Source organism: Oryza glaberrima, chromosome 11 (genome assembly GCF_000147395.1).
Source record: "Oryza glaberrima chromosome 11, OglaRS2, whole genome shotgun sequence".
NCBI classification, from domain to species: domain Eukaryota; kingdom Viridiplantae; phylum Streptophyta; class Magnoliopsida; order Poales; family Poaceae; genus Oryza; species Oryza glaberrima.
Window position 1 is genome coordinate 18,331,181 of NC_068336.1, and position 70,071 is coordinate 18,401,251.

At 41.1% G+C, this 70,071-nt stretch overlaps 7 protein-coding genes, 1 long non-coding RNA gene and 2 pseudogenes across 12 annotated transcripts; 5 read left to right on the plus strand and 5 right to left on the minus strand.

The window, feature by feature from the left end:
• Nucleotides 1–1,021: 1,021 nt before the first annotated feature.
• LOC127754909 (uncharacterized) lies at nt 1,022–4,647 on the minus strand. The gene is made up of 3 exons (XR_008012914.1): nt 4,484–4,647; nt 3,196–3,309; nt 1,022–1,877 (listed from the first exon to the last, which is right to left on the minus strand). It is a non-coding gene; the product is annotated as an uncharacterized LOC127754909 (long non-coding RNA).
• Nucleotides 4,648–7,363: 2,716 nt separating this feature from the next.
• Nucleotides 7,364–8,505, plus strand: LOC127755740 (ribulose bisphosphate carboxylase large chain-like; annotated as a pseudogene).
• Nucleotides 8,506–11,927: 3,422 nt separating this feature from the next.
• Nucleotides 11,928–17,013, plus strand: LOC127755741 (uncharacterized). The gene is made up of 3 exons (XM_052281404.1): nt 11,928–12,257; nt 12,359–12,636; nt 15,281–17,013. Exons 1-3 carry the CDS (start codon nt 11,928–11,930, stop codon nt 15,924–15,926), a joined length of 1,254 nt encoding a protein of 417 aa, XP_052137364.1. The 3' UTR covers nt 15,927–17,013.
• A 4,829-nt stretch (nt 17,014–21,842) lies between these two features.
• Nucleotides 21,843–30,012, minus strand: LOC127754902 (ATP-dependent DNA helicase At3g02060, chloroplastic). Its single transcript, XM_052280510.1, has 15 exons — nt 29,320–30,012; nt 28,811–29,036; nt 28,350–28,595; nt 27,610–27,744; nt 27,109–27,233; nt 26,577–26,716; nt 26,226–26,296; nt 25,630–25,791; nt 25,080–25,166; nt 24,366–24,539; nt 23,618–23,662; nt 23,332–23,502; nt 23,048–23,233; nt 22,385–22,669; nt 21,843–22,290 (listed from the first exon to the last, which is right to left on the minus strand). Exons 1-14 carry the CDS (start codon nt 29,946–29,948, stop codon nt 22,568–22,570), a joined length of 2,499 nt encoding a protein of 832 aa, XP_052136470.1. The 5' UTR covers nt 29,949–30,012; the 3' UTR covers nt 21,843–22,290; nt 22,385–22,567.
• An 871-nt stretch (nt 30,013–30,883) lies between these two features.
• LOC127754908 (uncharacterized) lies at nt 30,884–31,784 on the minus strand. Its single transcript, XM_052280518.1, has one exon. It carries the CDS (start codon nt 31,563–31,565, stop codon nt 31,062–31,064), a length of 504 nt encoding a protein of 167 aa, XP_052136478.1. The 5' UTR covers nt 31,566–31,784; the 3' UTR covers nt 30,884–31,061.
• A 2,070-nt stretch (nt 31,785–33,854) lies between these two features.
• LOC127754901 (retinoblastoma-related protein 2) lies at nt 33,855–40,405 on the plus strand. Its single transcript, XM_052280509.1, has 18 exons — nt 33,855–34,155; nt 34,242–34,340; nt 34,424–34,545; nt 34,654–34,750; nt 34,855–34,901; nt 35,097–35,280; nt 35,426–35,492; nt 35,592–35,771; nt 35,885–36,075; nt 36,162–37,029; nt 37,956–38,112; nt 38,224–38,296; nt 38,382–38,555; nt 38,972–39,085; nt 39,202–39,328; nt 39,423–39,535; nt 39,706–39,821; nt 39,970–40,405. The coding sequence occupies exons 1-18, from the start codon at nt 34,102–34,104 to the stop codon at nt 40,121–40,123; spliced, it is 2,937 nt and encodes a 978-aa protein (XP_052136469.1). The 5' UTR covers nt 33,855–34,101; the 3' UTR covers nt 40,124–40,405.
• A 1-nt stretch (nt 40,406) lies between these two features.
• On the minus strand, nt 40,407–43,289 carry LOC127754907 (uncharacterized). Its single transcript, XM_052280517.1, has 2 exons — nt 43,097–43,289; nt 40,407–41,899 (listed from the first exon to the last, which is right to left on the minus strand). Exon 2 carries the CDS (start codon nt 41,426–41,428, stop codon nt 40,898–40,900), a length of 531 nt encoding a protein of 176 aa, XP_052136477.1. The 5' UTR covers nt 41,429–41,899; nt 43,097–43,289; the 3' UTR covers nt 40,407–40,897.
• Nucleotides 43,290–49,409: 6,120 nt separating this feature from the next.
• Nucleotides 49,410–54,338, minus strand: LOC127754903 (F-box/FBD/LRR-repeat protein At1g13570-like). 5 transcript variants are annotated; one of them, XM_052280515.1, is made up of 9 exons: nt 54,137–54,338; nt 53,763–54,042; nt 53,564–53,664; nt 53,169–53,245; nt 52,934–53,047; nt 52,430–52,686; nt 51,823–52,315; nt 51,604–51,753; nt 49,410–49,877 (listed from the first exon to the last, which is right to left on the minus strand). In XM_052280515.1, exons 2-9 carry the CDS (start codon nt 53,951–53,953, stop codon nt 49,551–49,553), a joined length of 1,710 nt encoding a protein of 569 aa, XP_052136475.1. In that variant the 5' UTR covers nt 53,954–54,042; nt 54,137–54,338; the 3' UTR covers nt 49,410–49,550. The 5 variants fall into 5 exon arrangements, with proteins under 5 accessions (XP_052136475.1, XP_052136474.1, XP_052136472.1 ...); XM_052280514.1 differs by having other exon boundaries at nt 51,823–52,686; nt 53,783–54,039; XM_052280512.1 differs by having other exon boundaries at nt 51,823–52,686; nt 53,763–54,039.
• Nucleotides 54,339–67,446: 13,108 nt separating this feature from the next.
• On the plus strand, nt 67,447–69,170 carry LOC127755742 (uncharacterized). The gene is made up of 2 exons (XM_052281405.1): nt 67,447–67,993; nt 68,089–69,170. Exons 1-2 carry the CDS (start codon nt 67,447–67,449, stop codon nt 69,168–69,170), a joined length of 1,629 nt encoding a protein of 542 aa, XP_052137365.1.
• Nucleotides 69,171–69,323: 153 nt separating this feature from the next.
• Nucleotides 69,324–69,955, plus strand: LOC127755743 (uncharacterized; annotated as a pseudogene).
• The last annotated feature ends 116 nt before the right edge of the window (nt 69,956–70,071 follow it).

Below are 70,071 nucleotides of genomic sequence, written 5' to 3' on the forward strand. Positions count from 1 at the left end.
TCTTCCATATCATCAAATTTACTTGCATGACAATAGAGAGACCACTAATAAACACCGTTGTACATGCCCTAAGGTCCAAGTCCATCCAATGCAAGGTGTCAACCTTGCATGCCAGTGACGGTAAATTTCTTGTTACTTTGTTTAAATTTATAGCCTTAGTTTTCATAATCTTATTCACAACGGAACAACTATTTTGAATATACGCGCTATTCTAGTTTTATTTCTTTAGAAGTTTATGGATCCCTTTCTTGCTAAAATCTCAACACACATGCGCTTACAGCAACTCTTTTCTGAGGTGTTGTAAGGACTAAGGATTAAACTGAAGTCTGATATATTCATGCCCACAGCCCACGTGTCATGGAAAAACCTTGAACTTTGCAGGTTGATCGATAAAGAAACCAAAGTAGTGAAGTTATGAAGAATAAAGTAAATATAAAATCAATAGAATCACACTACGATCACCTTATTGTTGACAATATAACCATACAATATTGCTGTTGAATAAAGTGCTCGCATTTTGCAAGCAATAATAGTTTATTTATCCATTGACTATCACATACCAAAAGAACAGATGGTAGCAAAGCTCCAATATCAGGAATTGCAGTTGTCCCTGAGACCCTGACAATTGCCAGCCAAAAAATCCCTAGATGCCAGTAAATTCACTGAAACTTTTTACAGCAAACAACATAACTGATCAATAATTTCTCAAATCATGCAAATGACCTGAGTCAATTTGTTTGCTACAATATTAAGAACCTACCAGTTATTAAAATCATTAGGGGGCATTCTAGGAGACTATAAAGAGAGTCCTGCAGAAATGTTTCGCTCCATCACAGTAAGATTTGGTCAAAGGGAAGCTATATGGTCCCTCTTTTGATCAAAACTTGCACCCTATGACATATATAGAAAATTAGATGTGCTAAAACAGAAGGCTGAAAAACCTAATTGTTTGCTCTTGAGAGGGCATGATAAATGAACATACCAAAAGCTCAAAACTAACCAGCAATGGGCTAGAGAGTCATGCTATAAAGGTGAGTGAATATATTACAGTGGATAACAGAAATATCTGGGGGAAAGTAGCATCCAAAACAACAAATTAACATGGCAGTACCAACAACTTAGTTATCCTGCTGGGACATGCAGATTCAGGAAATAAGTGGTTACTAGTCAATCCTGGGACATGCAGATTCTGGAAACTACAGTTTAGAAGAGATACATATACGGAGACATCAGTAAGCTAAAGGCAACAAGTTTCATGATGAAGACTCAAAACAACACTGTGAAGGAATCACTCTACGGCATAACTGGCTCTCCCAGGGTGAGATGGGTGTTCAACCGCTGCTCTACCCACGGCAACCACGTCTCCGTGATGTACTGCCTCAGACCCTCCATGTCTGCTCGGGCCTGTACAATCTGACCACGGAGCCGACCACGCGCAGCAAGCACGGCATCGATGTTCTCCACGTCAAAGCTCCGAGATGGCTTGCTGTCCGGTGGAAGGTTAAGTGCACGGAGAACCAAAATACGACGATCTTCTTTCTCTTGCAGCAAAAGCCGTTCCTCCACTGATAGGGTGTTGCCTCCCAACGTGATCAGGTCATCCTGTGCAGCCTTGACAGTGTCAGTTAATTCCTTCTTAGCATACATCAGATCCTCACAACCTTCTGCAAGAACCCTGAGGAGGGCTACAGTCTCATCTGAGACAGTCCATCTCCCACTGGTAATGTTCTCATCAAGTAGCTTCAGCACCTCTCCCGCGTCCTTTACCAGACACTCTGTCATCGTGATATGGATTGGGGGTGGAAGGCCCACGAGGCGACGGGCATCCTCTATGCCACAAATGACATGCTCTTCCTGATCCATGCAAATGTATGAACCTGACAACATTTCATCAGTTAAATCACCCCTAGTCAGGTCACTTTTCAAGAAAACAACAATTATTGTTTCACTTATGATTTGAACAAGTAACGACTGCTTGTTTCAATTTATGGAGGAAAATAACAGAATATGTCCGTTGTTTATACACACTGAGAAAACCTTACATGAGCTACTGTACCATATTTGAATTACACATGCGCAGTATGAAGCTAGATGAATATTCATAAATTTTGACAATTGACACAGGACAAAGATGTACATTAGAAACTCAATAGTGCACACCCTTGTTTTTCTTCCCAAATAGTCTGTCTGGTCAACCAATAATATCATAACTAGCTTTCAGGACTAAAAACAGACTAAAATTCCATATCTCATGTTGCTTCATAAATAGAGACTGGAAATACTTGTTGTCCATCTCTACCATTTCCTGGACAAGAAACACAAACTACTCCCTAAAGAAAACTATGAACCACTTCTCCTTTGGGTTGACAAAGACAAAACAACACTCTCCTGACTTCAATTTCTGTGAGGCTATTACCGTACCCTGAAACAGTCATGGCCCAATAATTTACAGTCCTTGACAAAATTGCAAATCTTTTGACTAGTGAGCAAAAATCACTCTGAGGAAACTACTCAAAGGGACTGACTATAATTATGGCAGCTGTTTTGTCATAAAAAAAGGTCAGATTTCCAACATACGTGACAATAATTAAACAAGAAAAGTATCAACAAATAGCATTTTCAGATGTTTGGCATGAAAAGACTTCTTGAGAATAGGTATTAGACAAAAATAAGACATTTACAATGAAGAATAAAAAAATTTATGGCCAATCGTAAATTGTAATTCCAATACAAAGAAACAGTACAAACAGCTAACGGATCAAATTACAAGCCAAATATTACACCATAGAGTTTATATCTCCAATGTACGCATGAACAGAAAACAGCCTGTGAATTTAACCATTTGCCAAAAGCACCGCTTTACAGTTCAGAAGCATATTGCCACGGATCTAAGGCTAGTTTGATGGTCATGAATTCGAGTGAAGAGATCATAGTGACATGTTGACACAAATATAGCTAAAATGCTACACAAAATACCCTAAAAATCAAACCCAAGGACGCGGACATGCCTGAATGCCTGATCAGTAATTGAAGGCCCTGGCTGACAGTGGGACAAGCACAGGACCATAGTAATTGGGAATGATGGCCAACTGTGGGAAGAGTTGTGCGCGGGCTGGTTGGCGGAGGGGACCGACCAGCAAATCTAGGGTTAGTGAGGTGGCGTGAACTTAGGGGTTAGGGGTGGCAGCTGCATACCTTCACTGGAGGGAAGCCAATAGACGCCGATCGACCGTTCCTGAGGTAGTCACCCTCCTCTGATTTGGTCCGGCACGTGAACAGTGGCAAACGTGCTGAGACCTCGGACCAACCCTGTCGTGTGGGAAATTGACAAGATACCATCAGTTAAATTCACTTTTAAAAGAAAAAAATGATTATTTTTCCTGAGTTGTAGTCTAGACACAACAAACAATTATTTCAATTTACGGATGAAAATAACAGAAGATAGATGTTTTTTGTCCATACACACTGGAAAGCAACCTTATTTGAGTGCTACTATACTAGTATTGAGGCAAATGGCAGAATCGTTTACATACGAGCAGCATAAAACTCGATGAAGCTTGTATAAATTTTGACGATTGATGTAGGGTAAAGATGTGGATTGGAAACTCCGTACCCTTCTTTTTTTTCAAATAGTCCATGTGAGTCAAGCTAAAACAACTTTTGACTAGTTTTCAGGACTATATAATACAGACTAAAATTCTGTATCCCATGTTGAATCATAACAGAAGCTGGCAATAGTTTTGTCCATCTCTACATTTTATGCACAAAGACAAGAAGCAAATATGAAATACCTTTTGGGGTTTTGACAGAGACAAGACAATAGTGTCCTAACTTCAATTTCTGTGAGACTTGCTACCATCCTCTAAAACAATCAAGGCCACAATAACAAAACAACATTGCCCTGACTTCAAACCCTGTAGGTGTACCATCCTAAGGAAAAATCAAGACCCAGAAATTTATAGTCCTCAACAAAATTGCAAATCTCTTAACTCAACCTCTTAGATGAAACTACACCAAAGACAAATCCTAGTAGGACGTACAATTCAATCACAAAGCAACATTTTCCTTATCTCAATTCCTGAAAGCCTACTACCACCCCCCGAAACAATCGAGACCCAACAATTTATAACGAAACAATTGAGACCGAATAATTTATAACCCTAGATAACATCGCAAGTCTTCCTAACTCGGTGCGCGAAAATCACTCGATGAAACTACACAGATAATCCCCAAAATCAGACCCCATACAGTACTATGCGTGCCCGATCTGCAATCGAGGGCGGTGCCCGATGGCGGGACAAGCGCGGGCCCGATCTGTAACGCGCGTGCGCGCGCGGGGGGGGGGGGGGGGGGGGGTTTGATGACCGACGGCGGGACGAACTGGTATGGGGTTGGCAGGCGCGGGCTACCGGCCGGCGAACCTAGGGCTAGCGAGGCGCCAAGGCGGCGCGGAATTAGGGGTTAGGGGTTTGCGGCCGCGTACCTTCACCGGCGGAAAGTAGGGAGGGTGGGAGAGGGGGGGTTCGTCGGTGGCTGCACGTCGGCGGCTGGCCGTCGCCGAGGTGGTCGCGCTCCCTCTGCTTCGGCCCCGGCGGCGCGTGAACGTCGGCGAACGTGCTCCGACCCCGACGTGTGGAGGCTGCGCAATGGGTTTATATATGGGCCGGGCCTGCCTGTAATTTCAGGCATCTTTGATGGCCATTCTCATTGGTGGGCCAAATGTGACGAGATCCGAGAATGGTTGTAATCGGCCGTCCGACCAAGACAGAAAAATCGGACACCACGCCGATGCCCCCCATACTATCTACTCCTACGTACTAAGTCTAAAAAACTTCGAATCTATCGATTGATATAACAAGTTTCTCGGGTGTTTCTATCTGCAATCAACTAATTGCTAACTCATTCCAACCATGCATATGCATGTGTCAATCTTCAAAAAAAAATTATCTTAAACTACTTATCCAATCTAAAATCCGATTACACCGTTGTATTTGTTGGAATTAAATTGTTATAACAAAATATCACACAATTATATTCCGATTGAAGAAAAATATAAGTTTCAAACCATTAATACTTCATGTTTCATACATTATAGCGATATATTTCAGCATCTGTTTTTATTATGTTTCACAAAATTCTCGAAAAAAATGCCACTACCCTCCCATCTTTGTATACTCCATCAATGCTTTCATGCATGCATTTTAGCGGTCTTCAAAATTATTTTTCTTCTAAACTATTTATCCAATCTATGATTTGATCACATCATTGTATTCGTTATAATTAAATCTTTATAACAAGATATCACAGGATTATATTTTGGTGAAAGAAAACATATGTTTCAATCTGTTAACTCTCGTTGTTTTATAAGTGATAGCGACATGTTTCAACGTGTATCTTCACTGTGTTTTATAAAATTTTTAAATGTTTCAGTTGTTGTTTTTTGTTTCATCATATAGAAGTTAATGTTTCACTTGTTGGTCAACTGCAATATTTTGAAAGTCCGATATATTTTTTTGAGAAATCAGACATCTGATGGGTAGTTTTCTCCAACAATACCAGCAAATTGGAGCAACGTTCCCTCTAAAAAATGCATATTGGAGCTGATTAGACAAAATTGATATATTTTTTTGCAAAATCCTCTCAGTTTAGTATTAACCAATGACACATGTGTGAGAGAACACATGCATGTCTTTTTTGCTATTGGATATGCATGTCTTTTTCCCTCTTCTTATAAAGTTTTCTCTCAAATTACTTATCCGATCAACAATCTAATTACACCATTGTGTTCGTTGCAATTAAATCTTAACAACAATATCTTACATGATTATATTACGATATAAAAAAATTTATGTTTGTAAATTACTTTTATTATATAGGTAAGTTACTGTTATCATATATATATATATAAATTACCTTAAGATTTGACTAAATTACTTCTTATACATTCATAATGCTCTAAGTTGATTATTTTTATTATTGTATATAGTCAATTCTATAATTTATGGACATTAAATTTAATTTTTACTTCTAATGTTGTACCAACTTATATCCATTTTGTGCTAAGTTACTTTTATGATTGATGTAAATTACTTGTAGACTTTATTAAATTTATTTTTAGACTTTATTAAATTTACTTTCATAAATGCATTTTCTTAAAAATCTTCTGTAAACTTCACTTGTGAATTTACTCTACATAGTTTCTTATTTCAAATCAGTCACAGTGTAATTACTTCTACTACAGTGAGTTACTTCTATTGCATAGCTAAGTTATTTCTACAATTTAAATAAATTACTTTTAAATTAATAAAATGTTTCAATATATTCAACATGGATCTCGTTTTGTCACATGCTATATGTAGAGTACAATGATGCAAATAGATTTTGAAAATAATACGTGATTTAAAATATATAAGTTATTAAAGAGGTTAAATCTAAAAGTAATTTTTATATATGATAAAAGTAACTTACATATATAATAAAAGTAATTTTCAACATATATATTTTTTTATCAGAATATAATCATGTAAGTTCTTGTTGCAAAGATTTAATTGTAACGAACACAACGGTATATCAAACTATAGATCGAATAAGTAGTTTTTTAGAAAATTCAATAAAAAGAGGAAAAGGCATGCACTATTAAGTATACTGGTAGCAACCATAATGAGGTTGCTGGATATGCCTAACCAGCGACCGTCTCTCGTCGTAGTCATGTCCATTTTTTTCTAGCTAGAGCACATGTGAGAAGTGCACTACCAGAGTATCCATATAGGAGGTTCCAAGAAACAGTGGTATATGTGAGAATTGTGAGGGGAGATATACAAACAAATGTGTCATCTGGGTTTCGATATTTTCCAAGGAAAAAGGTACTTCGGCTATAAAATTGTCCAGTAACAGCCAATCAGACATATTTATCTCATTTACTGCTAAGGCCTCATTTGAAACAAACTAGATTTAAATTCTATATGGAATTTCCTTATTTCGCCCATATACTCATACTATAATTTCGCCCGGTCGGAATTTTCTTAGTTGTTTGTTTGTTTCAAAGAATTTGAGTTTTCTCAAAATCCTACAAAAATTTCATTAGACTCCAATGATGAAGGATAAATAGTGACCAAATTTATAAATATAGCATGTCTTATGCATACTCATTATGCATATGCATGTCACATCCTAATCAACATCAGCTTTATAAAATTAACCTTGCCAAGTCATTTTGGACCTAGTTGTTCGCACGAATTACACAAGTTCGTACACTAAAATGAGTAATTTACAAGTTCACATACTAAATTATACCTACCTAACAAGTTTGCGTACCTTCAATGCAATTTACTGTTTTTTTTATTTCTGTGTTGACTGGGCTACCATGTGGACACCACTTCAACGAAAACCACTGTTAATGTTGTCGAGGGAGCCATTTTATATGGTTTTAATTGAAATTGCATGTATGTCCCTAATTATTTTAGTGATCAATGACAATCTGATTATTGAGGACTAATGCTTGTAGTTGCGAATTCCCCCTACTTATTCAAAAACCTTCCAAGGTCCACCTCATGGTATCCAAGTTGAAAGGGATAAGTTGAACAAATATGTTCGTCATTTATTGGGATGTACTATTATACCAAAATTGGGATTATCTGCAAAAAAAAAAAAGGTAGAGCATGTTATGAGTGTCTACGTGGTGGACTTGATTTTACCAAAGATGATGAAAACGTAAACTCACAACCATTTATGCGTTGGAGGGATCGTTTTGTCTTTTGTGTCGAAGCTATTTATAAATCATAGGCCGAAACCAGTGAAATTAAGGGGCATTACTTGAATGCGACTGCAGGTACATGCGAAGAAATGATTAAAAGAGCTGTATTTGCGGAGGGAATTTGGGGTTTCTATTATAATGCATGACTACTTAACCGAGGGATTCATCGCAAATACTAGTTTGGCTCATTATTGGCTCATTATTGCCGTGACAACGGCCTACTTCTTAACATTCATCGAGCAATGCATGCAGTTATTGATAGACAGAAAAAAATCATTGCTGTGGGAGATCATATCCATGCTGGTACAGTAGTAGGTAAGTTAGAAGGGGAATGTGGAATGACTTTAGGTTTTGTTGATTTATTGCGTGATGATTTTATAGAAAAAGATCATGCTCGCGGTATCTTTTTCACTTAGGACTAGGTATCCATTCCAGGTGTTATACCAGTGGCTTCAGGGGGTGTTCATGTTTGGCATATGCCAGCTCTGACCGAAATCTTTGGAGATGATTATGTATTGCAATTTGGTGGAGGAACTTTAGGACATCCTTGGGGTAATGCACCTCGTGCAGCAGCTAATCGGGTGGCTTTAGAAGCCTATGTACAAGCTCGTAACAAAGGGCGCGATCTTGCTCATGAAGGTAATGAAATTATCCGATCAGCTTGCAAATGGAGTCCTGAACTAGCCGCAGCTTGTGAAGTATGGAAAGCGATCAAATTCAAGTTCGAGCCGATAGATAAACTGGATAGCTAGACTAAGTAGATAAAATTAGATAGAAAAAAAAGTCGAAATAAAAAAGAAACGGAATAGAAAGATTAAAATCAGTTACGAAAATGCAGTAATTCTTGTTTTTTCTTCTAATTGATTGCAATTAAACTCGGCTCAATCTGTTTTCAAATTGAGCCGAGTTTAAATAGATTTTGATATGATCATGAGGCAAATCGGGATTCCTCTATTCTATATATTTATAAGATATAAAGGTGTAATATAATAAATAAATAAATACAAATTAAATAAATACAAATATAGTATTATCATATGATAATGGAATCAAATACGCAGTATTTACAGAAAAAGTTTTCATTTATTGGGAAATAATCAATGACATACAATGCATTACAAAATGTATAATCATTACACTTCAACCGGGTTATTCTATTCCACTTATAGATAGAGAAAATAACTAAAGGAGAATGAAAGAAAAAAAAAACAGAGTTTGGAAGTTAGACCCTTTTATAGTACTCTTTCAAAAAAGATGGCATTTTGTAACTTTTAACAAGCACAATCGTGAGTCAACAAGTGACTCGAAATGCCCGTAAGCAAAGAGAATTTATTTTCAAAATGGTAGAACTAGATGACGAAGTTTTCTATAACCTTGATGAAGAGGTAGTTTTAGTTTACGACTCCGATCAAGAGCGAGAAGTCCGACATCGGTACCAGTGCCGCCGGCCTCACTGTGGCATCCCTGCATATATTGAGCTTAGGTCCAGCACCGACGCTAGCACCACCAACCTCGTCCTAGGCGCAATGCATGAGGCGAAGGGAGAACACGGTTGTGTGATGGCTCGATACAAAAGGGGAACAAGGAGGAGGGAGTTTGGGAGTATCGAAGGCAATGGAGGCACCGGGGATGTGGGGTGCTGTGGTGAAGGATGGTGATGAGGGTTTCGTCAATGTGCCACTTGTTGGCTTCAACGTGGTAAGGGGTCCATTGTTGGCGTAAGCAGTGAGGCGGAGCGGCGAGCGGCATTGCCTGCCCGTTTATCGGAAGGGAGGCAACAACTGACTCTGTCACCAGGTCCGACTCCCCTCCTCTCACATGTTCTGCCTACCTCCACAATGTGTGTGTTGCCCCGCTACTACCCTACTACCCCTCTACAGTCGCCCACTACTGGAGAAAGGGAGCGAGAAGGAGGTAGAAAGGGATTATGACAATGGCGGCTGACATGGAACTGGAGTCCTACCTTTATGGCCGATGCATGTGCTGTCCTGCCACTTCCTTGCTGCCTTTCCTCAACCTCGCGCCGCTCTGCTTTCGCCGGGATAGGGATAGAGAGAGGGCCAGAGGGGGTAGGGAAGAAAGGGGTGAGAGAGGATGATGTGTGACCTGGTCATATTTTTGTTAAGAGTAAAATGCATTGGTGATACATGAACTTATCAAGTGGATGCAATTTAGTAAATGAACTTATAAAATACTTATTTTCGTACATGTACTTGTCCGGTGCGTGTGAACCAAAATGACACTACATGGCTAATATTGATGATTAATCTTGATGATTTAGGTGTTGATTAGGATGCTACGTAAACATATACATGAAAAGGTTGCTACTTAGATATACATTGGTTCAATAAAAAGAAAGAATGAGACGTAGTGATGGTAAAAAAAAAATAAAAACCAAGCAATGATACAAGGGTTAGAAATATATGAAATTCATCATTTTAATGATGAAGGATAAATTAGTGACCAAATTTATAATAGATATAGCATGTCTTATGCATACTCACTACGTATATGCATATCACCTCCTAATCAAATTACACAAGCTCGTCCACTAAAACGAGTACTTTACAAGTTCACGTACTAAATTATACCTACTTAACAAGTTTGCGTACCTTCAATGCAATTTACTTTTTTTTTAATTTCTATGTTGACTGGGCTACTACGCGGACACAACATCAACCAACTTAACATATGAAATTGCGAAACAACCAACTTCAATACATTTTTATAACAATATTAACAAATTTTACCAATAAATACTTCTTTAATTATTATTAACATAACATAGAAAAATAATTTGGGGGTACTTTTTGCATCTGGGTCCCTTGCCGCCCGGGCCCAAATGCAAAAAGTACGAGCCACAAACTCTTTATGGGCTGCCAAAATTGCATTTAGGGGCGGCAAGGGGCTAAATGCAATTTTGGCCGACGGCGGCAGACGGCGCGGTCGACCCACCATCTACCACGTCAGCTTGCCGCCCACCTCTGGGGCGGCAGGATCTATTTTTGTAATTTTTTTGGCATGTGGTTTTGCTTGTAATTTGTTTCGAACTTATCGATGTGTTTATGTTTCGTCGTGTAATGTCAGACTTCGGCATGTCATGTCTTTAGGTCTCGTGATGTAACGTCAGACTTAGGCACCCGTGTCTTTAGGTATGCTGATGTAATGTCGGACTTCGGCATTTAATGTTATGTTATATTATGTTATATTATCGAACTCTACATATATGTTAAATTGCACGTCATCGTTATGTACCCTTAGTAACGTTTGCAATATTTAAATAGCCTGTACTTTTGTTGTACATAATAATTCTTATGATTTTATTACTTTTTCATAATTTTACAAGTTATCTTTTGTTCTACATTACTACTTTTTGAATTGTTCTAACATGAAACACTATATTTTTCAGAGATGGCACGTCAGGATACACCTGAGTTGTTGGACCCGGCGATAGATCACCGACACCGGTCTCACCTTACTGCGGTGCAGGGGGCTCAGCTTGGGACGTTCCGGGCACGGACGTGCGGTGAGCTACATACGGTTCACGACTCCTTTGTCGAGAGGTACGAACAGTGTATTACTATAAATTAGTTGCGCTGTAATAATTTTTATAATGGCATATTAATTTGTTATTGCAGGTTGCGTGAGGCCGGCCTCCTACCGATCTGTCGGCTGGTGGAGGCTGCCGCCGGCGACACAGACCCAGCCAGACGCTGGAATGTGGACCGGTCCCTCCTAGCAGCTTTGGTCGACCGATGGATGCCAGAGGCGCACACTTTTCACTTGCCGTGCGGTGAGGTAGCCCCTACCCTACAGGACGTATCGTACTTGTTGGGGCTACCGCTCGCGGGAGACGCTGTTGGGCTAGTGACCACGTGTGTGGACTGGAAGGACGATCTGACGGCACGTTTCGCACCAGTACAGCGCGCACCACATCTCCCGCTCCAGCCGTTGGCACACCACCGCAACACCGGACCTACGAAGAGGTGGCTGCTTCAGTTCACCGTGAGTGTTTTTGTACCGAAATGACAAGCGTACTACATATTTAGTCGTAAGGTAAGGTGCCTAACATTTTATCAAACGCTTGCAGGTCGAGCAGCTATAGGCGGAGGCCGACGAGTACTCCTACAGCCGCTGTTTGGAGGCGTGCTTGCTCTGGCTTTTTGGTTGGGTGATGTTCTGTGGCGGTCACGGGCACGCGGTCGACAAGGGACTTGTGCACTACGCCAGGAGCATCGCCGACACCGCGGTAGGAGAGGTGCCTCAGTGGAGCTGGGGTTCCGCGTTGTTGGCGGCTCTGTACCGTGGCCTTTGTGAGGCTTGCACGAAGTCGGATCCCAGCGTGACCTTTGGTGGGTGCCCTCTCTTTCTTTCTATCTGCGCAGCTGAGAGGATTGCGATCGGCTGCCCTGAGGTGGAGCAGCACGCGTACGGGGAGTCACTGTACTCGGAGCGACCGGAGGTCGACTACCCTACGATGGGTACTCTGTGGTGCCGTCGTCAGGTACGTTGCATCGATCTTCTCTTATTGTTAAGTTCATTGCTAAGTTCATTGTACATCACATCGATCGTCTCGTATTGCAGCGCCGATGGGCTCACGTCTAGGTTAGGCGGTCGTATCCTGAGTTTGTTATGGAGTTCGACCGCCTTCTGCCAACTGATGTCGTGTGGGAGCCCTACAGTGCCACAGCTACCCAGGCTCGTGCGCCGTTGGGTCTGTCCACACTCTGCACAAGGGATCAGGCGTACTGGATGACTACGGTTCCGATGGTCTTCGACATCTGCGTTGAGCCTCACGCCCCTTTCCGTGTGATGCGGCAGTTCGGCTTCCGTCAGCCCTTTCCAGTACCGTTTCCGATGACCGTCCCAGCTGCTGTTCACCGGTAAGATCTTTCACTACGCTTTGATTTGTTGCATTAAAATCTACCTGTCCACAATAATTTGCAACATCTATCGATTCACACAGCTGGGAGGCGCACCGCCGGTGCAGACGCAGGACCAGGCGCAGGCCACTCCGCCGCCAGACACTCGTGCTACCCGTGCTGTGCCACCGGGTCGTTTCACCTACTCCCAGGACTACGTGCGAGCACAGGCCCGGAGGACCAAGCATGGTCGCGGCGCGGGGCAGGGCCAGTAGAGCAAACTTCTCTTTGTTTATTTGCTTCACATGCTAGTACTGTATGCTTGTGTAATGAATACGTTGTTATTATATGTGCATGATACCTTTCGGCGCATGCACGATACCTTTCGGCGCATGCACGACTACTTTCTGCCGCACCGATGCAGCCTCCTATATTCGCGTGCGATACGAGTATTTGCCCGCCATTTGCCGCATACGACCAATGTAACTTTCAGCGCCAATCAGGCATGTAACTTTCGGCGCCAATCAGGCGTACCCACCATGCCCCGCCACGTTCACATGTCAGGGATATCACTCAATTTTTGGTGCCTATATAAGTCGCCTTAACGAGCGAGGCCTCACAATCTTTCAGAATCAGTCACATTCAGTACTCTCTTCCCCACTTGCTTCATTACAAATCACCTTTTGGCGCATGCACGACTACTTTCTGTCGCACCGATGCAGCCTCCTTTATTCACGTGCGGTACGAGTATTTGCCCGCCATTTGCCGCATACGACCAATGTAACTTTCGGCGCCAATCAGGCGTACCCACCATGCCTCGCCACGTTCACATGTCAGGGATATCACTCAATTTTTGGTGCCTATATAAGTCACCTTAACGAGCGAGGCCTCACAATCTTTCAGAACTCAGTCACATTCAGTACTCTCTTCCTTACTTGCTTTATTACAAATCCTACCGGCTTTCGTCAATGGCTAGGCGCCTGGGCGTTGAGGATCCGAACTGGCGTAGCGATCCTTGTGTATACCTACTACCACCTTGGTGCCAGCGTCCTCTCTGCCTATGCGGTGATCGATGCCAACTAATGGCTTCGAGGAATCCTTATATTCGAGGAAGGCGCTTTTTTAGGTGCCCTAACTATGACCGTGAGGTATTTTACTATCTGTATATGCTTATTCATTCCGTATGGGCAATCGTTTTATTCTTCGTAACACTACTCTTTTCGGCAGACCCGCACTACGGCTTGCGCATACATCGAGTGGGTCGATACAGGATATCCCGTTCTCGACCTAACCACTTGTTTACAAGAAGGTCGCTGGTATTTCGCATCCGAAAGTACTGAGCAATACTTACAGAGAAAAGCGGCTTACGAACGACAATGCCGTGAACAACAGTGCGACTGGCGGGTGCTAACTACGGCACTCCCTCCATGGGAAGCCCGTCCAAGATGCAGGTGTGGTGATCGTTGTCAGGTTCTTCGTTCCATAAAGCCTACAACATTGGGTCGAAGGTTCTTTGTTTGTCCAAATATTCTTGACGACGATTTCATGGTAAGAATATTGTGATTACATGAATCCTTATTTTCTCACAACATTTACTAACTTTGCTCGCTTCACATCTATTATTTCCTCCCAGGAACCACCAAGGAGGTGTCAATACAAAGAATGGATAGACACCAGAAGGGTTCTAACTCCACCTAGCCGTGTTGTGCAACTTGAACTACCAGAGCAATACAGGGTTACTAAAGCGCGGTTTGAGAGAGGAGAGGGATCCTCACGTAGGGGTTAGCTATTATCGGACAACTTGGCATATTGAAATTTCTACTGTTATGCTTCCTTGTCCCATTACTACATCGTCGTTGTGTTCAACTATTGCACTACCTCCCTCCTAGTTCGAATCTAATATCATCTATGTAACCGCAAAGGAAATAGTTGTATCATGTTCGAATTGTACTACTATTTCTTCATGTTACATAATTATCCTTGTTTAAGTCCATATAATGTTTCTACAACCGAGACTGCGATAGGCCTATATCAATTATCCGAGTACTAATACGTCGAATAAGTTACAAAATAATACATTACTTAACATATGAAATTGCGAAACAACCAACTTCAATACATTTTTATAACAATATTAACAAGTTTTACCAATAAATACTTCTTTAATTATTATTAACATAACATAGAAAAATCATTTGGGGGTACTTTTTGCATCTAGGTCCCTTGCCGCCCGGGCCCAAATGCAAAAAGTACGAGCCCCAAGCTCTTTATGGGCTACCAAAATTGCATTTAGGGGCGGCAAGGGGCTAAATGCAATTTTGGCCGACGGCGGCAAACGGCGCGGTCGACCCGCCGTCTGCCACGTCAGCTTGCCGCCCACCTCTTGGGCGGCAGGGTCTATTTTTGTAATTTTTTTGGACGATAGATTATTTCTGTAAATATTTTTAAAAAAATCTAAAAATGAAAAAAAATCTAGAATTTTAGGTCCGATACAAACTGACGAATTTGCAGTCCCGGCCCGGCCCAGCCCAGCCCGCTCTTCGTTTCCTCTCTAGTTTGACGCTTTGACTTTAATAGTTGACACAGGGAGCGGAGGGGCAGCTTGGTCATTCCACGTGGGAAGAGCGTTACCTCCTCCCCCTCGCCTGGTCGACTATATCTCCAGCCCCCAAGGCCTGGTGCGCCTGGGGGACCTCGCCGATCTCGAGCCGGACAAGTCCGTGGTAGTTGTTGTCTCCGGCTGCTACCCGCTCGAGGACGCACCTATACTGTTCGATGATTTGTCTGCGAGGGAGACCTGGTGCGTGATCGGGATGCCGGAGCTTTGTATCCTCCGGGCGCGTGCCATCAGTCTTTTGCAGCGGCGGGAAGATCTCAGAGCTCTCGTCCGGGACATGGGACATGACTTGCTGGTCTGCGGGACGGAGTCAGGCAAGGTCGAGGGAGTTCTCGCGAGGGCACTGAAGCTTCCAGCAGGCATGGATGCACCGCCCGGGATCAGCCTCGATCTGGTGGGAGACGCTGACGAGGGACGGCGCTTCCTCCGCCGCGACATTGCCCGCGCGCGTCTCCAGCTCGCCGCGCTCGCGGGCCACACCGAGCGGCACATCCTGAGGCGGCTCGGGAGGGAGCTCGCACTGCGGGCGAGCACCGGAGTCGTGGCTCCGCAGGAGCTGTGGCCAGACATCCAGGAGCAGAGGCTTCGCCACGCGCCACCTGACTCCACATCTGATGCGGCGTTGTATGCAGAGGCTGCAGAGGAAGCTGCTTGGGCCGCTCCTGCGGGCACTCCTCCCGACAGCGATGCCTAGGCGACGCCGGTGACAGGACGGTGTCCGCCATCTCTGACTAAACTCCGGCCTTATAACCACTGCGAATTGAGTACATAAACATTGCGTTCCTTACTTACATTGAGCTGCTTACATCGTTACTCTAGTTAGAAACAGGTAGCCTTTTTTGGTTCAGGTGCACATGACCCAAATGGTGAACTTGTGGATTTGAGCAATTTTTTGTTCACCAAATAGGTCATGTGGTCCTGATATGTTTCCGATGATGATCGATCAGCGCTGAAGTTTGTTTTTTGTTCTTGCTATCCCTTTTTGAAAATGATTGAATATGTGCCTTGCCTGGCTTTTGAACTTTTGATAGATAATATGTTGATGCTCTTAGAGCTAGCCTTGAAGGAAGAGAAGCACTCGACATCGGAGTTGCATTTTGTGATGATATTGCTATACATATGATTTTTGTTTCTGATGTTCTAGTTTCCCCTGTTGAGTTTCATCATTCCCATAGGTCCAGTCCCCCGCCGCCACCGCCTCCGTCGAACCGTCGTTGGCGCAGGGAGGACTCCGCGGCGGACTCCGAGAACGCCGCTGCCTTCTCCCTCCCTCGTGCAGTTCTTGCCGTCCCCACCGATTCGCCACCGCGACGCAGTCCACTCCGCTGGTCACGATCTCCGTTGCCGTCGCGATGCAAGTCTCCCCTCTAAAGGTACACATGATCCACTCCAGCGCCACTCCTCAATCAGTCGCCCTGCTGCCAAAAACATTTAGCTGCTATTCAGTTTCACAACAGAAAATGTTCACCTCTTTATTAATACATTTAGTTGTTTTTTGGGATCAAACTACAAAATTACTCCGTGGCATGAGGCATCTCGAGGCTTCAATAGTTTACTTACCATGTGTTTTGACAAGCAATGGAGGTTTTTCGTCTAGCAAACCTTGAAAATTTGGGTTTCAAGGTGGGTAGAATTATGCATAAGCTTTCTGGCCAGTGTTACATATGATGGTGGAAACTCAACAAATTCTGGTGCGCTGAAGAAAGAACTATACTGTACAACATCCGTTGAGGATGACCAAATTATTGAGAAACTAATTATTTTTGTTTCTGTCATTTAAAGCTACCTGAAAGAAACAGAACATTACGCTTCATACACTGCAAGAAATCATGTAGTACATGGAGCAGATGTTCTTGGGTAATATATGTGTTCATGGCTTTCAGGGTAAAGTATTTTTTTTCTAAAATTAACTACACTGCTGTGCTGCACATACATCAATTACTGAAATGGGATTGAACATCTTAAATTTTTATGTGTTACATGTAAACATGCCATTACATAATCTGGTGGCTGCCACTGCCCTTTAGCTACAACATATATTTGGACCATTCATACATTTATATATTTCTGAAAGTGGTCCAGGTCCTCAAGGTTGTCTAAAGATATCGAAACTAATTCGCAGACTAATTCGAAGCCAATATTATTTTCTTAAGATCATAGATTTAGACTGCATATATGTGAATTGACGGCAACCATTGAATAAATATGGTCAAATATCTCATGAACCCGCCCTTTTTCAGAATCCCTTTTTGTGAAAAATTGAAACCAGCTCATTATGGTAGTGCCCGAGTTGTGAAGATACTGATGAAAACATTCAAACTGAATTTGGTTGTTGCATTTAGGATGTCATCGGTATTTTCTTTTCAATCTCTCTCGCTGATTTGGTTTCATTTCATTTAGGTAGATATTGTGCTAAATTTATTCCAAATCAAAATTATCCCTTCCCCATCAGGATTGTCATGCTATCTGCTCTCTCCAAGGTGAGTATTGGAAACCTTCTCTTGTGACAATTTCATTCAGTTATGTATTTCATTCAGCTGATGAATTATCCTTTGATCATGGCCATTATAATGAAATATAAACTGAATTGCACTATCTGCATGATATAACTTCTACAATTGGATTATGTTTTTCTGAATTTGGCTTATATTGTATATGAATTTCATATACTTGGACAACCATGTTTCTGGTTTCCTTTTTTTCTTTGGGGGGGGGGGGGGGGGGGCATGCTTCTGAAATTTACCATCAGGGAAAAAAATTCTGACATATACTCCCTCCGTTTCACAATGTAAAACTTTCTAGCATTGCCCACATACATATAGATGTTAATGAATCTAAACACGCACATATGTTTAGATTCATTAACATCTAAATGAATATAGGAAATGCTAGAAAGTCTTACATTGTGAAACGGAGGAAGTAGTATACTAAGATTTTCCACAAAAATACTTACGTATTTGCAGCCTTCTAGCACATGAGTTTGGATGCTTGTTATTGCCTGACATAATGATAGCTTGCAATATTAAATCAGAATACAAACAATGAGTATAAAAACAAGAAGACTTTTGTATAAATGGAACCGTTTGTGTTATTAGAGTGAGGTTTACATTTGGTCAATATTATATTCCCGTTTATATGGGTGGGCAGAAAAAGACCGAACCGAAAAGATCGAGACCGAGAAATTCGGTCATCAATTCGGTCCTAGGTAGTGAAAGACCGAATTTTGTTCGGTCAATTCGGTTAGTCTCCTCGGTTAACCGAAAAGACCGAATTATAAAAAAAGGTCTAAATGCAACCTACAATCCACTATGTTTAATAGGATTGAACTCTAATTTTCACATCCCTACTTCTTCTAGGCATGCAACCTAACAAGAGTCTTTACTCATAAGTGCTTACGAAATTTTTTTGTGATTTTTGTGTTGAAAATTTCCATTATTTCTTTGCATATATGAAAATGTTGTTGAATTTCGGTTAGGACCGAGACCGAGACCGAATTTGTCGGTCCTAACATTTTTGTGCTGAAATTCGGTCTTCACTTTTCAAAGACCGAAAAGACCGAGACCGAGACCGAAATTTTCGGTTAGACCAAATGCCCACCCCTACCCGTTTATGCTCATGAAATTCATCTTATTGCTGTTCAGTGCAGCCCAACCCAACTATCGACGCAGGCCAATATCAACAAGGTCCTTACATGCAAGTAACATGCGCTCACATCCCTGCAAGTTTATTCTGTTCATTTATACTCAAATTATGTAATAATCGAGTCCATATGCCTATGAGAAATATAATTTCCTTACTGAAATTGATGACTGGGTGTACAAAACATGACTCACATTTTGGGATTTGAACATATATTTCCTATATATATTAAGAAATTGTGTATTCTTACTTAGGGATTTGATCTGTTGGTTTGTTTAACATTGCAGTACTCCCTTATTGATTCCTTCCTCGCTTCTGAACAAAAAGGACTCAGAGGTGATACATTGAGTGCGGCAAATTTGGTTCTCTATGTGTCTATTCATTTTCTAAGTAAGCTGTAAGTACTACCAGCATTACTATGTAGTCATGCTACGCATCATCTGCACTACTGACCTCTAGGTGCTTGTTCAGGTGTTTGCATATTGTTTTATAATGCCAACTGAACCTATCTGAAATCGGTTCCTCTAGGTGCTTGTATGCCCGTGCGTTCATTGCACTATTGTGCAGTTTGCTACCAAATCAATCTCAGATTTTTCTAGCGAGCCCGGTTAATGAATTTGTCTATGATCAAGTGTAGCTTTAATTTGTCAGATATGGTGACCTTTAATTTGGATTTATTTATGATATTTCCTTGACAACCTTTATAAAGTTTATCTACTTTCTTTTTATCTATCTGCAAAGTTAAACAGATGGTTCCTTAATTTGTAGTGAATTTGGTTCCCCATCTCTGGTCCTATGGTCCAGAGATTGACATTTCTCTGTTTTATGAGGAATTCAAAAAATGTTTTTGCTAAATGCATACTAGAACAGTACAACCATATAAAGGGGGAGCTGTGGTCGGCCTGGTGAGTGTGTACCTCGCGGCCAGGTACTATCGCTATCTACAATTGCACATATGTGTATTATCCGGATTTTTTTCCTTCTCCAAAACCAACACAATGCCCTTAGATATTAGTTCTCCAGATCCAACAAATTTGTGCTGCTCTTGTATAGCTGGATTTGGGACTTCATTTGATTTGGGGTTGATATGCGGTTATGTTTTTTAAATTTGAGTGGGAATTTTTGTTTTGGTTTAATCAGAGGATGGAGGATAATATGATGTACCCAATCAAGGACCAAGAAACCATGCTGTGAGTTGGCCAATCTCTGTTCTCCTGCAATTACATTTTCCTTTTTGCAGTAGATCTTGCTTCCAATTGATTTTGCAGGGCAGTACCAATGGACATGAACAGGCAGCAGCAGGATACAGTTTGCTCCAAGGAAATTTTGCAGCACCAAATCAGTATTATACTGGCTAGCATCTCTTGTTTATTTGCATTCTGATATTTTTTTTTTATCCTGTGGGACAGATTGATCTGGGCTACGATCGAATGCCACAATATATGTCAGGCATGTAACACAGGGGAGTGCAGAAATCCTGTTATTTTCACTCAATCTGGTAATCTTCTCTAATTCTTTTGCTATTCTTTGCCTTGGCCATGTACTGGATTGAAATTGAAGATATTTATTTGAGCATATATATTATTTTTGTTCAGGGTTACAGGATTGAAATTCAAGTATACAAGATTGCATATAACTGAAGGATTGGAGTGGTCAATGTCTAGCATTCAAGCGTGCAAGACCTACTGAGCTGTGTCACCATTGCATTGCATCTGATCTAAGTTGGCGCTCTTGGTTTAAATTGTTGAGTGGTGTCAATGCTAAACTTTTATGCCAAATAAGAGTTAAGAATCTTTTACCAACTTTTTACGCTGGGGCACTTCTTGGATGCCCTAATCTTATATTCGTTTAGTGCCTTGAATGAAAACTAGAGCAATGCTAGGCTTAGTTTGTTGCGTGATGTAGTAGATGGAGATGTGTTTATAGCACGGAAATAATAAAATCATTTTCCATATGTTCTCTATTAAGGAAATATTAATTCTACTATTTATATATTTTGCCTATATTTATATTCCTGAATATATAATTTATAATTTAAGGGCAATGGTAAGTTATATATGATATATGTATCTCTATACCACCCATCAGTCATCATGTATACTTAGATGCACATATTTGATCCGCATTACTAACCAACGTTAGCACGGGCAAATTACTTGTTAAATAAGACAAGTCTATGTTGATCCAACTAGTGGAAATCAAACAATTAATACTTCAGCAAAAAAAAAATGCAAACCTTTGCACTCCTCATCCTGGAACACTAACCGTACTTATTTTCCTGACGCAACTAATTGCAATTATAAGTTATATATAACCCACGAATTACATTGCTACCGGCACGATGGCTGAATACTGTTGCAAGTTTGCAACCACAGAGCAAAGATCCCCAAGCAAACAAATCCAAATCCGACGAACTACTCGAGCACGATATGAAAGCCTTTTGGCTGTCCAAGCGGGGTTACGGAGGACGGCGAGCGGCGCTGGGCGGAGGAAGAGGGAGAGAGATAGTTGCAGTGGCGTCGCCGGCGGTGGGTCGGGAGGAAGAGAAAGGCGAGGCCGGTGTTGTAGAGGGGGGGGGGGGGGGGGGGGGTGACGAAACGGGTTTAGCACCGGCACTGTGCGGGTTGATTTTGTTTTGAATATTAATGAATTTAGGATCCATACTTATTATAAATTATTTAGTTCTAAAATAAATGTTTGAAATTCATTTTTAATAGTTAATTTATAGTTAATTCATTCGTTTGCATCTTCGAATAGTTTTTTCGCGAACGCATCTTCCAATAGTTATTACAAATTCACTTAGCAAATAAATAAATAAATAAATAAATAAACAGACTACACAGATGAATAATATAAGTAGTTAGCAGACGATATATGCCCTTCCCTCTACTTCTCTCTTCCACATTGAATCTTACATGGTGTTCACAAGAGGTCAGTACAGTTCGCAATTTTACCATGCAAATTTGTACAGTTTAACAAAAACAAGACTTCATCTTCATTCTTATAAATGCATCTCCAGTTTATCTGCATTATGGTACAGGAATCCCACTTTGTTGCACTAAACTAAACTATCATCATCTGGTTGGACAAAAAAACATGTCGAACAAAATATGTCAATTCACTGGCTAACACTTTCTTTATCAAACACCATGATTTATGGTAATTAAATGGGTCAGTGCATGACATCACATATATACATGCAGTCGAAAAAAATATATGGAGACTTTGGGGGTTCTGTTAAAAATCCTGTAAGATATTTGAAGGTAACTTATTATGTCAGGAAGAATTTTAACCGAGTTTTTCAAGGCTTCCAGTTTGTTTGAACTGTCATGCTGAGTCCAAGTTGATGGATTTACTATCAATCAGCCATTGCTATCTAACATAATTTTCACTAGCTCTTCATTCCACCAACTATCTTCCTGCAAAAGCCGGGATGAGATTTCAGATATGAAAAGAGTCATTAAAAAGGTAAAAACAAGATTATCATGAAGTACTGAAGTACTCAAATGTTACCAGTTCGTGTATAGGTTAGTCCATCAATGCCAACACCTTGCTGTTCGTATAACAAGAACAGCCATAACAATCAAGAACTATCCGTTGCTGACTATCAAGATAGCCGAGACTGCCTTCTCACAAATTGTATCATGTTCTCACGTATAAGCTGCGGGCAAAACCTTCATTTTTCACAAACAAGTTCTAGTACTTCACAAGTGCTGGTATTACAGCATAGCAGTCTGCTAAGCAATGAAAAAGCCAATTCAGGAGTAGAGTGTCCGGCAGATTGACAAGTAGTTCACCCTACAAAAATGTAAATTTTTGAAAATAAAATTAATATTCACAGTATGTCCGAAGTTGAACTTTTAATGACAGAAAGCTGAAACCCCAATTCGCTTTCCAATATTCATGCTTGTATATCCTAAAAATAACATGTCCAATGTGATCTTTGTGATGCATTTCAACAATGAAAAACAGTACTACATGTAGTAATAAGGATGTTAGTTATTATCGGTGGATAAAAAAGGACGTGATGGTAGACAAATCTATAGTTAGCTTCAAGATCACTAATTAAGCAGCAAATTGCTTTGCCATCTAATCAGGCTTTTGGAAAATATTTGCAAAATATCTTTTAACAATTTTGTTTTCACCAGGAAACTATGGGGATACTCTGATATTTACCTTAATTTCCTTTCCAGTGAATGATAAGGAATTTCGATGAGTCTCCAAAGACATTGCTTCTCTCATGAGCCGAAATACCTTCTTGTTCATGTTTGTTTTCATGATGATCATTTTGCCAGATGAATATATCCTACTGATACCAAGATCTGCTGCCATCCGTCTTACATAGAGCTTTTTCAATAGCAACTGCAAGGAGGAGAAAGGAAGACATAATGAAGTAATCAAACTTCACCATCACCAACTATGGTCACATTGGCATGATGAAAATCTCAGAAACAGCAAACCTCCATATCACGAGGCTCCTTTCCATATTGTCGACGAAGATCTTCTGTGAATTGTATTAAGGTCCATAGGTCTTTCTCTGCAGCTTTTGCAGCTTCGTTAAGCAATTCCACCGGATTTTCAAGGTAACTTATGTATTCAGAGGAGAGACGTGAAGAAATGTTTATATCCAGCTGTCCAAAGACACAAAGTTTGTGAATGAAATCAAAAGGGCAGGTTACCCAGATGAAATTATTCGTCATTGCATGAAAAAGCTACAGCAGCAAAGACAATAAATTTTGTGCCCACCTGAACATCTTTGTAAGGGACGGGAATAAGACAAAACTGATCAACCTAAAAAGATAGAAAATAGTCTTGTCAGAATGATCACAGTAAATAATCAATAACGCCATGCAACAATTCAGAAGGTTATTTGGCTCATTAAAGGATGTACAAAATTAAAAACAGAAGAACTGTATGATTGTACCAAATAGTTGGAATATTGAAATAGTAGTATGTGGACCAAATGGGTAAGGACTACCTGAAATTGCCTATAAAATATCTTCGCATGAAACAAAGATGATAACAATATGCATGCCATGAATGAGAAGCATTCTCAAATAAAACAAATGAGGCAGTAAAAAAACTGGGTCTAGAAGGGGATTACATAACAATAATCACTACTTCAAGTGGCAAACAAGAAAAAATTGTTCAAAACAGAGTTCTTTTCTTTACCAAGAACTAGCCATCTTAAAGGCAGCAACAAAGTAGTGAATAGATGAATACTCCCTCCGTCCCATAATATAGCAACCTAGGACCGGATGTGACACTTCATAGTACAACGAATTTAGACAGGAAGCATGTCCGGATTCGTTGTACTATGAAGTGTCTTGTCCGGTACTAGGTTGCTATATTATAGGATGGAGGGAGTAAAAGATATGTATGATACAAAATAAAGGATATAAGAATAACAGGTGCAGAACCAAAAAAAGGAAGTGAATAGTTGAATAAAAGAAAAATAATATCATGAGCAGATATGCGTGATTGATGTGTATACCTTTGACAAGCTATCAAAAAGCATATCAAAGAATAGATCAATGCCAACATTTGCAACATCTCCAGATTGTTGCTCACCAAACAAGCTTCCGAACCCCCTGATACCCATATCCTTCTCTGCAACATGGAAACCTTGACCAAGATCTGAATGCTCCTCAATAGCTCCAAGTCTATCCTGCAGATGGAGATATTGAACTACAGATGAAGAATGACACAACACAATACAGATTCTGAACTCATTTAACAAAAGATATTTCAAGGGATAATTGCCTTATTGTCATACAAAAGACCCCTTATTTTTTCTGTAAGATGCCCTATAGAAATGTATCAGAAAATCAAACATCAGGTGCTGTGGAAGTAGTAAAAGCTACAATTTAGTTCACTTCATTTTGCCATGGCATAAGGCTAGTCATACAAGTGGTGGTCAGGACTGAGGGCTCAGGAAACATCAATACACTGAAACCTAGTAAGCATAACATACATTCCAAAGTGCCAATAATAGAAATACTGCTTATTAGGTGCCACCAAGACTGGTTAACTGATCTTATGTACAACAAACTATCATTAAAGGAAATTTAGGTTATATTTCTGACTGGGCTTCCATATTTAGTATTATTGCAAATATGCTTTCAGTAACAGTCATCAGATGATTTGGATGCTGTGACAAGAAAATGAATATAAATAATAAAATTAGGGGCACTATGGTAGAGCTAACCGTTGCAATCTTTGAGAGCAAAGACTTATCAGTGTAGAAGAGGTATGCGAAACCTTCTGTGCCAGATCTTCCTACTCTACCTCGCAACTGTGAAGGAAAAACAAAGGGGTGAACTTGTAAAATTAGGAAGATGCATTAGAAACAACACGGATAACTAGGGCACATATTACTTTTAAGTACGATAACAGTCTCACAGAAGGCTAAACAGAGAGGCACAGGACAGCTCATACTTTTTCAGTTCTTCGTAGCTTATTTTGTATTTATAAATGAGAAAACTCCAGTAAGATGCTCAAAAACTATTTGCCAATGGGCATAGTTCAACAATCAATCAAATTTATGTGCTCACATATTATCAAATATAAATGCTAAATAACTATGCCATAATGAGGTGCTTCTAGTTTGTTTGCTGGACAGGTGTTTTGCTGTACCCCTTCTTGGATTGTTGTTGTTGTTTTATCACTCTCTTATCAATGAAATAAGAGCCTTTTGCCTTTGTTTAAAACAAAATGCCATAAAGGAAAAGGAAAGCATATCAGAAAAACAAAGCCACCTGATATAGCTGTGCAAGCCCAAATAGTTCAGCATACTGAACTACCATCGTGTTGGCATTTGGAATATCTATTCCACTTTCAATGATGTGTGTGCAGACCAGAATTTTGACTTCTCCACAAGCAAATTTTTCCATAGCAAGTTGTATGTTCTTTGAAACTTTCTGCGGGAAAAAGAATTGGCAAGAAATTTGATTATGACGAAAGCACCATTCGACTATGCAAATAGAACATAAATCTTGATTGTTAACCTAACATTATTCCATATATAATAACTAGCAACTTAAGATATAGACTTGACTGAAATTGAAGGTTGTAAGCTTTACAGAAAATACATAGTCATTGACAATCAAAATCAAAACGAACTATCGAAGAACAAGGTCATCGACAAGGCCCATATAGAGTTTCCTGTTAAATTAGTTTGAACACTAATCAGCCATGCAAGGAAATCCTAACAATGATAAGAGAGTTTCATTGGTAGAAATCCACATGTTGGACTTTGGCTTTAACACAATCAAGGGTATACAAATAAAAATAGCCTACAATAAATAATAGTGAAATAGCATACTAAACACATCTGAAAGTTTAGTCAATAAACCTTTCCATGAGCAACAGCCATTGGAACATCTGGAAGAGAATCCTTGAGAAATTGCAGCACATCATCTATTGCTGTCGCATGATGAAATAAATTATTAAACATAAATGCAGATTTGCAATCTAAATTATTGAATGACTTTGCATGATATTGCAGCTTCTATATGGACAGTATAGATTGTTAGTGAACGCATCCAGCAATAGGCTAATTGTTAGAACAATCTGCAATCACAAGTCCAACTTGCTGAGTACTAAACTGAGATTGGGAATATTGAGAAAAAAATTGTTTTCAGGTTCATGCATCACAAGTATATGCTGTGAACAATAAGTCATCTGAAGATAACAAAGTTTCCACCTTTTATTCGAGGAACAACATAGAAAACTTGACCACCACGTGCCAACTCAAACTTAATAGCTGATAGAGCCCTTTCTTTGCTAAATCCTGACACGTAGGTCCTTACAGCAACTCTTTCTGGAGGCGGCGTAGACATTAAACTGAAATCATAATACATATGCTTGTGTCATGGAAAAAAATGAAAACAATTCCGAGATTAAATGCATCCAAGGTATTGGAGTTATGAAGAATGAATTAAATATAGAGTCAGCAGAATAGCGCTATGATCACATTAAATGCACGAATTATCTCAAGAAAACAGTAGTAACTATTGCAAATGTAATAAAATGGCTCAAGTGAATCCCCTAAAAAAACTCTAGTGATTACTCGTAACCATTGTCCACAAATTATCTCAAGAAAACAGTGGTAATAAATTAGCAATATCTCGTAATAAATTGTGGACAATGGTTACGAGTAATAAATTAGCAATATCTCGTCCAATATCTCGTCCAACAGAAAACAGAAGAAAAAAATAGTATTGTTGCCATCTTACCTGGCATCACGGAAACCTGTCAACGCAAGATACAAAGTACGTGGAATGGGTGTTGCAGACAGTGTGAGAACATCAATAGAAGCCTTGTATGATGCAATCTTCTCCTTTTGTTGGACACCAAACTTCTGTTGAAACATAGAGTTTGTGAATATATATATAATAAAATAAAATGCATGGCTGATTTTGGTTGCGAGATATTTAGTCAAAATTTATGGAACACTAGAGTTAAGTTTTCAGATAACCATTCCTGACCTTTAGAAAAATAACAAAAAGTAAACATAAAACAATCTAGTATTTTTTTTGTCGAATATAATCTACAACAAAAAGGCTTTCCCTTGCTATATATATTTTTTGTAGAAAACCTTAATATGATTAACTTGTTCTTTTCATTTCTGGAAAATACTACCCATATTACCATCATTGATGTTATCAATAACAGAAAACTATACCCAAAAAAATCAAACAGAGTAAACATTTATATTTACAAATTACAAAGAGAACCTGTTCTTCATCCACCACTAGGAGACCAAGATTGTTATATGCCATACGTTCTGTAAGAACAGCATGAGTTCCAACAATAATATGCAAATCACCATTCCTTATCTTTGTTATTAGCTCATCTTTTTCTTCTTTGGTCTGTAAAGCAGAAATGTACCCCAAGTCATGCAGAAGATAAGAGACGCAAATTCCATCACTTTAACAGACAAAATTTAAAGAAATACTAATGCCTTCCTATCTGAGAACCTACATGCCCACATATGAGCACTATCACTACAAAAATTGCTGACCAGTAAGTACAAGAATCCCTTATTGAATGTCAGAAGAAAAGGTTCGGGAAAGACAAAAGGGACTTCCTTAAAAATATATATTTGAACAGTACTTAATAACATTCAGTGAAACATCAAAAGGTAGAAAACAGGGTATTATTACCGATTGTTGTACAATCGGTAATATATATACCTTTTTTTTCTAACAACAACAAAAGGCACATCAACTTTTTTTCCTAATATGGGATAAGATCATAAGAGCAGCACACTTTCTAGGGTCAGGACTAATACAGTAATACCTTGTAGTTAAGCAATTAATGAATATAAAATGATTTCACAGTAACACAAAAATATTACTACTAACACAATAATGCTTGGTTGTTAATCAATTGAGGCATACAAAAAATATTGCTTGGAAATGAAAAACACAATGAATTGCCTGGTGGGGTAACTTTGAGTTGTGCCATGCTATACCTGAGCACCACTAAACATGGCAACCTTAATATCAGGATAATTGGAGAAACGCTCAGACATTACATCATAATGTTGCTTGGCTAGTATTACAGTTGGAGCAAGAACCATAGCTTGAAATCCAGCAGATATAACAATGAATATAGCACGCATTGCAACTTCAGTTTTACCAAACCCAACATCTCCACAAATCAATCTGTCCATTGGGGTTTCCCTTTCAGTCAGATCTTTGTCAACATCTATAAAAGCCTGTCATTAACACGAACTGCATTAAATCCATTGATGTTGATTCAATCCTATGTATTAGTAAAGTAGTGCATGGATTACTTAATCAACTAGACTCATCAGTTTGCCAATAAGTCTTGCACAAGGAAAGAATAGCAGCAGCTTCTCTTTCTAAAAAACGACATCAGAATTTCCAGGTGAACAAAAGAAAGAACAACAGCATTTGATTAAGAGCCGACCTGGTTTTGGTCTGGAGTGGGCTCATAGGGAAATTCAGCAGTAAACTGATCCATTCCCACAGGCTTCGGGTAAGGAGGCCTTTTCTGCCTCATCCTTTGTAAATACAACTCCATCAAATTGACTACCATTTTCTGAACAGCAAGCTTCCCTTTCAGTCTTCTCTTCTCCCACGTGGAAGGATCGTTCAGTTTGCTCAAATTCCGTGGTCTCTGCTTCTCGTGAGGTCTGCAGGAAACATCAATCTGGATAAATGGTCAACGTGAATTTTTACTTTCCACCAGAATTGAAGGGACAGGCCCACAATAAAACATTTATACCAAACATTAAGTCCGGAAATAGCAATTTTTACAATGTTTATATAAGTAGTAATGAATTTTTCTTGTTCCTTAAATGGAGGCTGGAACGTGCAGAAAACATGAAAGTTTTTGCAGCCATTCAGAGCAGGAATCAATTTTGGCAAAATGCAATTATTATGTCAAAATTCGCATAGCTAGCTACTCAGGCATACAGGTTGTATCTGTAGAGCATGCGGGCGGCCTGGTCGACGGCGAGCTTGGCCATGGCGTCGGCGTACTGTATGAAGACGTAGTCGAGACCGTCCTCGGCGCTGATGCAGACGAACTTGCCGACGCCGACCTTCTTGTGCACGACGTACTCCCCGGCCTCCAGCTCCCGCGGGTCCACCCGGTGACCCAACGAGCTCCCCGCCGCCACCACCCCCTTCCTCCTCCCCCCTCCCCCTTCGTCTCCGTCCCCGTCGCTCTCCCCCTCCTGAGACGCCGCCCCGTCCCCGTCCCCGCGCAGCTGACGTAGCCCCATCCGCTGCTGCTCCCGGATCATGCGCAGGTACGCCTCCGCCTGCGCCGGGTCCACGGACAAGGCCGCCGACGACGACGCGTCCCGCCGCCGCACGAGCGCGCGGAGGCGGTGGTTGAGCTGCGCGATGTCGTCGGGTGCCACGGACGCCGCGGCCGCGGTGGTGGCGGCGGCCGCGGCCGCGGCCACGACGAGGCGCGCGCGGCGGGGCGGGAGGAGGCGGAGCCGCAGCCGCCGTACCACCAGGACCGGCGGGCGGAGGAGGAGTGGGTTCGGGCTAGCGCTGCGCGGTGGGATGGGCGCGGCCGCCGCGGCGGCCATGGATGCGGTTGCGGAGGCCGGGGGGGTTAGCGGGAAGAGAGAGGTGGAGAGGGTGGAAGGGGGAGGGGTTTAAGCCGGCGGGCGAGTGGATAATTTTGGTGGTGGCTTTGCGTGGACCGGGTGCACGGTCGGAGAGGAGATATTTTGCTCCCGGGCCTTGGACCGTTGGGTGGACACGGCAAGCTTGCTGACATGTGGACCCCGCTCTTTCCTCATGGGCCAGGCGCATTAACGATTGGGCCGGCCTTGTTAGGCTAGCAAACAGAGGTAGACTACCGGATTGGGCCCAAATTACGAAGCGGATTCTTAAAAAAAAAACAAGGGTCTGTTCACTTTAAAAAAAAACAAGGGTCTATTCACTTTAATGCCATTTCTAACCATACCATTTTTGTTATTTTCATTTTTGTTATCAAAATTGTGTAAAAACGCCAAAATTTTGGCTACATTGCCGAAATTTGGCAATAAAGTGAATTTTGGTAGTATATACGTTGCCAACAAAGCGAACACATCTAAAATAGCTATATTATCCAAAATGGCTATATTGCCAAAATTTAGCAATATTACTAACCTGTCAAAATTTTGGTAAGGTTTATTTTTACATCAAAGTGAAAAGGCTCCAAATTTCTTCCGTTGATTTTCAGTGAAAGGATTCCCTACAGAAATTCTGAAATTATTTTTGAGATGCTAACTTGGTAGTTATTTTTGATTTATTTTTGAGATGCTAACTGGGCAGTTATTTTTGGAAGTAAAGTAAGACCATGTTCACTTGATATCATTTTCAACCTTATTAAACTTTGATAAAATTGACATTTTCAACCTTACCAAACTTTAATAAAATTGTAAAAAAGTGACTCCATTTAGTTTCCTACCAAATTTAAGTAACTATACCAAAATTTTAAAATGCTAAAATTTGATAAGTTTTTTTTCCATCAAAGCTGGATTGACATATGTACAAGCAGTTCCCCAACACACACATCGACTTCATAAAAGTACAGCCGGTTCGAAAGACTAAAACAAAGCAACCAGTAATTAAGCAAATAAAACTAATTAAAGCAAGGAGAACCCAGATTAACCCACTACTAATTAACTGCAATTATATCACACGCTTCAGCTTCAAGCAGCGGCGGCGGGCTTGGTCTTCTTCCCCAACACCTCGAGGATCCCCTCCCTGCCCTGCTCGATGCCGGGGGGCTCGACGCCGGCGTCCTTGAGGGTGACGGCCTTCCTGGCCGGGTACTCGGCGACGGGGTCGGCGGCGACGCCGGCGCGGAGCGAGGCGTCGTCCTGCACGTGCGCCACCTTGCGGAACAGCGACCCGCCGACGAACCGCTCCGCCTCGTCGAGCGCCATGTCCGGCGCAGCCACCTCGGGCACCGTCTCCCGCTTCTTCTTGTCGAGCCGCACGTTGGGCGCGTGCGCCAGCTGCTGCCTCGCCGTCGCCAGGCCCAGCGACACCGACACCGCGATCATCCCCATCGCCACGTACACCGGCACGTAGTCCCCCGCCGGCTTCTTCGCCGCCGTCGCCGCTGCGGCGGAGAGTGAGCGGGAGCGGCCGGGGACGGACACCGCCGCGGCGGCGGCGCGGAGGAGGGAGGAGACTCGCGAAGCCATCATGGTGGGAGCTAGGCAGCTAGCAAGTGATCGAGCTAGTCGTTTGGAGCGGAGAGAGTTGAGCGGTTTGCCTTGCCTGAGATGGAGAGGGAGAGGAGGTGGCCGGAGACGGCGGCGATTTATTGGGGGCGCGGCAGCGAAGCGTCTGGAAGGGGCGGGAGCGAGGTGGCGCCGGCGAGACACGTGGCGACAGGAGGGCGCGCCACGGCGTCGCCTGGAAGCGGCTAGAAAGGGGACAGGCCATTCGGTTACTTTATACTTTGCGTGTACGACATACGTGTACGTCTGACCGTATGCATACAAGCGTATATACGGCCGTATATATTTTCAGAATGTATATAGAAACTTTACCATGATCGAGTACAACATTTTCCCTGTGTTTTTTTTGAAAAAATTATTGTCACGTTTATGACTTGTTCAGATTAATGTCATTTTAAACCATACCATTTCTTTTTAAGTTACCAATTATGTGCACTATTTAGTTTCTTACCAAATTTTGATAAAATACTTAAAAAAATTCTATCGTGCTTAGATGAAATACTTAGATGAAACATACTATATTTGCTACTACTCGGAAGACTTATTCGTACTTTCGTGGTGGCGGTGACATATGTTTAGTTATGGGATATATTTATTCCTCCGTGGAGATGCATATTTTTTCCTTTTGATTAAAAAATATATATACTTCTCCATTCTATAATATAAGACGCACATGTGTTTTAGATTGAACTTTTAAATTATTTAACAAAAAGAATACTATAATATAAATTGAATTTTATTTGCTAAAAGTTACAGCATTGAATTGACATTTGAATTTATTTTTATATAATTATAATTTCGTTGTTATAAAACTTATAACATACGAGAAATTATAAGCTTAATATTAGTTTTGAAGATCATTTCAAGTTTGACCATATCTTATATTATGTTTCAATTTTAATTTTTAAAATATTTATCATTATTATTTTATTATATTGGGATTAGATGTTACGTGACTGAATCTTATCTTATCTGATATAGTGAAAGCAGCAAGCCTTCTTGCATGAGGATGTGCTATATCATCAAAAATATGTTAGCCGTCCGATAAAGAGCTTGGATAAATAATGGTCTTTGGATCGAAGAGAGCATGTATTAAAAAAAATCACAAATGGGCTAAATATATGGAATTTTTTAGAGGTTTCTGGCATCTCCTACTAAACATATGATACATACAAAAAAGAAAGGGAATAAAGAGAATAAAGATGATGCTTCTAGTGATTCCTCTTATAAACATATACTCCATCAGTTTCACAATGTAAGACTTTCTAGCACTGTTCACATTTATTTAGATGTTAATGAATCTAAACATATATATGTGCCTAGATTCATTAACCTCTATATGAATGTGGGCAATGCTAGAAAGTCTTATAACCTGAAATGGAGGTATTAGTAGCTATATTTATAGTTGGCTAGAACAATAGATACTTCATAAACAAATTAACTTTTTATCAAAACCTTATTAAGAGCTAAGGTAAACTAATAGACCATATACAAAAGTTCCTAAACAGGATCAAAAGTCGCGCAAAACGCGATTATGTGGTTAGTTTTTAGTGAATTTTGTCACCCCTTGAGTGGGAATTCAATGGTTCTCTTTACTCCTTCCTATTGATTATTAATAAAAGAGTAAATTTTAGATAACCCCAAATATACAAAACTAATGGGTTTTGGCACGTGATACATAACCCCTAGCTATTATAACTATAAAGTTTCACAAACCACATTATTAATTATTTTATCTAATTTATAAGTTATTTATTCATCATATAAATATTATATCTAATCGTGTATATAAAGCTTTTTAAAATTTCAAAACAAGAGTATATCAATTTAGTTAACGGTGTGAATTAGTAAAACTTCAGCCACAATGGTTGTGATTATGTTTCTCGTGCCAAATCTGTTCGCTCATATCATAATAGATATGAAATTTACTCATTTTATTATAAGGTTTTCGTGGTTTTGAACTCCTGATGTACTAATGGGTTCCACCGTATATAAGATCCAATGGCGTTGATATTCGTGATCAAGATCTGACGGTGATGGATGCATTGTAAGTTTGTAACTACACAAAATTTATTTCCAGGTGGCGTCTCCTCATTGGCCAGCTTATGGCGCGGAACGGGGAAGAAACCGACTTCCTTTCCCGCGCTTTTAGCCGTTACCCTCCAATCCCACCGCTACTTTAACGGAGGGGGAATTAATCAATAGCGCTCAAATTTACATCTCACCCCCTAAAAAAATATATAATAACACCGAAAGCATCAAACGATCTGCACGGCGCAACGGACAACGGCAGTTTTCCCTAAAACCCCCTCCGGACAAATAAATTCGCACTCCTGCCCTTCTTCCTTCTCTCTCTTCCTCCACCTCCTCCTCGATCCCCAAATCCCCCAAACCCTAGCTCGCCGGAGCAGTGGAGGGCCTCGCCGCCGTGCTGCCTCTTGGCCCCTCCGTGTGATGCCACTGAGTGCGCGTGGGTGGGTGTGCGTGTTGTAGCTCTTTCATGGCGTCGCAGCCTCCCGCCGCCGTGGAGGCTCGTCTCGCGGATCTCTGCAAGGTGAGGTGGTGGTTAGATCTTTGGTTGGCCGCTGGTGGGAATTGTCGAGGGTTTGAGGTCTCATGGTTCGATGGGTTTTGGTGCAGGAGCTAGGAGTGGACGAGGGCGTCGCCGGCGAGGCCGCGGCGGTGCTGGAGGAGGGGAAGGGCGCGCTCCTCGCGTCGCCGTCGTTCGGGAGCAAATCGGTGAGGGCTGCTCTGTCTTTTGCGGCGAATTTGAGGCTATCTTTTGTCCCCCCCCCCCCCCCCTAAAGTTTGGATTCTTGCAGCCCGAGGATGCTGAGAAGCTGTGCTTCGCGTTCGTGCTGTACTGCGTCTCCAAGCTGAAGGAGACCAAGGCGGGTTCCTCCGGCGTTAGGCTCTGGGAGATCTTGAAGGGTTGCAAGCTCAAGTGGGTCATGCTATGTTATAATGGTTTTTGAACTGTAGTCTAGCAAGTTTTAGGGCCTTGTTGACACTGGATTGTTTTTTTTTTTTTTAACCTTTGTTTGGTGTGCAGGTATGATGATTTCTTCAAGGAATCACAGCGGCTTGCTTCAAGGATCGACCAGGTTTTGGGAAGCCGTTATGGGTCAGATTGGGAAGCTCGGCTAGAGGTGGGTTCACGCCAAGCCCCCGCATTGAACAGATTCACATTTTTCTTTTTCAGATGTGCATAACCTGTTTGTTTTCTTCATTGTTGTTTCAATTGTGATTCCAGCTGAAGCAATTGGAGAATTTAGTAAATCTATTGGCAGATGCAAGCCGGTAAGCAACATATGTGCCTTGTACCTGATTGCAGTTTTATAACAGAACTGTTCTTTTGCATGGGGATTTGAAGCTCACGAGTTTATTAGAATTTTGCCACAAATTACAACTGATACATAGGTTCATATTGTTGAGATTTGTTTGTTTGCTTTATATGGTAGTGCAAAATTTACCCACAATTTCACAATATCCTAGGTTCTATCGCAAAGCATTTAATGAGCTATTCTTGAGCCCAAGTACTGATCAGGAGCCTGGATCAACTACAAATATTCCTGATTATATCCGTTTTGGGTGGCTGCTCTTCTTAATTCTTCGCTCAAAATCACCCGAACTGTTCAAGGACCTGGTATCCTGCATCCATGGACTAGTTGCCATATTGGTGAGTTTGCTTTTCTCTTTATTCCGTTTCATTATTTTTATCCTTTAGCTATGCAATCTTGTACTTGTGGTTAACTGGCTACTTCAACCACCACTAGCCCTTGTGCTTTCTGGAGCTAACTTGTCAAAAAAATGATTCATTACAGGCCATACTTTTAATTCACGTACCTGCTAAATTTAGGAGCTTCACAATTGAAGGTTCTTCTCACTTAAGTAATATTTCTCAACTTTATTCCAAATTATTTCTTTAACTGTCTTACTTTATTTGGCATCTGCACAGATTATAATTACAGTCCTTTTGTTTAATTTCAGTCAAACAAACTGAGAAAGGCGTGGATCTTCTTCCGTCGTTATGTCACAACTATCATACCTCTGAAGACCGCTTGAAAGAAATGATGGGAAAATCTTACAAAGTGATAGAGGTCTTTTTTAGCAGGAAAGCAATAAATGCTTCAGAGTTCAAAACAGTGAATTTGGATAAAATAGATACAGGCATGACCTCAAACACTCGTGTTCTCTCTCATGTGTGCATGCATGCATGCTGAGTTCTTGCTATCTGTCTTACATTCAATTATCTAAGTCTTGTTTCATTGTTATGGTGGTAGATGGCCTGATGTATTTCAAAGATCTTGTCGATGATGAGATTTTTCAGTCAAATTTGGAAAAACTGGAGAAGCTAAGTAGTACCACCGGCTGCCAAGGGGAGCTTGATTTGGAAATGTTTTTGACCAGCAATGACTATGTACTCAATGCTGAAAACTCTTCTGGTAGTTCCGCTAATTTTGGCTGCTCAAAGGTATCTGTGATGATTCATAATCTTTTCAGTTAACTACACATTGTTTTCTTTTTTTACATTACAGATTCCCTTTTCTCTTTTTGCAGCGTGTGTTTGAAACACTAGCCTCTCCTACAAAGACAATAAAGAATATGTTGGCTGCCCCTAGTTCCCCTTCATCACCTGCCAATGGGGGCTCAATCAAGATTGTGCAGATGACACCAGTTACTTCTGCCATGACAACTGCTAAGTGGCTACGTGATGTGATATCTTCATTGCCCGATAAACCTTCCTCTAAGCTTGAAGAGTTCCTTTCGTCCTGCGATACGGATTTGACAAGTGATGTAGTAAAAAGGGTCAGCATAATTTTGGAAGCTATTTTTCCAACCAAGTCTATAGATCGGGGTACTTCCATAGGCCTCAATTGTGCAAACGCATTTGATATTCCATGGGCAGAAGCAAGAAAAATGGAGGCTTCCAAGTTGTATTATAGGGTGCTGGAGGCAATCTGCAGAGCAGAGTCACAGAACAATAATGTAAATAATTTAACCCCATTGTTGTCAAATGAACGTTTTCATCGATGCTTGATTGCATGTTCAGCTGAGCTAGTATTGGCAACACATAAGACAGTCATCATGATGTTTCCTGCTGTCCTGGAGAGTACTGGTTTAACAGCATTTGATTTGAGCAAAATAATTGAGAACTTTGTGAGACATGAAGAAACCCTTCCAAGAGAATTGAAAAGGCATTTAAATTCATTAGAAGAACAGCTATTGGAAAGCATGTCATGGGAGAAAGGTTCATCGTTATATAATTCACTGGTTGTTGCCAGGCCATCACTTTCTACAGAAATAAACAGCCTTGGTCTTTTGGCTGAACCAATGCCATCTCTTGATGGCATAGTAGCACGGCAGAGTATTCACCCTGATGGCTTGCCACCTACTCCCTCAAAAAGACGGCCTTCTGCTGGTCCAGGTGCTTTCTCAATCATTCTTAAATTTAATGTTTTTGTAATCAACTACTCTCATTTCCAAAACTACTGTTCTTATTGGGAAGGTACTTGGTATGGATAGATTTGATCACCTTCTGGTAAGCTGGTTGAACGTTGCTTTGAACATTATATTATCAAATATCAACTGATTGCACATCTTGTCTTAGGCTAGGTAGCAGATGTTTTATCAGTTTGGTTGCACAGTGCATTGCTATTACATTTTGTCTTATCAATCGGATTGCAAAATATTTTCTGTTACTTACCTTAACATTGGTTAGGTGTAGACTTTTAGTCCTACTTGTATATTGGTAATCATAATTGTCATCACCACCATTTTTGTCACCACAAGGTTTCATGAGTTCATAGTAACTATTAGTATCATGTCCATTAGTTTTAGGTTAGTGTAATAGTATGTGCAATTCTGCATTGTAGCCTATATATTGGTGGCAGAAAGGACTGTGATGAAAAGGTATTGCCACTAAAAATTTTAAAAGTCCCTACAATGTAACAAAAAGTGCCATTTACCAAGGAAACCTCTGGCTCCTCTAGACTTATGAGCTGAACTGTACAGTCTAGCTTAGTATGGACTTTGGTCCTTGAACATAGTCATGCATCTATTACTCTTGAACTGGGGATACCACGAGCTCAGTTTTGCAGCAGCATGTATCCTATTTTGTTTCATATCAACTGTTGTCGGTTTGCATTGAAAGTAGAACTGATGCCTTATTGTCATGCACAAGGAATGCTTGAGGCAGTATGGAGCATTTAAGTGTTTATTTATGGACTAACAAATTTGATAACCATATGAAATATGATCACACATTATTTAAACAGGAAGTTCATAAATTAAAACTTCTTTAATTGCTTGTTGCATTGTTCGGTTATTCATTTCTCAAATGGTTTTTTGTAGATGGCAACTGTTATCCTCAATCACCAAAGAGATTATGCACCGAATCTAGGAACTCATTGGTAGAGCGCAATTCGCAGACACCACCCCCAAAGCAAAGCCAAACAGGGTTAAGTATTTTGAAAGCAAAATACCATCCTCTCCAGGCAACATTCGCAAGGTGTGATCACCTACTTCAGTTTGTGAAGAGTTTGAGCATATACTATTTTTTTGCTAACCAGAGATTGATGATTTCTGAAGAAATTGTTTTACTATCTCATATCTTTTGCAGCCCCACTGTCAGTAATCCTGTTAGTGGGAATGAAAAATGTGCTGTAGTAGGGGTCCAGATCTTCTTTTCCAAAGTATGGTCCATCTTGTAATTAAATTTATGGTTTTTCATTGTTTCTATGTTTATCGAATATTTAGTTCTGGCCTAAAACTTTGCAGATCTTGAAGTTGGCTGCTATTAGAATAAGAAACCTATGTGAAAGGCTACGACATGAAGAGCTGACTGTGAGCGTCTATAATATCTTTAAGCAGATTCTTGACCAACAGACAGCTTTATTTTTCAACAGACACGTTGACCAAATCATTCTTTGCTGCCTCTATGGTGTTGCCAAGGTACTACATCACATCTCCTTGAGTTTTGATTGGAACTGAACTTCTGTGTTGATTGAGGGATATGCCTACTTTTTCTGGCCCTAGGTCCTGTAGTTTCTCATAATTATGAAATGGTATGAAATATAAAATAAGAGCCAGACTTTATTTCAGGCATTTTAATCATTGTTGTCTCAAGATAAATATATTTGTTTATCTCAATAATATTTTTTACTGTTCACTAATAAATCAATTAATTAAACTCATGTTTCTATAATTAACCTGCCCTCTGAAACAATCTGAGGACACCTACTAAAAGGTTATTTAGTTTTGTGAAAAGTCTGTTCGAATTTATGGAAGTTTGTTTGTATTACATATATTGAGCCTCTTATTTTTTTTTTCTTCCTTTTTATTTGTGTTGACCATGCTTTTTCTGCCAGGTTTCTCAATTATCATTGACGTTCAAGGAGATCGTCAACAATTATAAGAGGGAGCCACAATGTAAACCAGAAGTTTTCAGAAGTATCTTTGTTGGGAGTACAAATCGCAATGGTGTATGTATCTTTTAATTCCAGTATCTGCCATTTTTCTTTCTTCTGATAGTTCTTCCCCTAGCTTCTTATTTTTACTTTGTTTTTCTTTTCTTTTGAAAATTCTTTGATATTAACAGGGATTTGGATCACGTCATGTTGATATCATTGTTTTTTATAATCAAGTATTTGTTCCCACGGTCAAACCTTTGCTGGTGGCTCTAATGCCTTCTAGTACTCGTCCTGAAGACAAGAGGAACACTAATAGTATATCCTCCATTCTGTTTTCTCAGTTTAAACCTGCTAATTCTCCACTTAATTCCTCTTATAATTGACTTATGTCTATTACCTGCTTTCTTAGGCCAAATTCCTGGATCACCCAAGTCATCTCCTTTCTCAAATTTACCAGATATGTCCCCGAAGAAAGTCTCATCTTCTCATAATGTGTATGTCTCTCCTCTACGACAAACTAAGGTGTGCACTTCTCTTCTCATTTCTATACTTTGATCGTTTTAGTTTGTCAATTTTCTCTTTACTCAGTTATAGTTAAATTCTTGAGCGGACTATATTTCATGCCGATGTGTCTTTTTTGGTTGGGCCTGTGCATGATCTTTTTAACGCATGATTCTCTGTATCAATTACAGATGGATGCATTGCTTTCACCAAGTTCACGGAGTTTCTACGCGTGCATCGGTGAAAGCACCCAAGCTTTTCAGAGCCCATCCAAGGATCTGGCTGCTATAAATAGCCGCCTAAATTAGTATGTCAACTTCCTCTGAAATACATAGTCTCTCTCTCTCTCTCTCTCTCTCTCTCTCACACACACACACACACACACACACACACACACACAAGAAGTGAAGCTCACAACACTCAGAATTCACTCTGTTTCTTGACCAAATATGCAGCCCTACCAGGAGAATCAACACACGAATAAACTTCGACATGGTGAGTGACTCGGTGGTGGCTGGTAGTCTGGGCCAACCCAATGGTGGTTCTGCCTCTTCGGATCCTGCTGCTGCATTTAGCCCCCTCTCAAAGAAGAGCAAAACGGACTCTTGATCCAAATAAATGGGTCCATCCATCTGTATAGAGCTCATAATCCCACAGATTGTTTCTTTGGTTCTTCTGAATAAGTGGGTGAAGCAAAGTGCTTCTCGACTGTAAATGTTGTGCTAGTGTTGTAATAGGCTGTAGCAGTGTAAAAGGCGGCTGATTGTCTAGAATTAACTAATGGGGTGTATCATTTCATTCCCCAGCCGATTCATTAGGAGCGAAGGCTATGTAAAATGCTAACTCAACTTCTTTTTCAGTGTGTAAATAAATTCTGCTAATATCCCTTCATTCAGCTTTGGCAATTAGGCAAGTGTTTGCACAGTGTTGTTCTCAGATGGATGGTAAGCAACAAAAGAAGCCCTTAGGGTCACTTATACATGTAACGTGATGATTGATATCAACCTCATTGTCAATTGTTGTACAAGTAATGGGAAATAGCGCCACCTGCGTATGACCATGCATTGTCTGTATGAGGACTGGTGAGAATGTTCTGCGCACTGAACATTATTAATTTTCGGTCTAACCACTAAAAAGCATCTTCTATTGCCACATAAATTTTGGAAGGGCATCCATCGTAATCATTCTGCAAGTATAGAACTATGTAATAGCAATTGAGGTTTCAGTTCTGGGAGATCTCCTATAACAGCTATGGTTTGATCCTTAGAAATCAGCAGGAAATGTACATCGTCTTTCTCACTTCTTGTGTGGCCTATACGGAACGACTCAGTCCAAGTCTTGTAGAATGTATCAGAGAGGTGAGACGAGCATTATTAGCCCGTGTCACTCCATGTCTAGTAGAATCTGGTCTCCGATGACTCCAGCGGATGATAGACGATCATTAGCCCATGGGAGCCACTGCTCCTCAACATGCTGCTTCAAAGCAGCCAGGTCAGCTCGGAGATTGATGAGTTCACCATGAATTCTCTCCCTCCCAGCAATGGCAGGGGCAAGAAGAGGTGATTCAAAGTCCTTGGGAAGCTCCATACCTTCAGGAAGCTTCAATACCCTGGCCAAAGCTGCTTTGAAGTCCCCAGATAACAACGGTACATCATCAGTGACCGCTCCTCCCAATAAAATATCATCTCCAATATCTGATGCAAATGTAGTGAGCTTATCGCGAGCTCCTACCAACTCGTCCCTAGCTTCAGCCAGCTCTGCAAGCCCCGCAAGCTGTGTGTCATCAACTATCCAGCCCTCTTGATTCACGTACTCCTCCAGGTACTGATAAAGTTCCCGCGCATCATTCAGTGGTTCACACCCTGACACTGTGACAACAACAGGAGGCGGTAAAGGCAAGCTGCCTGGTGGCATCAGAAGTTCAGCATGAATACGACCTGCACCTGGACCATCTGGGGCCACTGTCGTTGAGTTGAGATCAAAAGGCAGCACCCCATCCTGGGGAAGATGAAACGCACTAGCCACTGCCGATACTACCCGTGAGTCGATGGGTGGCCGCACCCAATCATCCACTTCGACGAGAACAGTTGAACCCGCAGGTAGATCTGGGACTCGTTGAGCAATGACAAACAAAACTGGGGAGCATCAGCACTTGTAAGGTTTCCCTGGGCGATGGCTCGAAGTCGGGGAATGTCCTCTGCCTTAATCAAGTCGTGAGCACCGTGATCCAGACGATCCTCAACAAATTCCAGTAGCCTGTGAATATTGGCTGACTGCTCACAAGGTACTCTAATAATCATGGTAGGAAGTGTAGGTGACATTTCCGCAACTGCACGAACGTCAGCAAGGCCATTAATGTGGTGAGGCGCCATTGGCGCACACAATCTGCAGATCAAATTAAATTCAGTTAGCTCTCATAATCTAGGAGAATTAAACACACTGTTACTACAGAATGGCATTGTATGCAATCAATGAACATGTAATGCATGTAAACTGAGCAGAGTGCCACAGAGTTATGCCAGGGCTACAATGTCACAATGATAAATGATTCGTTCAAGGCACTATCTAAGTAGTTAAAGGCAGCAAATCAATAGTACTCTTCAAGTAGGAATCCAAGGATGGCGAGAAGTATCAAGTACCTAGCAGGCCACTTTCTAGGAGGATCAAGTGATAGATTTCAGCACATTATTCTTAGGATTTGGAGAAAAATATAAACCAAGGAGCCAGGAATCCTAATTCAAGAGCTATCTTGAATGTCCATCAAGCACCAAATGTTGGGGCTAGTAAGCAATGGGAAAAAAACAAATAGATATGGACCAGCAACTAGTTACTACATAACTAATTAGACACAATGCAATACATCAGAGCTAGCTCAACACATTTTATTAACTTGCTTGGTGCACGGAAAAACAGGGATGACGTATATATTCATGGTGTGCAGCCTATGAACCCATTGCAGTTAGTAAATTGTGCAATCTTGACACTAATTTCTTTCCAATAAAACAAAGTGGACTTAGAGATATCATGCAGGCATACTCTGGTGGATCCTTCTAGAACATGTTCCCTGGTGTGTTTAACATTATTGTTGATAGTACAAACTGTAGTAACATCGACCAAGAGTACATAAGAGTTGTATTATGCAGTCAGTTCGGCAATTGGCTGCCAACTAAATGGGAGGAACTATGAACAACTAATAAACATCTGAAAATGTTTGTACGAGATGTGAAGGATCAAAGCACCAATGTCATCAGGGTTGGCAAAAAAAAAAAAAATCCAGAGGGGAGGGTCCTCGCGCAGTTCATGAATCTCATGGCCGTGCTTGCGCCACCATCCCCTGATCCCCTGGCCCCTGGCCGGTGGCGTCCCCACCGACGCGGCGTCGCCAGCTAGCCATGAGCGGATGAGCCATCCACAAATCTGAAGCTATCTATCCTCTCCGCGTGCTGCCCGCCCACCCGCCAATCCGAACCCAAACATAATGGGGGAAAATTCGAACCAAACCCTACTCGCATACCGGAGAAAAAAAGCCTCGATCGAGCCCGCGCAACCACCAAATTGAACCGAAACAGGGTGGAATCTGACCTCAGGGACGCCCCGGAGAGGGCTCCGGCGGCGGCGGCGGCGGTCCGGTGGCGGAGGGAGCACCGATCGCCCTCGAATGGCAAGGGCAAGGAGCAGACGAGAGGGGGTGGGCAACTCTGGCGAGCGATGAATGGAGGCGCGCCGTCTCCCGCCCCTATTTCGTTTGGATGCGGATGCCGTGGAGTTTTTTTTTTTTTAAAGCTTTTTGACATCGGTTTCGGAGGGCTTCGCCAAATTGATGATGGGCGTCTTCGTGTGCTTTGTCAAAATAACCCTCGCGTCTCTCCTTTAGATATGCATTCAAATTAGAATTTGGTTGAGGAGTTGATGGATTTTGGGTTCTTTTGGAAACTTTATGACATCCTATTTTTAAATGCCACTAGAGAGAATTTGTCTTGCCCTTGTGCCCTTTTTCAGCCTTGCGCACGCCACGTCACTCTTACAACGTGGAATCATTGGGGGAGAAGATAAGATTTCCCCTAGCCCAAGAACAAGAGGAAGAAGCTCCCCGATGTACTCGTTGTCAGGGTCATGGATACCACATACCTAATAGTAGTTGACTAAATCTCGGCAGGACCCACCATATACCATGTCCTATACAGAAATAACCTGCGGATATAAGAGGAGTTCCAGATAAGGAAAGACAACCAGAGTTCTACATGGAAACGACAAGGACTACTCGGATTGTATCCATATTGTTTTCCTAGTTCTACTTGGACAAGGGGACACCTATGGGTATAAATACAAGGCCCCCTAGGAGGAGAGGGGATACGGACAATCAACACCCGCCACAATCTACGGAACAACAGAAGCCACAACATACAAGCCAACATATGCCAAGACAAGACGCCGGATATCGACTTCAGGGATAGGCACGGCTAGTTCCCTACGGTGTCTCCGAATACTGTTAGGAGAGACGAAACCGCTATCTCTAATCTTGCCGGGCACAGATTCGAGGAGGAAAACTACCCTGTTGTCGACTACGAGTCAGACCTTCAGACCGCCATGTCGACAACAGTTAGATAGGCTACCCCAAATATTGTACTGGTGATATTATGGTGAATAAGAGTAACAACGGCTTCGGCCAACAGGATGTAGGGTTATTACCTTACAATTCAGGGGCCCGAACCTATATAAAAATCCTCGTCTCTGTCTCTTTTACCTCAGTCTCGCGTACATCCTAGCACCAACGATTCCTATACTATACAAATACCGGAATCGTGACATCAAACGTTGACACTCGTGTTGTGCACCGCCACCTCCCTAGCGCCGGGCACCAGATGGTGAGGCCGGGAAAGCAACTGCAGTGACACCGAGGGGCATGACGTTGCCGTCAATGTTGAGGGAGCGTGGAGAAGAGCCTAGGGGAGGAGGACATCACCGCTAACTAGTCAATGGCAAGAGGTTGGTGATGTCCAACTCGCCTAGAGTTGAAGCTACCTACTTAGTGCTCGGAGAACGACAACAGGAGCCATGAAGCGAGGCGCCAACGACGGGCTTCGTCCCTAAATATGGAGTTCCCTGTTGTGGTGCTCGAAGGATTGCGCTAGCCATGGAGCGAGGCACCCATGTCCCTAGATCGAGAGCTCCTCTCTAGGTGCTCGAAGGATGGCGGCAACAGCCAATGACCGAGGCACCAGCGACAGGCTCTGTCCCTGGAACTGGGTCTCCCTATTGCGGTGCTTGGAGGACGAGGATGATGGCCATGGAGCGAGGCACCAATGACGGGCTCCATCCCTGGATTTGGAGCTCCTCGTTGTGGTGCTTGAAGGACTACGGCTGTGACCGTGGAGCGAGGCATCGTCGATGGGCCCTATCTCTAGATCTGAAGCTCCTCGCTAAGTGCTCGAAGGACGGCGGCAACGACTAAGGACCGAGGCACCAGCGACGTGTGTGCTCCATCGATGGAACTAGACCTCCCCATTGTGGTACTTGAAGGAGGACGACGATGGCCATGGAGCGAGGCACCAACAACGAACTCCATCCTATGGCATCTACCCTCTATCTTAGGACCACTCCTAGAATGAGAAATTCGAATAGGAAAAAAAAGGTTGGGGACTGCGTTAACTTGGGATATGTTCAGTTAATCACCATTTTTGTGGTGTGAAATTATTTCCCCTTAATCTCCTTCAAACCGAACAAGGCTTATGGGGTAATCATATCTTTTCTTCCTATATACTCCCTCCATTCCAAATTGATCTACATATTTCAAAGGTACATCAAGACCCAGAAAAGCTAATAACTCTCTCATGCTATATTTACTCTAGCAACAAACTCAATGCATGCACCATCCCCACTATTTCCTAGCCAATAGCAAATCAAGATATTGCATGTGGGTTATAAATGCTTATGTGCATGGATGCATGCATCAATGTCCATTTACTCCAATGCACAAATAACAAATAGACCTAATGAATGAACACAAATATGTAAGATCATTTAGAAATAACCTAAAAAAACTATATATAGATCAATTTGGAATGGAGGGAGTAATTGGTACCCACTACCTATCATTATTGCTATAAAGCAGCTACAGGAATAAGCCATGTCATCGAGGGAATGCAGCCGTTAGATATCATCCGAGAGATAATTCCAGCCGTGTAATATGGTTCCATCGGCCGTCAATCTCAGGCGTGCGCTCACTTATTGCGTGGTTGGACCAAGCCATGGCCCATTTCTTTTCTCCCGTTGGCCCATCATTAGGCACAAAGATGCAAGGCGACCACTACATTGATTTCTTTGTTTTTTCGCAAGCGGAGGAGGCGCCGTGACAAATGTTTCAGATTCTGAAACGGAGGAAGGCACATGAAGAGATGAGAAGTATTGAGAACTGGTATGCCTTTTATTCCCCCACACACCACGATGCTTTCTTCCAGTAATGGCAACCGGACCACCGATCCGAGTCCCTGGTCATCGACTCTACGTATGTGGGCACATGGAGAAATTCATGTATATTATTTTGCTCTAATCAGGTTTTGGTTCTGGTCTGAGTTATGCAGATTCGAATTGGACTGCCCGCCGATGGGTGAGATAACTCTAAAATCGTACGCACATAATATGCTTGATAGAATGCATAACTCATAATTGGACGTACGGAATAAGTTGGACAAAAACATCTTCACTTTTTATAATAGTAGAGATATATATTCGAAGTTCATAAAAACATAAACCAATTAAGTACTTGTTGACGAAAAAATCGAACACACCGGCCTGGGAGATCTGCTTAACCCCTGTGCAGGTCCAAAGATTGGTTGGATGCGGGCATGCCAGTCAGTTTGATCCTGCAACTGACAAGATATGCAAATAATAGACAAAACAGCCGATGGAGTAGTTCCAGCCGATAGCTGATGCCGATACCAAGAGTTTTGAGCAATCGGCTATACGTCCAATGTAGATTCTAACACTTTAGTAAATAATGATATATAGGCAATCGGCTACTGATAATAAAATATAACAATAATATAGTCCAATATAAACCAATCGGCTAACATTGATATGATAGAATAAGCACTGATCTGGAGGTTAAAGCATACATCGGCTGTAGGTCCGATGCCATGAAATCCACAAGATTAGATTAAACAGTAAAACCTTTGTTGTCATCGGCTAAATCCAACTTATATGTATATGCAATTCTTATGAGCCGATGCAACGTCTAGATAACTCACCAGCTGAAACCCCGATGAAACCCTTATTGGCAATCAAGAAGCAGGCTAGAGATTATGGTTCTAAGCACGACTTAGTAGATCAAACTTAACTGATGCAGCACTAAGTATGAAAAGAAGCATAATATCTAGACAATCAAGTCGTTGATTGAGTTTTCAGGGTGGTAGATGTCTAAGCTAATCTAATCTAGCAACGCGATTTAGCCGATACCGGCAGAAACCCTAAAACGAGAAGCAGCCGATAGAGCTAAATTGATATGCTAAGACTAGATTAACATAGACATATAATAAATAGGTAGGCAAATATATCATCCAAACCAGAGCAATCCAAGAGGTCGAATGTACTGATGCAGCCTTGAACGACGCCGACGTAAACGATACAATTGCTTGGGCTAACAGAACATTGGACTTACCCCTTAGCCGGAGATCGAACACCGATGCAGCCCCACGTCAGGTGCCAAGTCCTGCCGGACGATAAAATAAAGTAGAAAAGGTAAAAGGTGGCGATGCGCCAAATTATATTGATCGTGAAGATAGTTTACAATGACCCCGGGTGTACATATTTATACCCATGGTAGATACTAATCCTTGTAGGATAAGAAAGAAACTTTTCTAAAGATAAAAGGAAAACATAAAGTCTTTATAGGACAATGAACACACTTTTCTAAAAATAAAAAGGAAACTAACAAACTATTCATAATTAATAGATACAACTGCCTTCTTCGGACTTGATCCGTACGTGGCAATCATCATGAAGCACATCAACTCAATCAGACAATGATTCCAATATCACCTTGCCGGAATCGGCTACATCGGCTTACCTTGTTCGATTCGGTAACTGCCGATGCACACTGTAGCCGATGCGGTTCTGAAGCCGATTCATACTCTGTTTCTGTTATCGATTTCCTCCCAAATCCGCTTCAGCTTTAACTCCAAATCCAATGTAAATTTACCAAATTTGGTCGTTAATAGTACTGTGATGTGAAAAAATATTAAAGATCGTAGAAAAATTACTCCCTCCGAGTTAATAATACTTGTCGTTTTGGACAAGGGCATAGTCTTCAAAATGTAACTTTGACAACTATTTTTTATTACAAAATATATATAAATTTCAACAAATATATGATTTTATTGAAGTACTTTTTAAGACTAATCTACACATGTGGTTTTCATATTTTTAAGATAAATATTTTAGAAATTATTTGTAGTCAAAGATTTTAAAGTTTGATTTTATCCTTATCCAAAACGACTAATATTATCAGCCCGGGGGGACTAATACACTTTATAGTTATATTTTCTATGAAGATAATATGTTTTCTTACACACAGGGTTATTTTCCTATTGATAAAAATTGAATAGCCAGCTCTTTATATTTAAAAACTTAGCATTTTATTCTTTATTTTATATTATTTTAAAATTTGTATTTATTATTGAATATATAGTCATATCCCCGTATGCATGCATGTTTCTGAAAATACAACGTATCGTGTATCCGTGTAAAATATCAGCTGCGACATTTCGAATATTTAATCGCATATATAGACGTTGAATGCAACATGGCATATACAGCAAATTTCTCATTGATAGGAATTTGTCGAATACATCATTAGATATAAAGCAGGGGGGAAAAAATAACAAAAGCAATTGCGATGCAAACACGAGGCAGGAGACCCAACCTCGCCTGGGCTGGTCCTATATAACCTTCCTTGTTGGGCCCGGCCCATCGAATAGTAGCAGACAGGCGGGCCTCTCTTCCAGCTCACGCAGCATTCGATCGATCCGTTTTCTGCCACTTTCCCTCGCTCCCATGGCCGCCGCGCCGTCGCCGCCGCCGCCGGCGGCCTTTCTTCCGCCCCACCCCCGTATCGTAAACTACATCTCCACCCGCCAGGGGGCATTCGAGCTAGCAGCTCAGGCGGCGGCACATCCGGGGACTTCCGTGATCGTCGTGGTGACCGGATCCAATCCACTCCAGGACGCACGCAAACTGTTTGATGGATTGGTTGCCCGGCGAGACGCACTGGGATGGTGTGTTCTCGGGCTCGACAAGTTTTCACAGCTGTTGGAGAGATACGACGTGCTCTGCGACGACAGGAACAAGTTGAGGGAGCTGGTGGGCAGCATCTACGCCGACATGCTCATCGGCGGCTCGTCGGCTCCGGAGGTGGCGCTGGAGAGCCACGACGCCGCCGACGACGTACAAGGCAGGGTGCGTCGGCTACTGAGCATCGCGGATGGGGCGGATGCGCAACACTTCGCCTGACGCTGCTCGACGACGCCGACGAGGCTCGCCGTCTCTGCCGCGCTGGGTTCCTCCAAGGGCACCGCGACCTCGCCGCCCTCAAGCAGCTAGTCGAGGACTTCTGGATCCCATCCATCAACCGCCAGCTTGAAGGTCCAGCGTTCGTCGACGGCGTCCACCTGCCGGAGGAGCTCGTGGACGACCTTCTCAACCAGCGTCGGCTTCACCCACCTTCCCAGGAGGAGGCAGAAGATTGATACATCTCATTACCCATCGCCATTGATCTACTACTCCCTCCGTTTCGTTTTATTTGACACCGTTGACTTTATAGCACATGTTTGACCGTCTCAAACATGTCAAATAAAACGAAACGGAGGGAGTATATACTTGCACTTTCACTGCACTCATGTATCATTTAATTACCTGATCACATCATAGATTGAGAGACCAAAACATCTTACAATTTATACAGCTGTCGTTGCAATTTTAATTTCTACTGGAGCAGTCCTAGCACTGCAACTCGCACCACGTGCAACTTGTTTGTGCTACATTAGGAATATGATAATCTAACACGGCGAGGAATCGCATTGCTAACATATTTGGAGATAGTGTGTTCATATCCTTTCGAGCATTTCGCATCCAAGTCACCACCAAAAGTGCTCCGCCAAACAGATCTGTCAAGCCGATGATCAAGAATCAGGAGTTCAAGTGCTGGTGAGTTCTCCACGAAATACAGAGCAAGCTCAAGGCTTGAACGACCTGCTGAAAATCCAGTCATTTTGACCAACTTGAGGTTTTTATGTGGACAATGTTTCTCCAGACTTCTCAACTCTGCTTCCTTTTCCATGTAACAAAATGGCTCCTCTATATCTTCCAGCTACATAAAGTTTCAACAAAGATGAATTGCTTAGGAAAATTATGAGAGTCTCAAACCAGACACCAAAGTTTAAAAGTATGTGCTCATAAACCAAGTTGGACTTGAAATTTGAACATTAGCACATTCAGAATACACAAATGGCCTAAAAAAGCTACAGCAGTCCACAATTTCATACTGCTATGAACTGAAAAGTTGTGTAGCACGGCTGTGGTTTTGGTATCACATTGCAACAATTGTAAATTGTTCGAATTCTTAATTTCTTACTCCTTCCCATTTCAAAATGTAAGAATTTCCAGGATTCAGATTATGTACCACAATATACCACCCATTCCAAAATACAAGAGTTTCCAGGATTCAAATTCTGTACCACAATATAAGCATTGCTGTGCTGATTCCCATGGTTCCAATGATTCCAAAGTCAATTGGATGCTTAGAAAGGGAATCTAAGCAATTTAAAATTCAAAAATTGACCACTGAGGTGACTAAAAGGAATCTTTTGACTTAACCTTACTATTTGCTAATAAACAACCTAAGAAATGCTTATATTTTGGAACGGAAGGAGTATTACTCAAAATTAATCAGACATGACCTATCCACTGTTTCAGCTTCTACTATAAGTATTACATGAAGATCACGCAGGGCTCGAAATAATGACACCACAAACGTTTCTGTACACACAACCACAAGGGTTAAGGAGAATAAATCCCACTATTCCCCCAAACGATTGTTGGTCCACTTATTCCCTTAAACATTTGGGAAGGAAAAGATGTTGGAGAGGAGAGCCATATGATTCATGCCCCATATTCGTGTCCAATTTCTTGTGACTCTTTCATAGTTAACATGAAGGGATAAAAGGCCTTGCAAGCTACTGAGCGTCTCAGGCTCTGAGCCTCAGGCTCCCATGGTTCACTTCCAATTTGGTTCTTGCTTCCTGAAGCAGCTCTGGAATCTTTTCTTGTTCCTGGAAACCATGCTGCCGGTCGATCACTCTTGACTAGTTCTGTAACAACCGGCGGTGATTATAGGGTTGGAGGCAGCCAGATTCGTTATACAACACATCACAGCAGGTCTGGGGTTTAGGGTTTAGCAATGGGTGAAGGAGCATGGTGATAACGGTGAGAGGCTGTGGCCATGGCAGCTAAGGTGGAGAGAATATGATGTGTTAGGATCTGTCATCTGGGGGCAAATTTATGTCGATTTCAACTGAAGGGGTTGGCAGAGGTGACAAGAAAGGAAACATGATAAAAAATTTTATGGCAGAAGGACAAAGGTGAACATAAGATTTTTTTAAATTTTTTTTTTTTGGGGGGGGGGGGGGGGGGGGGGGTTGGGGGGCATAAGTGGATCAACATACTCTAGGCTAGGAGAGTAAAGTGGACTTTTCAGAACGTTGCATGTCTGAGAGCATACCAACATCATATAGCTTAACATTAGATATTATCTAGACAAATGTAAGTTATAGAGTGATGTTCTAAAAAATGCCTATAATATGGCATATACAACGAAGAGTGTCAACACTGGAATTTACACTTAAATGTGCATTCCACTGATGGCATCATTTACTTTTCAAAAATTTTGTTTAAAACTGCAATATAACAGAACAGTTCAACAGTTATCAAGTTAAGGGCCTCGAGGCTGCTTATCCCAGTTCTTGGAGAACCAGTTATTTAATTTTAGTACTGTCTAAAGTTCATGCGGCTAAATGTGCTAGAGAGAAGTAACTTACATGCAAAACGAAAGCTTCTAGGACTGGAGCAGCATCAACAAACTTAGCAAGAAATAGAAGATCATATTTCGTCGATATATCCTGCAATTTTAACTCCAATTGCTTCAGGCAATGGAATCTATTGCTTGGAGGTCTCCTGGATATAATCATCTGCATAGGAAATGTAGTCAAGATAAAGAACATAAAGTATCTCAAATAAGTGATATTGTTTTCACTAACCTCAGTACAGCCACTCAGGAACAATGACTCGAGGTCTGGCATGAGTGGTGCAAGATCAGTAAAAGCATACTCAATAACATCTGATGACAGAACTAACTCAATGTGTGCCCCCTTCAACACTAATGCTTCACTCAGTACTATTTTTAGGTGACAGATATTGTAAGTATTAATCGCAACAAGATTTTGAGCATGGATCTCCAAAATCTTCAGCCACAAGCAGGGAACGATATCAATGTAGACAAGCTTAGCTAGTACATCAGTGATCTTCAAGTATTCCAGCATTGGACATTGCCTTAGCTTCAACTGTTGTAGAGCAGGGGTATAACTCAACAAGCTCTCTAAATCTTCTGTGGTTATACATACAAGGGCCAAATCAAGAGTCTTCAAGCTTCTTAGGCCACTAAAAGTTGGTAAAGGCCTCAAATTCATAAAGCAAAGCTTAAGATGCTCTATAGAGGTTGGTTCTGGAGCAGCAACATTAGAGGATGGAAAGCTGTATTTGACATCACGAGGATGAGCATACCATCGTGGACTTAGGTCAATAGTCAGTTCATTTGCACCAGATCGGACTGCAAAGTAAATCCAACGGTCAATATAGTGTGCGTACTTGTGATTGTTGAGGTTGCGCTTCAAGGTGAATGAGTTAATCCCTGTTCCAGCGTGGTGCCTTATGATGGTGTTAACACACCTGACAAATTTAGCCCTCCTCCCTTGTTTGTGCACCCGTTTATTCAAACCCAACGCCTTCGAGGTGAACTCTAAATTAGGATAGAGCCTCCAAGATTGTAGCCACTTTTGCGACACCATGCTGACACGCGCAGCATTAGTCAGCGAAAGCAACCGGATTATCAAGAACACCACATCCTATACATCAAGAAGAAGTCAGTTGAATATATATATATCTATATATATATATATATATATATCTATATCTATATCTATCTATATATATATATATATATATATATATATATATATATATATATATATATATATATATGTTTTTACAGAACTCCATACTTCATAAAAAGAAAAACAGCACAGTCAGTATAAGTGGACCTATATAACGTACATAGAATGGAAATTGACACTAGATTCTACTAGTATTTACCTCAGGAATGTCATCAAACTGTAATATGGCTCTTTTGTTCTTGAGGACCAGTTTCCCATGACATGGATTCATTCGCTTAGCCATTAGACCAAAAAAACACTGATCTGCAGTCAACTGGAAGTTAATAAACTGTAAATTGTAATAGGCCATTATTAGCGTTGGATGGGTGCTACTGATGTCAGAACAGAAAGAAAACAAGAGAGAGAAAAGATGGGAGCTTTAAACATCTACTCACCACAGTATTGCAGCAGCAGCACGCAATGCTGACGAAATTCGTGGCTTTGAGTCTCCCAAGTATTCGATCGATCCCCTCTAGATACAAACAGAAGCAGCGCAAGCAGTGGCGAAGCCAGGATAAAAATTCACCTATGGCGAACTTACTACGGACTAAGTACTAGTCTAGTACTCTAGTTTGTATAAGAAAACATACATATATAATAAAATAATGGACTGAATTTCATTATCATCTCTTGCTTCTATATTTTCATTTCCATCTCCTCCTGATATATTAGCAGTGCTACTGCTAAAAAATCTCTTTATACTGACAACTAACAAACATAAAAATTTAAAATAAGAGATACGTTAAAGTGAATAAATAACAGTACCAACAAGGGTAGATTAAATTCTCACCTTTTATTTTTTTCCCAATCTGGTTAGCTTCTGAAATTGGGCGCAGTCGGCGTCGGCGATTATTAGATGGTTCTTCCAATTCCATGGCGCAATCTGGGTAACTACAGATATTACGAGCTAGTTTAGCATTACTACTCGTAACAACTGATTGTCTGATTCAACAGGATATAGTTGCTAATGTGCGAGAGATGGAACCAACTGGTGTCTCGGAGTGATTACTGTGGCGGCGTCCAGCGTGGCAACGGCGTCCGGCGGTGTCCTGGACCTGGAGTCGGAGATCGGGCGGCACGCGGCAGGAGACGAGTCAACTGTCGACGAGAGGAGGCGATCAGCCGATGCGATGAGGCGATCAGCCGGTGGGCAGGTATGGCGGCCGCCATACCTCGCCATACTGGTGGCTTCGCCACTGAGCGCAAGATCCCCAAACAACCGGGCCGATCGATGCCAAAGCTAGGAGTGGCCTTGGTTTTTTTTCCCTTCTTGTATAAATAAGCAATCCAAATCAATACCGAATCGGAACCAGAGAGGACGGAGGGGTGAAAAAAAGGCGATAACTTTGAGACGGACTCTTACCACGAAACTGATTTCACCGCATGGGCATGACGAGAAGGAGTTGGCGCCAGATGTTCTACGTGGGGGGTGGAGCGGAGTGATGATACAGAGGGAGGCGAAATGATATGCGACGCCGGCCGCGGCCGGAAGGCGAGTACACGGCGGCGCCGGAACGGACGAGAGAGAGGAAGGGGGGGGAGGGGTTTGTAGATTTGGGTTAACGAGAGAGAGAGGGGGTCCGTCTTTTTTTTTGCCGAATCCTTTTTTCTGTTTTTTTTTGCTTCCGGTTTTCTTTTGGTCCGTCTTTTTTTTTTTGTGTTCTTATCCGGTTTCTTTTTATTTCGTTGTTTTATTTTGGTCCGTCTTTTTTTTTGCCGGTTCGTTTTTTCTTTCCTGTTTTTATCCGGTTTCTTTTTTTTCGTTGTTTTTTTTTGCCCGATTCGATTTTTTTTGCTAGGTTCCTTTTTCGCTTTTTTCATCCGGTCTTTTATTTCATCCGATCTGTTGTACGTTGCCGTCGTCGGACCAAATCCTATAGTGGCCGCCACTTCGATCCGTCTCCATATGCGTTTTCTCCTCCAATTGATCGTTTCCCCATGCGTTTTCTCCTTCAATTAATTGCGAAAATCGATTCTCCACCTATCTCATCATTTTTCTCACATTTCCCCTCTCAATTCGGTTTACAGTTCGCCAATTATGCCCGACCGACCTTTTTATCCCATTTTGTGAATTCTTTCCGATTTCGGGAAAGCAGAAAGAGGAGATCGAGTGGATCAAAATTCAAAAGAAAAGGAAGGAAATAATGGGTTGTAGGCCCAAAAAAGGAATAATTTTCATTTACTTTTTCAATTATAATGAATAGCGATCCTAATGTTTCTTCATTGCTAGCGGTTGTACTACTCAAAAAACGTTTTTGCCCCGGTGCAATGCACGAGTATTTTTTTCTAGTATATCTATATATCTATATATCTATATACCTATATGCCTAATAAAAAAATACGCAAGGTTTCCGGTTTTTTTTCCGTCTCTTTTTTTCGCCTTTTTTATGTCCCATTAGTTCTTTTCCATGTGAAACAGTTTTTTTCAGGCTCACTTTTTTTATCCGGCTTTTTTCATCGTCATTTTTTTCTGCTCTCAATCCGATCCTATCGTCTTTTCTTATTGCTCTCAGTCCGATCCGCACATGGGCAAAGCCCCTCCAGCCGCCGCCACGATGTTCATTCGTCCGTACGTTTCCTCATTCAATTTATTGCGAAAATCGATTTTCTAACCTTGTTATATTCCTCTTTCCATTTGGTTTTAATTCGTTGGATTTAATCCTGACCGATTGATTTTGAAAAAAACCTTGTTATATTCCTCATGATTTCCTCTTTCCATTTGGTTTTAATTCATTGGATTTAATACCGACCGGTTGATTTTGAAAAAAAACAGAAAAAGGAGATCGAGTAGATCAAAAGCCCTCAACCAATTTCGGGGAGATCGAGAAAGATTCAGCTGGATTTGCTCCTCGGCGTCATGCGTGGCATCTTCTAGAGGTTGAAGATGCAGTCGGTTATGCAAGCTAGATTTGTTTATGGGCCGGACCAAGGAGAGACAAACCGAGCGAAGGGATGTATCGAACTGGGATAGGGCTGAAAAAGAAGGAAGTTTTTCTCAGGCTTCCTTTTTTTTATCCGGTTTTCTTCATTGCCGTTTTTTCTGCTCTCAATCCGATCCGATCGCCTTTTCTTATTGCTCTCAGTCCGATCCGCTCCACACGGGCAAAGCCCTTCCAACCGCCGCCACGATGTTGATTCGTCTGTACGTTTCCTCTTTCAATTGATTGCGAAAATCTATTTTCTAACCTTGTTATATTCCTCATGATTTCCTCTTTCCATTCAGTTTTAATTCGTTGTATTCAATCCCGACCGGTTGATTTTGAAAAAAACAGAAAAAGGAGATTGAATAGATCAAAAGCCCTCAACCAATTTTAGGAGATCGAGAAAGATTCAGCTGGATTTGATGCCGAGGATCGGCTCCGGCATCATTGTAGGATCAAGGATTCAGCTGGATTTGATGCCGAGGATCGGCTCCAGCATCATTGTAGGATCAAGGAAGCCGACTAGAGGGGGGTGAATAGGCGGTTTTAAAACTTAATGGCACTTCAACAAAACTAACCTAAGTTGCTAGACAAGGTGAGGTACAAGGTTAACTAAGCAACTAAGTTAAGTTTTGCAAACCTAGGTGATATGGGCTCAAATATGTCTCTATGAATGTAAATTTGCTCAAATGTAAATGTAACAAATAAATGAGACAAGAGACAAGGAATTTTTCACCGAGGTTCAGAAATTCGCCGGTTTCCTAATCCCCGTTGAGGCGAGCCTAACTCCACCGCTCAACCACGAAGCCACCGCACGCCCCCTTCGTCAAGGGGTGGGCAAGGTGGGAGCCAGCCCACGGAGAGGACTACCCAAGCCTCGATCACTAGGATAGTTCTTCCTTCACTCCGAAGGTGGTGAACTCCAAATCACTCACAAACGGCGTCGGGCCTCTTCCACAATCTCCTCGGAGAGATCACCGGGCAACACCTCCACAAGCCATCTAGGAGGTGGCAACCTCCAAGAGTAACAGGTCTAGGATGCTTGCCGAGGATGATCAAGTACCACACTAGCTATAACAATGAAGCAATGCACTTAGATTGGCTTAACTCACTCTCTAACACCTCACTAGATAAACTAAGTGCCCAAGGGTGTGAGAGCACTTTCAAGGGTTCAAGATAATGCAATGGAGTGCCAAAACCTTACCCTTGCTGCTGGAGAGTGGGTATATATACCCCCAACCACCAAAACTAGCCATTGGGATCGAAATCTCCAACTCTTTGCTCTGCCGGTCAGACCGCTATAGTGTGGCCGGTCAGACCGGACTACTTTGTAACGGCTAGAAAACTAGCCGTTACAAGGCAATCATTGAGCCCACTCAACCTGGCCGGTCTGACCGCAGTGTAGTGGCCGGTCAGACCGTCCACGGCTCGACCAGACCGCCAGGGGCTCGGTCTGACTGGTTGCGGCTCTGGATTGCCAAGACGAGACCTCCTTCAAAATTAGGATGAGCGGTCAGACCGCCATGGGATGGGAGGTCAGACCGGACAACATACTTCGGTCAGACCGCAGGTCACTTTTCAGCTCAACCGGCCGTTAGTAAAACGACGATATCTCTTGACTCGGGTCTCGGAATTTGACGTTCTTAGACTCTATGGAAATCTTATTCAAAGGGCTATCCAACCCATGAACAATTCATCCAAGAAACACAACTTAATTCAGGGAGAAATGGCTCATCTCCAAAGGATATCCACCGGACATACCCACAAGATGTCACTCACTCCTATTGGACATACCCACTTCTTTCTTTGTTTGGGACATGAGAAAACTCATCACACTTAGCTAGACAAGACCACCAAATGCACCTACATGCATATGAACTAATATGGCACAAGATCATCGACGTGCTCGCTTCATAGACCCCTCTTGATAATACGACGCCTATCTAGCAAATCCGGTCTATACCAAACACCAAGACCGGGGAAAGACTACGAAAACATTCTTAGTTCAATTATACCTTTATCTTGTGCCATCCAACTTGGGGTCAATGCTTGAGCCAATATCAACACTCGTGACCATTCGCTTGAACCATGTTTATGCCGAGGTCTTGACCATCCTTTGTTAAGGCTTTCTTCTCATCACAATCTTGACTTCATTCTTGTCGACATGGCGATGTCCTTGGCTTGGTGACCATCAACCCATGGTGTCATCCATTAGCCTCATCACAATTAGACCTATTCCTTTGCACATCTCAAAGGGGAACATTAGTACCAACAAATCGGTTGTCATCCTCCACTTGGTGACTAACCGGTTGCATATGAAAGATATGGATATGTTTATTGAGTATTCATTAACATCGCAAAGTGTCATATACTCGTATGCAAGCTCAAATGCAAATATCCAATATAAGTAATAGGTGAACAATGTGGATCTAAAACATGCACAATAAATGTATAGGATTTGCTCCCCCTAAATATATGCATACAAATAAATATACAAGAGAGGCAAGTGTATGCATAAGTTATGATGAACTAATAGGGTTTATCCTATACACATGGAGAAGGCATGTAGCAATGATAAAGATAAACAAAAAACACATACCTTCATGATCTCCATGTTCTCAATGTAAAGGAGACTAAATAAGATAAGACTCAAGTAAACATTAGTCTCACACTTATATAACAATAACATAGAAATCATATATATGAACCTATCAAAAAGTAGGAGATAAGAAGTGATACATATCGCTTTTATCTCCACGAATTTCATCCTTTTCATGATTAAGGTCCATCACCAAAGAATGCATATATACCACATCTCATTATCGGGAAATAACCTTGTTGAAAACTTATGTAAAAGAGAGATTAATCCCATAAACATCGGTTTATCATCTATCACCAAAGCAACAATTACACAAATTGTTTAATCCAAGATCTTTCAATCTTTTCTCTCTTTTGTGATAGATAATAATCCGATATAAACAATATGGAGAGATGAGATGAAAGATGATTTCAAATCAAGATAGAAATCTTAAATAAACAAAATATAGAGTAACCTCCCCCTCAAGATGTGCATACATATGGATATAAAGGAACACATATGCACATAATCAATCAAGATCAATGAGGGAGCTCACACTATATTTTGGATCCACAGGAGAGACAAAGTTAGAATATGTGAAGTTTAATACATACCTCTCATCATTTTTACTTTCATATCCAAATGAGATTAGTCAAACAAAAGCTCATAAAAATGTTAGTCTCATATAATTAGATTTTTCATTAATCACCAAAACCAAATTAAGGCACTTGAACTTACAATCATGCGTGGCATCTTCTAGAGGTTGAAGATGCAGTCGGTTATGCGAGCTAGATATGTTTATGTGCTGGACCAACGAGAGATAAGCCGAGCGGCCCAAAAAAACCAACGAAGGACTTTCATTAACTTCTTCGATTATAATGTATAGTGATCCCAATGTTTTAATTTATTGCTCGGCTTCTAATAGTTGTTGTATCACTGAAAAAACACTTTTACCCATTGCAACGCACGGGCATTTTTACGCAAGGCATCCGAATTTATTTTCGTCCGTCTAAATTTTTTTCCACTATTTCTTTTTTATTTTCTTTTTTCGCCCTTTTTCTTTTTTTTCGCCTTTTTTTTCTCGGTTTTATTCTTGTCCGCTTTCTTTCCATGGGCTGGCACAGCTGCTGGGCCTGAGCGGACACGGGATAGCGGCCCAAGAGGTAGGAGAGGAAGTGTGGCGGCTGCTGGGCCCAAGCGAACAGATGGATGACGGCTCAAGAGAGAGGAGAGGAAGCGGGACGGCTCGGGGGTGAAGGAAGGAAGAATAGGCTAGATTTGATCCAGATTTAGGTCATGTTTGTTTCAGCTTATGATTATTATAATCTAGATTATTAAGCTAGATTATTATAAGCTGAATTATAATAAGCTGACATAGCATAAGCTGTGAGTTGTTTGTTTGTCTGGATTATTGGAGGCATGGATTATTGGGTTTGAAATGATAAAGTCTATAATGCTCTCAGCTATCTGTTCGGTTGATGGCATAGGTGGGCAATTTTTCTCAATTATGTAGGGGTAGTGGGTCTTTAGCCACTCAATAATCTGAAAAAAGCTCCTCTATAGCAGCTTATTAGATTATAATAATCTGGCTTATAGATTATAATAATCTGCTATAATAATCTACTTGTTTGTTTCAGCTTACTCCTAATAAGCTAGATTATAATAATCCTAAGCTGAATCAAACAGGGCCTTAGAAGAGGGTTTTTAAGTCAGTTTCAATTTTAAATTAATTATTAAAATTAGCAATTGAGCTTTAAAAAATTTTAAAAAAATTATAGAGAATGTGATTAATCATGAAAATTTTAATAAAAATTAAATTCAAGTACATAAGGCTTGTAGGTATTCCCTCCGTTTTTTAATAGATGACGCCATTGACTTTTTCTCATACGTTTGACCATTCGTCTTATTCAAAAATTTTATTCAAATGTATAAGATATAAATCACACTTAAAGTACTATGAGTGATAAAACAACTCATAACAAAATAAATTATAATTACGTAAATTTTTTGAATAAGACGGATGATCAAACATATCAGAAAAAGTCAACGGCGTCATCTATTAAAAAACAGAGGTAGTATTATTTTGGTCCGTCGTTTTATCTATTGTCGTCATTTTTCCTTTTTTACGTTGAGGTCTTTTTTTTATCGGTGTCAGTCTCCTCATTATGTGCGAGAAATCCCCTCCCGGACGCGCGAGTCCCCCCCCCCCCGTGGGCCCCTCTCTTGGCACTCGCTTCGATTGTCCTCTTTTTATTTAAAAAATAAATAAACAATCTAAATTCATAATCACAAAAAGATAAAAGATCTAATCTGACTATATATATATACATAGGTTTCCGGTAGTTTTTTAGTTCGCTTCCGCTTGCGTTAAAATATTTTCCATGTGCGTCAAAAAAAAATTTATGTATATCGTTGCTCAGAAATCCATGCGCATGTTATCGCATGGGTCATTCGGGGATTACTAGGGATCCGTCGCCCGATCCAAATCTTCAAAAATCGGCATGACGTCAGCGCCTGATTTACGTGTAAAACAAATTCAAACTGATTTTTCTCTTAAATTATTTATCCAAATCATGATCCGATTGCACCATTAAATTCGTTGCAATTAAATCTTCTAAATAAGACCACACATGGATATATTCTGATGAAATTTTTTTAGCTTATTATTGATTTTTTTTAATGTTGCACGATGTTCCACCAGGTATATCGGAATTGTTTCACTAAGTAGATCGAAAATGTTTCACTCGTTTAAATCGGGTGTTGTTTCACCTTATATAAAAACAATGTTTCAGCAAATAGCGAAAGAATGTTTCAGTTCACTGCAACATTTGATCCATACATAGTGAAACATTGTGAGTATACTAAACGAAACATTTTTTAATGGAACAAAAAAATAAAACGGATTCCCTTAATAGAGGGTTTCCAAAATATGTGGGTTTTTTGTTGCAATAGAGTATCTCAGATCACTGCAACATTAGATCTATAAATAGTGAAACATTGTGAGTACACTAGGTGAAACATTTTTGGTTGAACAAAAAATAAAACGAATTCCCTTAATAGGGGTTTCCAAAATACGAGGGTTTTTATGTTGTAACAGCGCGTTCCATAATATTAAAATCCACTGCAACATTTGATCCGTACATAGTAAAACATTATGAGTAGACTAGCTGAAACATTGTAAAACTACTGGTTGAAACATCAAAAAGACCATATGCAACATTAAAAAAAATCAATAAAAAACTAAAATATTTTTTTATCAAAATATAATCATGTGTGGTCTTGTTGTAAAGATTTAATTGTAACGAATTTAGTGATGCAATCAGATCGTACATTAGATAAATAGTTTATGAGAAAAAATCTTTTGAAGAAATGAGAGATGGAAGCATGTAGGGAAAGATTCTTTGCATGCAAATGGCAGACCATGTAGCGTCTGATTTTTCTCCCCTCCCATCGGACGCCCGACAACTAGCATTCTCCGGGTCATTCCCGCAGAAAGATTGAGAAATTAACCCAATCCTACCCTATTGTACTATTGTTCTGCTTCCTTGCCAGCTTGAACTGAATCGAAACTATAATTCCACGAACGTAATTTCTACTCCCTCCGTAAAAAAGACTCAATTTCTAAGTTTACATATCCAACGTTTAACTATCCGTTTTATATGAAATTTTTTTATAATTAGTATTTTTATCGTTGTTAAATGATAAAACATGAATAATACTTTATGCGTGATTTATCTTTTTAATTTTTTTTATAATTTTTTTAAATAAGATAAACGGTTAAAGGTTGAACACGAAAACCTAAAAATTAAGTTATTTTAAGACGAAGTGAGTAAGTCATAACTTATAAAGATCGATCTGAGACACGTCCCCATGGTCGTCCATCCGTGCGCTCGTGCGTACGAGATTGGGAGTGCTTTTGTTTTTTTATTATCTATACTTTTTTTTAAATTACACAGTACAATACAGACACTGATAACGCACGTGCACTCATCCCTATAAACGCACGCACGCAAACTCTACCCCTAGCATCTTCGAAGACTGGGCCGGCAAATCCTTGAGAGACAACGTATGCGCACTCACCCCTATGAACGCACGCACGCAAACCCTACCCCTAGCATCTTCAAAGACTGGGCCGGCAAATCCTTGAGAGTTTAACGAAGTTACCACAGACACCTCGCTATCGACGGGTACGTCGCCTACCACTGAAAGCACAACTCCGTTAAATCCTAGAAAATTCGCTCCCATTGGGAGTCGAACCCAGGACCTCAAGTGCTAATAAGGCTCTTATAACCACTAGGCTACATGCCATTTCGCTTTTATTATCTATACCTAATAAAAAATACCTAAGACTTTCGGTTTAATTTCGGTAAATCTGTTTTTTTTTCTTTTTTTGTCCGATTAGTTTTTCTCTTACGTGGAAGTTTTTTTTGGGCTTTCGGTTTTTTTTTCTGACTGAAAAAATACCCGTGCGTTGCAACGGGTAAAAATATTTTTGGATCGTTATATATTTTACTCTTTGGTTTTGGACCAAAAGCTCATTTCATTACTTGTCAAGTGGAGTTGTATGTCCTGCTCGCATAGCTGACTGTCCTCTTCAATCTTCAAAGACAATGTTGTGTCCGTACATGCCAAAACCGATACCCGTCAAATCCGGTCCAATCTTTTTCGATCTTTCAAAATTGGTTGAGGGTTTTTGATACACTTTTTTTTTTATAACAGGCATTCATAATACCCGGCTTTTAAACAAAGCCAAAAATAACAGTGGTCTTACACAACAGAACGAGAAAAAAAATCCGACTTAAAAGAACAAGTTAACACTGGAGCATAGGATCACTGCAGAGGCCCATCAATCAGATAAAAAACACACCCCCGAAACACCCTAAAACAAGACACCTAACATGCTAAACCAAAACCCAACCCCTTAGCCAAGATCCAGATCATCCGGCAACCTCCCTAGCGGGCGTAGTTGTTCTTGATACACTTGATCTCCTCTATCCGTTTTTATTAAAATCGGAGTGATAAAACTCGGGATAAAAACAGTGATTTTTAAATAGAGATTAAATTCAGTGGATTAGAGTAGAGTTAAAAGGGAAAATCGTAGAAAAATGATGAGGGGTAGCGGGGAATTGATTTTTGGCAATCAATTAGAGGAGGGAACGTATGGGAAGGCAGATCGACCTAGCGGCGACGCTAGTGTTTAGCCGGGCGATAAAAAAACATGGTACATAAAAAACAAATCCTTACCGCGTGCGAGAAAATACAACTAAAAAACAGCAGCAAACATATGAAAAAACCCGGTAAAAAGACCTAAAAAAAAGTTAAAAACAGCATAGGGAAAAAAGCGAAAAAAGGCGAAGAGAAAAAACCAGATGGAAAAAAAAGCGAAAAAAAGACAGACGGAAAAAACTGTGAAAAAAAAGAAAAGGAGTGAAAAGGACGGAAAGAAAGAAAAAAAATATACGGATAAAAAAAGAAAAAGGAATCGGACAGAAAGAAGGAAAAGAAACGGACGGAGAAAAAAAAAAGGAAAACGGACTGGAAAAAAGGAAAAAAGGGTGAAAAATAAAAAAAGACGGACGAATTTTTTTACGAAACCTTGCTTATTTTTTAATCAGGTAGGTATAGATATAGATATTGATCCAATCTCCAGCATCGTCACGATCCGTGTATTTCCTACTCTAATTGATTGAAAAAAGCAATTCCCCGTTCATCCCTCGTTTATTGCTCAGCTTCTAATGCTATTCCCAATCCAATAACTAGGATGGTGTCCATAGCATTAAATAAGCTGCCACCTAGGATAAAAAATGATGTGGTAAGTGAATAAATAAAGAAAGAGAAGAAAACCATATCTTGGATGAGACATAGTTTCTACACAATATCGAAGACATCATATGAGATAAGTAGTACTAAATTTAAGTATTGAGTAGTGGTGTATGCATTGGAAGAGTAGCATCTTTAGTACTAGTTTCTCGATGACGTGGAGTTTATAGAAACTATGTCTAGTGTCTTGGGCTGGGAATGGCCTAATAGCTGTTTTATCAATGAGAAAATATTTTTACCCGTTGCAACGTACGTGTATTTTTCTAGTTTCATAAAAAGTACAGAAACTACATAAAACTAAGGCAATAATTATAAAACTGCATATTTAGTGGAAACTAAAAAAACTATATATTTAATTAAAGCAGATTGTAGAGTTTAAATCTCTATAAATATTATTATTAGGGAGATTGGTCATTCGACTCTATTCTGAAGTCTAATTAACAATCTGACCCTACGTTTTTAAATTTGCTTATTTGATCCCGTTTTTCAAAATTGGAGTTGCCATTCGACCCTGTTTCTATTATACCGTTCTGGTTTCATTTAAGAAAAGAAAAAAAAATATGTGTTCTAATGGACCAAAATACCCCTGAGTACACACATTAACCCTATCCCCAAATTTATCACTTCCCATTCCTTTTCCTCTCCCTCTCCCCTCTCTCCCTCTCTCTCCAGAGGAGCTCTCCTCGCCGTGCAGAAGCAGGCACGCGATGGAGGAACAGTGGCGGCGGGGCCCGGGTGGCGGAGCTTGGACTGCGGTGGTATTGATGTAAAAAACACGAGGCCGGGGAGATCTGCTTAACTCTAGTGCAGGTCCAAAAATCTTGCCTTTTAGGTTTGTGAGCGTGCCAATTGATTTGATCCTGCAATCAACAAGAAATAAAGACAAAGAAATTGTGGTTAAATCCATAAATGATAGCCGATCGGCTAGTTGCCGATGACATATCATTTATCTCTGAGCCGATGTCATATGTGAATCGATCGGCAACCATGAATAAATAAGAAAAGACTAAATCTACTCGATCGGCTGTAGATATTAACAATATATAATCCTTATGTCGATATATACTTAAATCAAGTAATTGGGATAGATCGGTCGTCATACCGAGACAATATAAATCACTTAGATCGAAATATATACTAACAATGAGATTATAGATGTTCATAGCATAGCCGATCCAATAGATCTAGCATGTATCGGCTAATAATCCGATACCACTCTATACTAAGATATTAAAGCAAGTAAAATATATCAAACAAAAGCCTAATATACTTTATTGTAATAAGATCTTAATATAAAGGGCAGATCTAGCATATCTGAAAGTGTCAATTAGGCCTAGAAGGGGGGGGGGTGAATAGGCTAATTCAGAAATTCAATTAAAAGCGGAAGCAGTAATTTTCGGATATTTCCGAAATTTTCGGATATATCCGAAAATTTTCGGAGTCAGCACAAACAGCAAAGTAAATCCTAGATCTAGTTGCCTACAACAAGAATATGCTAGCACAAACAGCAACTAGACCTGTAGCGGCTCAAACAAGCAAAGCTAGTGGAGAGGGAGGAAGTAAAGTCACCAAAGATGAAGCTCACGAGGTTGTTCCCGAAGTTCGAATCCTTGAGGGGATTCTACTCTCCGTTGAGGAGCTCACTAAGAGCCGGGTCTTAGCTAACCCTTTCCTCAAGAGGTTGCACTAAACACTCCTCCTTCCACTAAGGGTATCTCTTCCCTTTCGGAGGTGAGATCCAACCTTCACAAACTTCTCTCGGCCAACCACAAGTAGATCGGTGGCTCGGGAGCGACACCTAGCCGCCTAGGAGTCCTCAACCTCCAAGAGTAACAAATGAAGCAAAGAACTCCCGGAGATGATGAAAGTGCTCACAAATCTTCACGAAGTCAACAACAAGCACTCCCACAAACTCGAATCCACAACTCTCACACACACACCAAATCCAAATCGAACACGGGTGAGAGGGAAAACAAGAAAACAAGGCTCAAAAGTGCTAGAGAGAGAGAGCAAGCCAAGGGCACAAATGATTGGAATGGAACCAGCAGCCCTCACAAGTGAGGGGAGGGGGCTATTTATAGCTACAGCCCAGATTCTGCCTGTTATGCACAATAATTCAGATTTTCGGATATTCCGAAAGATTTTCGGACATGTCCGAAAATTCCAGCTCAGCACCAACAGCAAAGTCAACGAAGGATTTTTCGGACATTCCGAAAACTTTTCGGACAAGTCCGAAAATTTCTAGTACCAACAACATCGTTCTGGATGTTCTCGGAAAAGTCCGAAAATAACTTTCGGACAAGTCTGAAAATATACAGAAGCGAAATTGACTCTACTAATGATTTTCGAAAAATCCGAAAATCAGTTTCGGACAAGTCCGAAAATATACAAAACCACTTTGGCTTTCGCAGTCTTTTTCGGAAAGTCCGAAAATCACTTTCGGACATATCCGAAAATTTCCAGTAGCGAAAATATGGTTCTGTGTGTTTCCGGAAAGTCCGAAAATGAGTTTCGGAAAACTCCGAAAAAATCCAGAACACACCAAACTGAGGAGAAACACTTTTTAAAAATAGATTTTGAGCACTTTGATCACTCCTCGTATGTCAATGCATCATCCCTCTTAATAGTGCGGCTCTATGAAGCACTGATACGGCAAAGCAGGCGCGTGTCTGTGTCCGACATGCGATCGGATACGGACACGTATCGGACACGGCCGGATACGTGTCCGGGACGTATCGGTATTTATCTTGATTTTAAAATAAATAAAATAATTCCTGATACGTTTCCGATACGTTCTGATACGGTCCCGATACGTTTAACCCTAATATTCCGCCGGTACCAAAACCCGCGCGCGCGTGGGGAGCATATCCACCCAGCCTGCGTCGCCTCTCAACTCTCACTCTCGCCTCTCTTCCCCAACGCTCCAGCGCCGCCGCCGCCCCATCAGCCATTGCTGCCGACGGGCTGCACCGGCGCCGCCACGCTGCTCTCCACCTCCGATGCTGGCCCAACACTGTCACCACCAACGCCCCTCACGCGCTCCAGTGCCGTCGCTGCTGCCGGGCTGCCTCGTCAACCGTCGCCGCCGCCGAGCTACGCCGGCGCCGCGCACTGGGCTGCGCCTCGCCGCCTCCTACTGTGACGTCGGCACAACACTGTCGTCGCCGATCTGTTTTCCTGTTCGTTCCCTTGTTGAGGTGAATAATAAATCCCCTCTTTTAGCATTCTATGCACTGCAGCAGAGCAATTCTGCAATGCTCTTCTTATTTCTTTTAGAGTTTTAGTGGATCTGCAAGAATGCAATGCCCTTCATCTTTTCTTAGTATAAGTACTATCTTTTTTTTGTTAGATCCCATGGATTATCGAACTGGAAGCTCAAGTGCTAGTGCTAGTGCATCTAGCCATCCTAGTGGTAGTCCGGCTCCTAATTCTGCTACTGATTTATCAAGAGGAACTAGTGGTCCAGCAAGGGCAAGCAACCTCTTGAATGCTTGCCGTGTGATTCCTCCCAATGACAATGAAAACAAGCCATTGTGGAGGTATGTTGAGTTAATGGAGAAAACAGGTAAAGGCCAGGGAGGGAATGTAAGGTTTAGATGCAGGCTTTGTGGTAATATTATGCATGGGAGCTACTCAAGAGTTAAAGCACATCTCTTGAAGGTGGGATCTAATGGTGTAGCTCCCTGTCCAAAGGTAACAATCGATGTTCTTAGTCAACTTCACGATGAAATGGCTAGAGCTGTAGTAGTTGCTGAAAGGAACTTGCCTAAGGACATCCCACTGCCAGCAGAGGGCGCGAGTAGGGGGAAGAGAAGGGCTGTTTCAGCTATTGAGTCTAGCTTCAATTCAGATACTCGTTCCAACCTTGATGCTTTGATTGCGAGAATGTTCTACACAGCAGGTTAGACTAGAGTTTAGTACGTTTTATTAACTCATACATTCTCATATTTGTGTTACAAATGTGACTAATATTTGGACATTTGGTTTGGTCTGTAGGCATTCCTTTCAATGTTGCAAGAAACCCATATTTCAGGAAGGCTTTTATGTTTGCTTGCAACAATGCGCTTGGGGGCTATTCCCCTCCAAGTTACAACAAGCTACGAACTACTCTTCTTGTTCAAGAGAAGACACATGTTGAGCGGTTGTTAAATCCCCTTAAGTCGACATGGCCTGTAAAAGGTGTGAGCATTGTGTCCGATGGGTGGTCTGATGCTCAAAGGCGTCCACTCTTGAATTTTCTAGCAGTGGCAGAAGATGGGCCAATGTTTTTAAGAGCAATCAACACTGAAGGAGAAATTAAGAGGAAGGAATATATTGCTGAGAAGATGATTGCAGTCATTGAGGATGTTGGACCAAAGAATGTGGTACAGGTTATCACTGACAATGCAGCTAATTGCAGGGCTGCTGGGTTGATAGTTGAACAGAGGTACAGCCACATTTTTTGGACGCCGTGTGTTGTCCATACCTTGAACCTGGCCTTGAAGAACATATGTGCAGCCAAGAGTTCAAGTGGGGATGCTTATGAAGAATTTCAGTGGATCACTGAGGTAGCAGCAGATGCTTCTTTCATAAAAAACTTCATCATGAACCACTCAATGAGGCTCTCCATGTTCAATGAGTTCAGTAAGCTAAAATTTCTTGCCATTGCTGATACAAGATTTGCTTCTACCATTGTAATGTTAAAGAGGTTCCGTGCTATCAAAGAATCTCTAATCTTGATGGTAGTGAGTGAAAAATGGAATTCTTATAGGGAAGACAATCAAGTTCAAGCACAGCAAGTCAAAGAGAAGGTTCTAAATGATGTGTGGTGGGATAAGGTGCAGTATATCCTAGATTTCACTGATCCTATCTATTCCATGATTCGTGCAGCTGACACCGACAAACCTTGCCTCCATTTGGTTTATGAGATGTGGGATTCAATGATAGATAAGGTGAAAAAAATAGTTTATCGTCATGAAGGGAAAGAACTAGATGAGCATTCCTCCTTTTTCTTTCATGTGCAAGAGATCTTGTACTCTCGATGGGCAAAAAGTAATACCCCCTTGCATTGCTTGGCACACTCACTGAACCCCAAGTAATGTTCTGCTTCTACTTTTAAATGTTTGTTTCCATAATTTGTAGTCGTTGTTAGCCTATTAATTGTTTTTATAAAATGTAGGTACTACTGCGAAAGCTGGTTGGCTGAGGTTCCAACCCGTGAAGCTCCTCACATGGATGCAGAAATTTCAGAAATGAGAAACAAATGCTTCAGAAGGTATTTTGCTGGTGATGAATTAAGGAAGATCAAGCAGCAGTTTGCAGATTTCTCGCTGTTTGGAAATGGGTTTAATTCCTTTGACTCAATCGAGGATAGAGCTCATTTGGATGCAAAGCAATGGTGGGGAATTTATGGTAACTCTGTCCCTGAGTTAAAAAAGTTGGCGCTAAAATTACTTGGACAACCAACATCATCATCTTGTGCTGAAAGAAATTGGAGCACCTATGGTTTGATCCATAATTCAATGAGAAACAAGTTCTGTTCCTTCTCTTACTTAGTAAATTTCTTGTATGTTTGAAATGCATGGAACTGATCAGTGACTACAATTGCTTTATTGTAGGCTAAACCCTGGACGTGCTGAAGATTTGGTGTTTGTGCACCAGAATTTGCGTCTTCTTTCCAGGAAATCTGAAGAGTACTATACTGGTCCATCAAGAATGTGGGATGTTGGAGGAGACAGCTTTGAGATGTTCGAGGGTGGTGCTGATTTTCTTCAAGAAGCTGCTCTTTCACTTGATGAGCCTGACCTTGAGAGGGTGCTAGAAGATCTTGGTGCATTGGATCTGTCTGCTGATGCTGGACCTTCAGCCACTTCAGTTACCATGATTGATACAAGCAGCAATTAAATTGATCTACCTATCTAGTTATTATTGAATTGAACTTAGAGTCCTGAACAAGTCTATCGGTCTATCCTAATTATTCTATTTGTGGCTGTGAACTTG

What these genes read in the sequence shown, in the direction of transcription:
- LOC127755741 (XM_052281404.1), top strand. Translation starts at nt 11,928, where the DNA reads ATGTTCTGTGGCGGTCACGGGCACGCGGTCGACAAGGGACTTGTGCAC. An exon ending in CTCTGTGGTGCCGTCGTCAG is followed by an intron (nt 12,258 to 12,358) that starts GTACGTTGCATC and finishes GCTCACGTCTAG; the next exon opens with GTTAGGCGGTCGTATCCTGA. An exon ending in GTCCCAGCTGCTGTTCACCG is followed by an intron (nt 12,637 to 15,280) that starts GTAAGATCTTTC and finishes CTATATCTCCAG; the next exon opens with CCCCCAAGGCCTGGTGCGCC.
- LOC127754902 (XM_052280510.1), bottom strand. Translation starts at nt 29,948, where the DNA reads ATGGCCGCCGCGGCGGCCGCGCCCATCCCACCGCGCAGCGCTAGCCCG. An exon ending in TAGTGGTGGATGAAGAACAG is followed by an intron (nt 27,234 to 27,609) that starts GTTCTCTTTGTA and finishes ATGTTTCAACAG; the next exon opens with AAGTTTGGTGTCCAACAAAA. An exon ending in ACAGGTTTCCGTGATGCCAG is followed by an intron (nt 26,717 to 27,108) that starts GTAAGATGGCAA and finishes TTATGATTTCAG; the next exon opens with TTTAATGTCTACGCCGCCTC.
- LOC127754908 (XM_052280518.1), bottom strand. Translation starts at nt 31,565, where the DNA reads ATGATGGCTTCGCGAGTCTCCTCCCTCCTCCGCGCCGCCGCCGCGGCG.
- LOC127754901 (XM_052280509.1), top strand. Translation starts at nt 34,102, where the DNA reads ATGGCGTCGCAGCCTCCCGCCGCCGTGGAGGCTCGTCTCGCGGATCTC. An exon ending in CTCCAGGCAACATTCGCAAG is followed by an intron (nt 38,113 to 38,223) that starts GTGTGATCACCT and finishes TATCTTTTGCAG; the next exon opens with CCCCACTGTCAGTAATCCTG. An exon ending in AGACAAGAGGAACACTAATA is followed by an intron (nt 39,329 to 39,422) that starts GTATATCCTCCA and finishes CTGCTTTCTTAG; the next exon opens with GCCAAATTCCTGGATCACCC.
- LOC127754907 (XM_052280517.1), bottom strand. Translation starts at nt 41,428, where the DNA reads ATGCCACCAGGCAGCTTGCCTTTACCGCCTCCTGTTGTTGTCACAGTG.
- LOC127754903 (XM_052280512.1), bottom strand. Translation starts at nt 53,953, where the DNA reads ATGGCGAGGTATGGCGGCCGCCATACCTGCCCACCGGCTGATCGCCTC. An exon ending in GCTGCTGCTGCAATACTGTG is followed by an intron (nt 53,048 to 53,168) that starts GTGAGTAGATGT and finishes ATTAACTTCCAG; the next exon opens with TTGACTGCAGATCAGTGTTT. An exon ending in TAGAAGCTTTCGTTTTGCAT is followed by an intron (nt 49,878 to 51,603) that starts GTAAGTTACTTC and finishes AACTTTATGTAG; the next exon opens with CTGGAAGATATAGAGGAGCC.
- LOC127755742 (XM_052281405.1), top strand. Translation starts at nt 67,447, where the DNA reads ATGGATTATCGAACTGGAAGCTCAAGTGCTAGTGCTAGTGCATCTAGC. An exon ending in GAGAATGTTCTACACAGCAG is followed by an intron (nt 67,994 to 68,088) that starts GTTAGACTAGAG and finishes TTTGGTCTGTAG; the next exon opens with GCATTCCTTTCAATGTTGCA.